The following is a 72089-nucleotide window of genomic DNA, read 5'->3' on the forward strand; positions in this document are numbered from 1 at the left end:
TGGCCGAAACAGCACTTCCTATATATAATTCTTTACCTCCAGACCATTCCGGAACTCCTCGTGACGTCCGGGATCTCATCCGGGACTCCGAACAACATTCAGGTTACTGCATATACATATCCCTACAACCCTAGCGTCACCGAATCTTAAGTGTGTAGACCCTACGGGTTCGGGAACCATGCAGACATGACCGAGATGACTCTCCGGTCAATAACCATCAGCGGGATCTGGATACTCATGTTGGCTCCCACATGTTCCACGATGATCTCATCGGATGAACCACGATGTCGAGGATTCAATCAATCCCGCATACAATTCCCTTTGTCTATCGGTATGTTACTTGCCTGAGATTCGACCATCGGTATCCCGATACCTTTGTTCAATCTCGTTACCGGCAAGTCTCTTTACTCGTTCCGTAACACATCATCCCGTGATCAACTCCTTGATCACATTGTGCACATTATGATGATGTCCTACCGAGTGGGCCCAGAGATACCTCTCCGTTTACACGGAGTGACAAATCCCAGTCTCGATTCGTGCCAACCCAACAGACACTTTCGGAGATACCTGTAGTGTACCTTTATAGCCACCCAGTTACGTTGTGACGTTTGGCACACCCAAAGCACTCCTACGGTATCCGGGAGTTGCACAATCTCATGGTCTAAGGAAATGATACTTGACATTAGAAAAGCTTTAGCATACGAACTACATGATCTTGTGCTAGGCTTAGGATTGGGTCTTTGTCCATCACATCATTCTCCTAATGATGTGATCCCGTTATCAATGACATCCAATGTCCATGGTCAGGAAACCGTAACCATCTATTGATCAATGAGCTAGTCAACTAGAGGCTTACTAGGGACATGGTGTTGTCTATGTATCCACACATGTATCTGAGTTTCCTATCAATACAATTCTAGCATGGATAATAAACGATTATCATGAACAAGGAAATATAATAATAACTAATTTATTATTGCCTCTAGGGCATATTTCCAACACTTCGGAGATGGAGATCACAAGCACAAGATGATGATGGCCATATCATATCACTTTTATTGATTGCATGTGATGTTTATCTTTTATGCATCTTATCTTGATTTGATTGACGGTAGCATTATAATATGATCTCTCACTAATTATCAAGAAGTGTTCTCCCTGAGTATGCACCGTTGCGAAAGTTCTTCGTGCTGAGACACCATGTGATGATCGGGTGTGATAGGCTCTACGTTCAAATACAACGGGTGCAAAACAGTTGCACACGCGGAATACTCAGGTTATACTTGACGAGCCAAGCATATACAGATATGGCCTCGGAACACGGAGACCGAAAGGTCCAATCATATAGTAGATATGATCAACATAGTAATGTTCACCAATGAAACTACTCCATCTCACGTGATGATCAGACATGGTTTAGTTGATTTGGATCACGTAATCACTTAGAGGATTAGAGGGATGTCTATCTAAGTGGGAGTTCTTTAAGTAAATTAACTGAACTTAAATTTATCATGAAACTTAGTACCTGATACGTATCTTGCTTGTTTATGCTTGATTGCAGATAGATGGCTCGTGCTGTTGTTCCGTTGAATTTTAATGCGTTCCTTGAGAAAGCAAAGTTGAAAGATGATGGTAGCAATTACACGGACCGGGTCCATAACTTGAGGATTATCCTCATTGCTGCACAGAAGAATTATGTCCTGGAAGCACCGCTGGGTGCCAGGCCTGCTGCTGGAGCAACACCAGATGTTATGGACGTCTGTCAAAGCAAAGCTGATGACTACTCAATAGTTCAGTGTGCCATGCTTTACGGCTTAGAATCGGGACTTCAACGACGTTTTGAACGTCATGGAGCATATGAGATGTTCCAGGAGTTGAAGTTAATATTTCAAGCAAATGCCCGGATTGAGAGATATGAAGTCTCCAATAAGTTCTATAGCTGCAAGATGGAGGAGAACAGTTCTGTCAGTGAGCATATACTCAAAATGTCTGGGTATAATAATCACTTGATTCAATTGGGAGTTAATCTTCCAGATGATGGCGTCATTGACAGAATTCTCCAATCACTGCCACCAAGCTACAAGAGCTTCGTGATGAACTATAATATGCAAGGGATGAATAAGACTATTCCCGAGCTCTTCGCAATGCTAAAAGCTGCGGAGGTAGAAATCAAGAAGGAGCATCAAGTGTTGATGGTCAACAAGACCACTAGTTTCAAGAAAAAGGGCAAAGGGAAGAAGACGGGGAACTTCAAAAAGAACGGCAAGCAAGTTGCTACTCAAGAGAAGAAACCCAAACCTAGACCTAAGCCTGAAACTGAGTGCTTCTACTGCAAGTAGACTGGTCACTGGAAGCGGAACTGCCCCAAGTATTTGGCGGATAAGAAGGATGGCAAGGTGAACAAAGGTATATGTGATATACATGTTATTGATGTGTACCTTACTAATGCTCGCAGTAGCACCTGGGTATTTGATACTGGTTCTGTTGCTAATATTTGCAACTCGAAACAGAGACTACGGATTAAGCGAAGATTGGCTAAGGACGAGGTGACGATGCGCGTGGGAAACGGTTCCAAAGTCGATGTGATCGCAGTCGGCACGCTACCTCTACATCTACCTTCGGGATTAATATTAGACCTAAATAATTGTTATTTGGTGCCAGCGTTAAGCATGAACATTATATCTGGATCTTGTTTGATGCGAGACGGTTATTCATTTAAATCAGAGAATAATGGTTGTTCTATTTATATGAGTAATATCTTTTATGGTCATGCACCCTTGAAGAGTGGTCTATTCTTATTGAATCTCGATAGTAGTAACACACATATTCATAATGTTGAAGCCAAAAGATGCAGAGTTGATAATGACAGTGCAACTTATTTGTGGCACTGCCGTTTAGGTCATATCGGTGTAAAGCGCATGAAGAAACTCCATACTGATGGACTTTTGGAACCACTTGATTATGAATCACTTAGTACTTGCGAACCGTGCCTCATGGGCAAGATGACTAAAATGCCATTCTCCGGTACTATGGAGAGAGCAACAGATTTGTTGGAAATCATACATACAGATGTATGTGGTCCAATGAATATTGAGGCTCGTGGCAGATATCGTTATTTTCTCACCTTCACAGATGATTTAAGCAGATATGGGTATATCTACTTAATGAAACATAAGTCTAAAACATTTGAAAAGTTCAAAGAATTTCAGAGTGAAGTTGAAAATCATCGTAACAAGAAAATAAAGTTTCTACGATCTAATCGTGGAGGAGAATATTTGAGTTACGAGTTTGGTGTACATTTGAAACAATGCGGAATAGTTTCGCAACTCACGCCACCCGGAACACCACAGCGTAATGGTGTGTCCGAACGTCGTAATCATACTTTACTAGATATGGTGCGATCTATGATGTCTCTTACTGATTTACCGCTATCGTTTTGGGGTTATGCTTTGGAGACGGATGCATTCACGTTAAATAGGGTACCATCAAAATCCGTTGAGACGACGCCTTATGAACTATGGTTTGGCAAGAAACCAAAGTTGTCGTTTCTGAAAGTTTGGGGCTGCGATGCTTATGTGAAAAAGCTTCAACCTGATTAAGCTCGAACCCAAATCGGAGAAATGTGTCTTCATAGGATATCCAAAGGAGACTATTGGATACACCTTCTATCACAGATCCGAAGGCAAGACTTTTGTTGCTAAGTTCGGAAACTTTCTAGAGAAGGAGTTTCTCTCGAAAGAAGTGAGTGGGAGGAAAGTAGAACTTGACGAGGTAACTGTACCTGCTCCCTTATTGGAAAGTAGTGCATCACAGAAAACTGTTTCTGTGACACCTACACCAATTAGTGAGGAAGCTAATGATAATGATCATGAAACTTCAGAACAAGATACTACTGAACCTCGTAGATCAACCAGAGTAAGATCGCACCAGAGTGGTACGGTAATCCTGTTCTGGAAGTCATGCTACTAGATCATGATGAACCTACGAACTATGAAGAAGCGATGGTGAGCCCAGATTCCGCAAAATGGCTTGAAGCCATGAAATCTGAGATGGGATCCATGTATGAGAACAAAGTGTGGACTTTGGTTGACTTGCCAATGATCGGCAAGAATTGAGAATAAATGGATCTTCAAGAAGAAGACTGACGCTGACGGTAATGTTACTGTCTACAAAGCTCGACTTGTCGCAAAAGGTTTTCGGCAAGTTCAAGGGATTGACTACGATGAGACCTTCTCACCCGTAGCGATGCTTAAGTCTGTCCGAATCATGTTAGCAATTGCCGCATTTTATGATTATGAAATTTGGCAGATGGATGTCAAAACTGCATTCCTGAATGGATTTCTGGAAGAAGAGTTGTATATGATGCAACCGGAAGGTTTTGTCGATCCAAAGGGAGCTAACAAAGTGTGCAAGCTCCAGCGATCCATTTATGGACTGGTGCAAGCCTCTCGGAGTTGGAATAAACGTTTGATAGTGTGATCAAAGCATTTGGTTTTATACAGACTTTTTGGAGAAGCCTGTATTTACAAGAAAGTGAGTGGGAGCTCTGTAGCATTTCTGATATTATATGTGGATGACATATTACTGATTGGAAATGATATAGAATTTCTGGATAGCATAAAGGGATACTTGAATAAGAGTTTTTCAATGAAAGACCTCGGTGAAGCTGCTTACATATTAGGCATAAAGATCTATAGAGATAGATCAAGACGTTTAATTGGACTTTCACAAAGCACATACCTTGACAAGATTTTGAAGAAGTTCAAAATGGATCAAGCAAAGAAAGGGTTCTTGCCTGTGTTACAAGGTGTGAAGTTGAGTCGGACTCAATGCCCGACCACTGCAGAAGATAGAGAGAAGATGAAAGATGTTCCCTATGCTTCAGCCATAGGCTCTATCATGTATGCAATGCTGTGTACCAGACCTGATGTGTGCCTTGCTATAAGTCTAGCAGGGAGGTACCAAAGTAATCCAGGAGTGGATCACTGGACAGCGGTCAAGAACATCCTGAAAAGTACCTGAAAAGGACTAAGGATATGTTTCTCGTATATGGAGGTGACAAAGAGCTCATCGTAAATGGTTACGTTGATGCAAGCTTTGACACTGATCCGGACGATTCTAAATCGCAAACCGGATACGTGTTTACATTAAACGGTGGAGCTGTCAGTTGGTGCAGTTCTAAACAAAGCGTCGTGGCGGGATCTACGTGTGAAGCGGAATACATAGCTGCTTCGGAAGCAGCAAATGAAGGAGTCTGGATGAAGGAGTTCATATCGATCTAGGTGTCATACCTAGTGTGAACTAGATTACTGACTCTAGTAAACCCTTTGGGTGTTGATCACATATCGATGTGAACTATGGGTGTTAATCACATGGTGATGTGAACTATTGTTGTTAAATCTCATTACTGTGTAATCTAGATTATTGACTCTAGTGCAAGTGGGAGACTGAAGGAAATATTCCCTAGAGGCAATAATAAAGTTATTATTTATTTCCTTATATCATGATAAATGTTTATTATTCATGCTAGAATTGTATTAACCGGAAACATAATACATGTGTGAATACATAGACAAACAGAGTGTCACTAGTATGCCTCTACTTGACTAGCTCGTTAATCAAAGATGGTTATGTTTCCTAACCATGAACAAGGAGTTGTTATTTGATTAACGGGATCACATCATTAAGTGAATGATCTGATTGACATGACCCATTCCATTAGCTTAGCACCCGATCGTTTAGTATGTTGCTATTGCTTTCTTTATGACTTATACATGTTCCTATGACTATGAGATTATGCAACTCCCATTTACCAGAGGAACACTTTGTGTGCTACCAAACGTCACAACGTAACTGGGTGATTATAAAGGAGCTCTATAGGTGTCTCCGAAGGTACATGTTGGGTTGGCGTACTTCGAGATTAGGATTTGTCACTCCAATTGTCGGAGAGGTATCTCTGGGCCCTCTCGGTAATGCACATCACTTAAGCCTTGCAAGCATTGCAACTAATGAGTTAGTTGCGGGATGATGTATTACAGAATGAGTAAAGAGACTTGCCGATAACGAGATTGAACTAGGTATTGAGATACCGACGATCGAATCTCGGGCAAGTAACATACCGGTGACAAAGGGAACAACGTATGTTGTTATGCGGTCTGACCGATAAAGATCTTCGTAGAATATGTAGGAGCCAATATGAGCATCCAGGTTCCGCTATTGGTTATTGGCCGGAGACATGTCTCGATCATGTCTACATTGTTCTCGAACTCGTAGGGTCCGCACGCTTAAGGTTACGATGACAGTTACATTATGAGTTTATGCATTTTGATGTACCGAAGGTTGTTCGGAGTCCCGGATGTGATCACGGACATGACGAGGAGTCTCGAAATGGTCGAGACATAAAGATTGATATATTGGAAGCCTATGTTTGGATATCGGAAGTGTTCCGGGTGAAATCGGGATTTTACCGGAGTACCGGGAGGTTACGGAACCCCCCGGGAGCTATATGGGCCATAGTGGGCCTTAGTGGAAAAGAGAAGGGGCAGCCCAAGATGGGCCGCGCGCCCCTCCCCTCCCTTGGTCTGAATAGGACAAGGATAGGGGGCCGGCCCCCCTCTCTCTTTTCTCTCTCTCTTTTCCCACCTCGCGAATCCTATTCCAACTAGGATTGGGGGAGAAGTCCTACTCCCGGAGGGAGTAGGACTCCTCCTGGCACGCCCTATGATGGCCGGCCGGCCTCCCCCTCTTGAACCTTTATATACGGAGGCAGGGGCACCCCATAGAGACAAGTTGATCCACGTGATCTTATTCTTAGCCGTGTGCGGCGCCCCCTGCCACCATAGTCCTCGATAATATTGTAGCGGTGCTTAGGCGAAGCCCTGCGACAGTAGTACATCAAGATCGTCACCACGCCGTCGTGCTGACAGAACACTTCCCCGACACTTTGCTGGATCGGAGTCCGGGGATCGTCATCGAGCTGAACGTGTGCTAGAACTCGGAGGTGCCGTAGTTTCGGTGCTTGATTGGTCGGGCCGTGAAGACGTACGACTACATCAACCAAACGCTTCCGTTGTCGATCTACCAGGGTACGAAGATCATACTCTCCCCTCTCAATGCTATGCATCACCATGATCTTGCGTGAGCGTAGGAAATTTTTTGAAATTACTATGAAACCCAACAACATGTTGGGTTGGCATATTTCGAGATTAGGATTTGTCACTCCGATTGTTGGAGAGGTATCTCTGGGCCCTCTCGGTAATGCACATCACTTAAGCCTTGCAAGCATTGCAACTAATGAGTTAGTTGCGGGATGATGTATTACGGAACGAGTAAAGAGACTTGACGGTAACGAGATTGAACTAGGTATTGAGATACCGACGGTCGAATCTCGGGCAAGTAACATACCGATGACAAAGGGAACAACGTATGTTGTTATGCGGTCTGACCGATAAAGATCTTCGTAGAATATGTGGGAGCCAATATGAGCATCCAGGTTCCGCTATTGGTTATTGACCGGAGACGTGTCTCAGTCATGTCTACATAGTTCTCGAACCCGTAGGGTCCGCACGCTTAAAGTTTCGATGACAGTTATATTATGAGTTTATGAGTTTTGATGTACCGAAGGAGTTTGGAGTCCCGGATGAGATTGGGGACATGACGAGGAGTCTCAAAATGGTCAAGGCGTAAAGATCAATATATTGGACGACTATATTCGGACATCGGAAAGGTTCCGAGTGATTCGGGTATTTTTGGGAGTACCGGGGAGTTACGGGAATTCGTATTGGGCCTTAATGGGCCATACGGGAAAGGAGAGAAAGGCCTCAAAGGGTGGCCGCACCCCTCCCCATGGGCTAGTCCGAATTGGACTAGGGAGTGGGGCGCCCGCTTCCTTCCTTCTCCTTTTCCCTTCCCTTTCCTTCCCTCCTACTCCTACTACTTGGAAGGGTCCTAGTTCTATTAGGAAAAGGGGAATCCTACTCCCGGTGGGAGTAGGACTCCCCTAGGGCGCGCCATAGAGAGGGCCGGCCCTCCCCCTCCTCCACTCCTTTATATACGGGGGCAGGGGGCACCCCATAGACACAACAATTGATCCTTGAGATCTATTAGCCATGTGCGGTGCCCCCTTCCACCATAGTTCACCTCGATAATATCGTAGCGGTGCTTAGGCGAAGCCCTGCATCGGTAGAATATCATCATCGTCACCACGCCGTCGTGCTGACGGAACTCTCACTCAAAGTTTGGCTAGATCGGAGTTCGAGGGACGTCATCGAGCGGAACGTGTGCAGAACTCGGAGGTGCCGTGCGTTCGGTACTTGGATCGGTCGTATCATGAAGACGTACGACTACATCAACCGCGTTGTTATAACGCTTCCGCTATCGGTCTATGAGGGTACGTAGACAACACTCTCCCCTCTCGTTGCTATGCATCACCATGATCTTGCGTAGGATTTTTTTTGAAATTACTACGTTCCCCAACAGTGGCATCCGAGCCAGGTTTTATGCGATGATGTCATATGCACGAGTAGAACACAAGTGAGTTGTGGGCGATATAAGTCATACTGCTTACCAGCATGTCATACTTTGGTTCGACGGTATTGTTGGATGAAGCGGCCCGGACCGACATTACGCGTACGCTTACGCGAGACTGGTTCTACCGACATGCTTTGCACACAGGTGGCTGGTGGGTGTCAGTTTCTCCAACTTTAGTTGAACCGAGTGTGGCTACGCCCGGTCCTTGCGAAGGTTAAAACAGCACCAACTTGACAAACTATCGTTGTGGTTTTGATGCGTAGGTAAGAACGGTTCTTGCTAAGCCCGTAGCAGCCACGTAAAACTTGCAACAACAAAGTAGAGGACGTCTAACTTGTTTTTGCAGGGCATGTTGTGATGTGATATGGTCAAGACGTGATGCTATATTTTATTGTATGAGATGATCACGTTTTGTAACCGAGTTATCGCCAACTGGCAGGAGCCATATGGTTGTCGGTTTATTGTATGCAATGCAATCGCCCTGTAATGCTTTACTTTATCACTAAGCGGTAGCGATAGTCGTAGAAGCATAAGATTGGCGAGACGACAACGATGCTACGATGGAGATCAAGGTGTCGCGCCGGTGATGATGGTGATCATGATGGTGCTTCGAAGATGGAGATCACAAGCACAAGATGATGATGGCCATATCATATCACTTATATTGATTGCATGTGATGTTTATCTTTTATGCATCTTATCTTGCTTTGATTGACGGTAGCATTATAAGATGATCCCTCACTAAATTATCATAGTAAATGTGTTCTCCCTGAGTATGCACCGTTGCGAAAGTTCTTCGTGCTGAGACACCACGTGATGATCGGGTGTGATAGGCTCTACGTTCAAATACAACGGGTGCAAAACAGTTGCACACGTAGAATACTCAGGTTAAACTTGACGAGCCTAGCATATAACAGATATGGCCTCGGAACACGGAGACCGAAAAGTCCACCGTGAATCATATAGTAGATATGATCAACATATTGATGTTCACCAATGAAACTACTCCATCTCACATGATGATCGGACATGGTTTAGTTGATTTGGATCACGTGATCACTTAGAGGATTAGAGGGATGTCTATCTAAGTGGGAGTTCTTAAGTAATATGATTAATTGAACTTAAATTTATCATGAACTTAGTCATGTTAGTATTAGCATATTTATGTTGTAGATCAATAGCTCGCAATGTTGCTCCCCGTTTATTTTGATATGTTCCTATAGAAAATTGTGTTGAAAGATATTAGTAGCAATGATGCGGATTGGATCCGTGATCTGAGGATTGTCCTCATTGCTGCACAGAAGAATTATGTCCTTGATGCACCGCTAGGTGACGGACCTATTGCAGGAGCAGATGCAGATGTTATGAACGTTTGGCTAGCTCAATATGATGACTACTTGATAGTTAAGTGCACCATGCTTAACGGCTTAGAATCGGGACTTCAAAGATGTTTTTAACGTCATGGACCATATGAGATGTTCCAGGAGTTGAAGTTAATATTTCAAGCAAATACCCGAGTTGAGAGATATGAAGTCTCCAACAAGTTCTTTAGCTAAAAGATGGAGGAGAATCGCTCAACTAGTGAGCATGTGCTCAGATTGTCTGGGTACTACAATCGCTTGAATCAAGTGGGAGTTAATCTTCCAGATAAGATAGTGATTGACAGAGTTCTCTAGTCACCATCACCAAGTTAGTAGAACTTCGTGATGAACTATAGTATGCAAGGGATGACGAAAACAATTCCCGAGCTCTTCGTGATGTTGAAATCGACGAAGGTAGAAATCAAGAAAAGAGCATCAAGTGTTGATGATTGACAAGACCACTAGTTTCAAGAAAAGGGCAAAGGGAAAGAAAGGGAACTTCAAGTAGAATGCCAAGCAAGTTGTCACTCCTGCGAAGAAGCCCAAAGCTGGACCAAAGCCAGAAACTAAGTGCTTACACTGCAAAGGAAATGGTCACTGGAAGTGGAAATGCCCTGAATTTTTGGTGGATAAGAAGGATGGCAAAGTGAATAAGGGTATATTTGATATACAGGTTATTGATGTGTGCCTTACTAGTGTTTATAGTAGCCCCTAAGTATTTGATACTTGTTCGGTTGCTAAGATTAGTAACTCAAAACAGGAGTTACAGAATAAACAAAGACTAGTTGAAGGGGAAGTAACGATGAGTGTTGGAAGTAGTTCCAAGATTGATATGATCATCATCGCACACTCCCTATACTTTCGGGATTAGTGTTGAAACTAAATAAGTGTTATTTGGTGTTTGCTTTGAGCATGAATATGATTTGATCATGTTTGTTGCAATACGGTTATTCATTTAAATTAGAGAATAATTGTTGTTCTGTTTACATGAATAAAACCTTCTATGGTCATACACACCAATGAAAATGGTTTGTTGGATCTCGATCATAGTGATACACATATTAATAATATTGAAACCAAAAGATGGAAAGTTAAATAATGATAGTGCAACTCATTTATGGCACTACCGTTTAGGTCATACTGGTGTAAAGCACATGAAGAAACTCCATGCTGATGGGATTTTGGAATCACTTGATTATGAATCACTTGATGCTTGCGAACCATGCCTTATGGGCAAGATGACTAAAAACTCTGTTCTCTGGAACAATGGAGTAAGCAACTGGCTTATTGGAAATAATACATACTGATGTATGCGATCCGATGAGTGTTAAGGCTCACGGCAAGTATCGTTATTTTCTGACCTTCACAGATGATTTGAGCAGATATGGGTATATCTACTTGATGAAACACAAGTCTGAAACATTTGAAAAGTTCAAAGAATTTCAGAGTGAAGTGGAAAATCATCGTGACAAGAAAATAAAGTTTCTATGATATGATCGCAGAGGTAAAATATTTGAGTTACGAGTTTGGCCTTCAGTTAAAACAATGTGAAATAGTTTCACTACTCACGCCACCTGGAACACCACAGTGTAATGGTGTGTCCGAACGTCATAACCGTACTTTATTAGATATGGTGCGATCTATGATGTCTCTTACCGATCTACCACTATCGTTTTGGGGTTATGCATTAGAGACAGCTGAATTCACGTTAAATAGGGCACCATCTAAATTCTTTGAGACGACGCCGTATGAACTGTGGTTTGGCAAGAAACCAAAGTTGTCGTTTCTTAAAGTTCGGGGCTACAATGCTTATGTGAAAAAGTTTCATCCTAATAAGCTCAAACCCAAATCGGAGAAATGTGTCTTCATAGGATACCCAAAGGAGACTGTTGGGTACACCTTCTATCACAAATCTGAAGGCAAGACTTCTGTTGCTAAATTCGGAGTTTTTCTAGAGAAGGAGTTTCTCTCGAAAGAAGTGAGTGGGAGGAAAGTAGAACTTGATGAGGTAACTGTACCTGCTCCTCTATTGGAAAGTAGTTCATCGCAGAATCGGTTTCTGTGACACCTACACCAAATAGTGAGGAAGTTAATGATGATAATCATGAAACTTCAGATCAAGTTGCTACTGAACCTCGTAGATCAACCAGAGTAAGATCCGCACCAGAGTGGTACGGTAATCCTGTTCTGGAAGTCATGCTACTAGATCATGATGAACCTACGAACTATGAAGAAGCGATGGTGAGCCTAGATTCCGCAAAATGGCTTGAAGCCATGAAATCTGAGATGGGATCCATGTATGAGAACAAAGTGTGGACTTTGGTTGACTTACCCGATGATCGGCAAGCAATTGAGATTAAATGGATCTTCAAGAGGAAGACGGACGCTGATAGTAGTGTTACTATCTACAAAGCTAGAATTATTGCGAAAGGTTTTCGACAAGTTCAAGGTGTTGACTACGATGAGAGTTTCTCACTCGTATCTATATTTAAGTCTGTCCGAATCATGTTAACAATTGCCGCATTTTATGAAATCTGGCAAATGGATAAACGAAATTGCATTCCTTAATGGAGTTATTAAAGAAGAGTTGTATATGATGCAACCAGAAGGTTTTGTCGATCCTAAAGGTGTTAACAAAATGTGCAAGCTCCAGCGATCCATCTATGGACTGGTGCAAGCATCTCGGAGTTGGAATAAACGCTTTGATAAGTTGATCAAAGCATACAGTTTTATACAGACTTGCGGTGAAGCCTGTGTTTACAAGAAAGTGAGTGGGAGCACTACAACATTTCTGATAAGTATATGTGAATGGCATATTGTTGATCGGAAATAATGTAGAATTATTCTGCAAAGCATAAAGGAGTGTTTGAAAGGAGTTTTTCAAAGAAAGACCTCGGTGAAGCTGCTTACATATGGACCATCAAGATCTATAGAGATAGATCAAAACGCTTGATAAGTTTTTTTTAATGAGCACATACCTTGACAAGATTTTGAAGTAGTTCAAAATGGAACAGTCAAAGAAAGAGTTCTTGCCCGTGTTACAAGGTGTGAAGTTGAGTAAAGACTCAAAGCCCGACCAAGGCAGAAGATAGAAAGAGAATGAAAGTCATTCCCTATGCCTCAGTCATAGGTTCTATAAAGTATGCCATGCTGTGTACCAGAACTATTGTATACCCTACACTGTGTTTAGCAAGGGAGTACAATAGTGATCTAGGATTAGATCACTGGACAGTGGTCAAAATTATCCTCAGTGGAATAAGGATATATTTCTCGATTATGGAGGTGACAAAAGGTTCGTCGTAAAGGGTTACGTTGATGCAAGTTTTGACACTAATCCAGATGACTCTAAGTCTCAATCTGGATACATATTGAAAGTGGGAGTAATTAGCTAGAGTAGCTCCGTGCAGAGCATTGTTGATATAGAAATTTGCAAAATACTTACGGATCTGAATGTGACAGACCCATTGACTAAAATTATCTCACAAGCAAAACATGATCACACCTTCGCACTCTTTGGGTATTAATCACATAACGATGTGAACTATGGGTGTTAATCACATGGTGATGTGAACTATTGATGTTAAATCACATGTCGATGTGATCTAGATTATTGACTCTAGTGCAAGTGGGAGACTGAAGGAAATATGCCCTAGAGGCAATAATAAAGTTATTATTTATTTCCTTATATCATGATAAATGTTTATTATTCATGCTAGAATTGTATTAACCGGAAACATAATACATGTGTGAATACATAGACAAACAGAGTGTCACTAGTATGCCTCTACTTGACTAGCTCGTTAATCAAAGATGGTTATGTTTCCTAACCATAGACATGAGTTGTCATTTGATTAACGGGATCACATCATTAGGAGAATGATGTGATTTACTTGACCCATTCCGTTAGCTTAGCACTTGATCGTTTAGTATGTTGCTATTGCTTTCTTCATGACTTATACATGTTCCTATGACTATGAGATTATGCAACTCCCGTTTGCCGGAGGAACACTTTGTGTGCTACCAAACGTCACAACGTAACTGGGTGATTATAAAGGAGCTCTACAGGTGTCTCCAAAGGTACATGTTGGGTTGGCGTATTTCGAGATTAGGATTTGTCACTCCGATTGTCGGAGAGGTATCTCTGGGCCCTCTCGGTAATGCACATCACTTAAGCCTTGCAAGCATTGCAACTAATGAGTTAGTTGCGGGATGATGTATTACGGAACGAGTAAAGAGACTTGCCGGTAACGAGATTGAACTAGGTATTGAGATACCGACGATCGAATCTCGGGCAAGTAACATACCGATGACAAATGGAACAACGTATGTTGTTATGCGGTCTCACCGATAAAGATCTTTGTAGAATATGTGGGAGCCAATATGAGCATCCAGGTTCCGCTATTGGTTATTGACCGGAGACGTGTCTCGGTCATGTCTACATAGTTCTCGAACCTGTAGGGTCCGCACGCTTAAAGTTTCGATGACAGTTATATTATGAGTTCGGAGTCCCGGATGAGATCAGGGGCATGACGAGGTGTCTCGAAATGGTCGAGACATAATGATCGATATATTGGACGACTATATTCGGACATCGGAAAGGTTCCGAGTGATTCGGGTATTTTCGGGAGTAACGGGGAGTTACGGGAATTCGTATTGGGCCTTAATGGGCCATATGGGAAAGTAGAGAAAGGCCTCAAAGGGTGGTCCGCACCCCTCCCCGTGGGCTGGTCCGAATTGGACTAGGGAGGGGGGCGCCCCCTTCCTTCCTTCTCCTTTTCCCTTCCCTTTCCTTCGCTCCTACTCCTACTACTTGGAAGGGTCCTAGTTCTATTAGGAAAAGGGGAATCCTACTCCCGGTGGGAGGACTCCCCTAGGGTGCGCCATAGAGAGGGCCGGACCTCCCCCTCCTCCACTCCTTTATATACAGGGGCAGGGGGCACCCCATAGACACAACAATTGATCCTTGAGATCTATTAGCCGTGTGCGGTGCCCCCTTCCACCATAGTTCACCTCGATAATATCATAGTGGTAGAACATCATCATCGTCAACACGCCGTTGTGCTGACGAAACTCTCCCTCAAAGCTCGGCTGGATCAGAGTTCGAGGGACGTCATCGAGCTGAACGTGTGCAGAACTTGGAGGTGCCGTACGTTCGGTACTTGGATCGGTCAGATCGTGAAGACGTACGACTACATCAACCGTGTTGTTATAACGCTTCCGCTATCGGTCTACGAGGGTACGTAGACAACACTCTCCCCTCTCGTTGCTATGCATCACCATGATCTTGCATAGGAAATTTTTTTAAATTACTACGTTCCCCAACAACTTCTCCTTACTCAGAAACTTGCCGCGACACTTCTGCTTGCCCCTCCTAATACCCTTTGAGGCGTAGTAGTCTCGAATGGCCTGCACCCGAGCCTCGTGCCTTAAGTTCTGAAGTAGGCGCTTGCACTCGTTTTCGACAACCATAGACGTGGCCTACTGCTCTCCCTCTGAAACCCTGTAGAAGGCCTGCAATCAAACAAGGCAACAATGATTAGTACAATCACTAGGTACTGTTGATTTTTAATTCCGTAAAGGAGAAATTACCCAAAACCGACGGAACACAATGTCAGCCACCGTCTCGCACAAGACACCGTCGACCCTCTCCTCCGGCTGGGCCTGGGCAACCGAGTACAGCTCCCAGGTCAGTGCTAGCTGTGGAACCTGACCCTCACGGGGCAACGTGACCCACCCAGGGAAGTGCTGCCTGCAAAGCACACCAAGGACCTGGTTGGGCCTACGGGCACCAGGGGGCGTACCTAGCCCCTGCAGTATGACAAGGCCAACGCATTAGATATTAATTTGAAGGAACATGAAGGCAAAAGGTTAAAAAATAGTAAATGCACTTACTTCAACCCTGTAGGCGCAATCAACCACCTCTGGTCGGGGGTCGTCGGCACGGGCGGGAGCTTTGTATAGCCACGCTTGTAGACCTTCTTGCCTTTCTCAACCAGCTCGTTGTCGTTGTAGCTATCATCTGAAAATGTGTCCTCGCTACCATCCTCCGGGCCACTAGTCTCCGGAGTCTCGTGGGCCGAAGACTCCGTGACCGGAGTCTACTGGGACGAAGACCCCGTGACCGGAGTCTTCTGGGACGAAGACCCCGTGACCGGAGTCTTCTGATACAAAGACTCTGGGCCCGGACTCATGTGGGGCGAAGGATCGGCGACCCGAGTCTGGTAGGGGGAAGGATCAGCGACCGGAGGCTCATGGACCGGAGTCCGAGACGGGTCCACATCAGACGGAGGACTCCTGTGGTCGGGTGAATCAGCTGAGGGTGGCGGCGAGGAAGGCGTAACAGCCTTCCTACCTCTCCCGCTGCCACGTCCACCTCTAGCAGGCTTCTTTGTCCTCCCCCGACCTCTCCCAGCCGAAGAAGAAGCGCCTGCCACAGTTGTCTGCATACTGTCTACCAGCGCTCTTCGGAGGGGCAGGGGTGGAATAATGGAACCCCTCCCAGTAGCACTCGCAGGAGGATCGGGGCGCTCTGGACCCTTGCCCACCATCCTGTCAACACCTACAATGACAAAAAGTAAACGAAATTAGTACAACATAAAAAATTTGGATACCTGACATGAACATAATAATATGTATATAATTTAAGTGTATCATAACCATGACCATAATAAAAATAGACCCGATCAACACAAATATATATGGGGTCAGGGTGTGGTGTCGTGGTGTCGCGGTGTCGGGGTCGGGGTGTCGTTCCGGATGTTTGGGTCGGGTTCGGGTGTCAGATCTGGGTCGGGGTGTGGTGTCAGGGTGTCGGGGTGTCGGGGTCGGTCTGTGCGGGTGTCGTTGTCAGGTAGTGTCAGAGTGTCAGGTGGATCGACTGTGTGGTGTATAGGGTGTCGGTGTCGGTATGGTGTGTGCCGGTGGTCGTGTCGGTGGTCGTGGTCTTGTCAGGGGGTCAGAGGTCGGGTGTGGCGGCAGGGTAGTCGTGTCGTTTTGTCGGCGGTCGGAGTGGTGTCAAGATGTGTCGTGTCGAGCGTTGTCCTGTCGGAGTCGGAGTACAGGGGGTTCTAGGGTCGGGGTCGGTTGGTGTATAGTGCTGTCGTGCTTCTCATGGTAAAGGGGGTGTGGTGTCAGGTGGTCGGGGTGTCGGTGGTCGGGGTCGGGGTGTGTTGTCAGGGTGTCGGGGTCGGGGTGTCGTGTCGGGGTGTCGTGCCGAGGTGTCGGGGTGTCGATCGGGTGTCGGGGTCGGGGTCTCGTTTTGGGGTTATGCATTAGAGACAGCTACATTCACGTTAAATAGGGCACCATCTAAATCCGTTGAGACGACACCGTATGAACTATGGTTTGGCAAGAAACCTAAGCTGTCGTTTCTTAAAGTTTGAGGTTGCAATGCTTATGTGAAAAAGTTTCAACCTGATAAGCTCAAACCCAAATCGGAGAAGTGCGTCTTCATAGATTACCCAAAAGAAAATGTTGGGTATACCTTCTATCACAGATCCGAATGCAAGATATTAATTGCTGAGAATGGATCCTTTCTAGAGAAGGAGTTTCTCTCGAAAGAAGTGAGTGGGAGGAAAGTAAAACTAGATGAGGTAACTGTACCTGCTCCCTTATTGAAAAGTAGTTCATCACAGAAATCTGTTTCTGTGACTACTACACCAATTAGTGAGGAAGCTAATGATGATGATCATGTAACTTCAGATCAAGTTACTACTGAACCTCGTAGGTAAAACAGAGTGAGATCCGCGCCAGAGTGGTACGGTAATCCTGTTCTGGAGGTCATGTTACTTGACCATGACAAACCTACGAACTATGAGGAAGCGATGATGAGCCCAGATTCCGCAAAATGGCTTGAGGCCGTGAAATCTGATATGAGATCCATGTATGAGAACAAAGTGTGGACTTTGGTTGACTTGCCCGATGATTGGAAAGCCATAGAAAATAAATGGATCTTCAAGAGGAAGGCGGACGTTGATAGTAGTGTTACTATCTACAAAGCTAGACTTGTCGAAAAAGCTTTTTTTTGACAAAGTTCAAGGTGTTGACTATGATGAGATTTTCTCACTCGTATCGATTCTTAAAGTCTGTCCGAATCATGTTAGCAGTTGCCGCATTTTATGAAATCTGGCAAGTGGATAACAAAACTGCAATCCTTAATGGACTTATTAAATAAGAGTTGTATATGATGCAACCAGAAGGTTTTGTTAATCCTAAAGGTGCTAACAAAATATGCAAGCTCCAGCGATCCATCTATGGACTGGTGCAAGCATCTCGGAGTTGGAATATACGCTTTGATAAGTTAATCAAAGCATATAGTTTTATACAGACTTGCGGTGAAGCCTGTATTTACAAGAAAATGAGTGGGAGCACTACAACATTTCTGATAAGTATATGTGAATGACATATTGTTGATCGGAAATAATGCAGAATTATTCTGCAAAGCATAAAGGAGTGTTTGAAAGGAGTTTTTTTTTAAAGAAAGACCTTGGTGAAGCTGCTTACATATTGAGCATCAAGATCTATAGAGATAGATCAAGATGCTTGATAAGTTTTTTCAATGAGTACATACCTTGACAAGATTTTGAAGTAGTTCAAAATGGAACAGTCAAAGAAAGAGTTCTTGTCTGTGTTACAAGGTGTGAAATTGAGTAAGACTCAAAGCCCGACCACGGCAGAAGATAGAAAGAGAATGAAAGTCATTCCCTATGCCTCAGCCATAGGTTCTATTAAGTATGACATGCTGTGTACCAGATCTATTGTATACCCTACACTGATTTTGGCAAGGGAGTACAATAGTGATCTAGGAGTAGATCACTAGACAGCGGTCAAAATTATCCTTAGTGGAATAAGGATATGTTTCTCGATTATGGAGGTGACAAAAGGTTCGTTGTAAAGCGTTACGTCAATACAAGTTTTGGCATTGATCCAGATGACTCTAAGTCTTCATCTGGATACATATTGAAAGTGGGAGCAATTAGCTAAAGTAGCTCCGTGCAGAGCATTGTAGACATAGAAATTTGCAAAATACATACGGATCTGAATATGGCAGACCCGTTGACTAAAACTTCTCTCGCAAGCAAAACATGATCACACGTTAGTACTCTTTGGATGTTAATCACATAGCGATGTGAACTAGATTACTGACTCTAGTAAACCCTTTGGGTGTTGGTCACATATCGATGTGAACTATGGGTGTTAACCACATAAAGATGTGAACTGTTGATGTTAAATCACATGGCAATGTGAACTAGATTATTGACTCTAGTGCAAGTGGGAGACTGAAGGAAATATGCCCTAGAGGCAATAATAAAGTTATTATTTATTTCCTTATATCATGATAAATGTTTATTATTCATGCTAGAATTGTATTAACCGGAAACATAATACCTGTGTGAATATATAGACAAAAAGAGTGTCACTAGTATGCCTCTACTTGACTAGCTCGTTAATCAAAGATGGTTAAGTTTCCTAACCATAGACATGAGTTGTCATTTGATTAACGGGATCATATCATTAGGAGAATGATGTGATTGACTTGACCCATTCTGTTAACTTAGCACTTGATCATTTAGTATGTTGCTATTGCTTTCTTCATGACTTATACTTGTTCCTATGACTCTGAGATTATGCAACTCCCATTTACTAGAGGAACACTTTGTGTGCTACCAAACGTCACAACGTAACTGGGTGATTATAAAGGTGCTCTACAGGTGTCTCCGAAGGTACTTGTTGGGTTGGCGTATTTCGAGATTAGGATTTGTGACTCCGATTGTCGGAGAGGTATCTCTGGGCCCACTCGGTAACGCACATCACTATAAGCCTTGCAAGCGTTGCAACTAATGAGTTAGTTGCGGGATGATGTATTACGGAACGAGTAAAGAGAATTGCCGGTAACGAGATTGAACTAGGTATTGAGATACCGACGATCGAATCTTGGGCAAGTAACATAACGATGACAAAGGGAACAATGTATGTTGTTATGCGGTTTGACCGATAAAGATCTTCGTAGAATATGTGGGAGCCAATATGAGCATCCAGGTTCCGCTATTGGTTATTGGCCGGAGACGTGTCTCGGTCATGTCTACATAGTTCTCGAACCCGTAGGGTCCGCACGCTTAAAGTTTCGGTGACAATTGTATTATGAGTTTATGTGATTTGATGTACCGAAGGTAGTTCGGAGTCCTAGATGAGATCGGGGACATGACGAGGAGTCTCGAAATGGTCGAGACGTAAAGATCGATATATTGGACGACTATATTCGGACATTGGAAAGGTTCCGAGTGATTCGGCTATTTTCAGGAGTACCGGGGAGTTACGGAAATTCGTATTGGGCCTTAATGGGCCATACGGGAAAGGAGAGAAAGGCCTCAAAGGTTGTCCGCACCCCTCCCCATGGGCTGGTCCGAATTGGACTAGGGGGGGGGCCCCCTTCCTTCCTTCTCCTTTTCCCTTCCCTTTCCTTCCCTTCTACTCCTACTACTTGGAAGGGCTCCTAGTTCTACTAGGAAAGAGGGAATCCTACTCCCGGTGGGAGTAGGACTCCCCTAGGGCGCGCCATAGAGAGGGCCGGCCCTCCCCCTCCTCCACTCCTTTATATACGGGGGCAGGGGGCACCCCATAGACACAACAATTGATCTGTTTGATCTTTTAGCCGTGTGCGGTGCCCCCCTCCACCATAGTCCACCTTGATAATACTGTAGCGATGCTTAGGCGAAGCCCTGCGTCGGTAGAATATCAACATTGTCACCATGTCGTCGTGCTGACGAAACTCTCCCTCAACACTTGGCTGGATCGGAGTTCGAGGGACGTCATCGGGCTAAACGTGTGCTGAACTCAGAGGTGCCGTGCGTTCGGTACTTGATCGGTCGGATCGTGAAGACGTACGACTACATCAACCGCGTTGTGCTAACGCTTCTGCTTTCGGTCTACGAGGGTACGTGGACACACTCTCCCCTCTCGTTGCTATGCATCACCGTGATCCTGTGTGTGCGTAGGAAAGTATTGAAATTACTACGTTCCCCAACAGTGGGGCGACGGGGCAAGGGGGGCGGCGGGTGGTCGGGGCGGCGGCGGGTGGCTGGTGGCGGGGGCGGCGGCGGTTGGCGGTGGTCTCGTCGGGGAGAGAGGACAGAAAGAGATGGAGGGGAAGGGCGGGGTGGGTAGCCGTTAGTTAGGTTATCTCTTTGCCGTCCGCCCCCGTTGCCATCTACTTTTTTGCTCCATTAGGTTTTTCTGAGCGGCTCGTTAGTGGGTCCCACCTCCATCTTTGTCGTCCGCCTGCAGACGAAAAAGAACTGGCTGATGGCAAAGACCTTCTGTGCCATCAGCCAGTTCTTTGCCATCCATTTTTTGTAAGCGGACGGCAAAGACCTTCTTTGCCGTCCGCCAGCAGACGACAAAGAATTGGCAGACGGCAAATAAGCAAATTCCAGTAGTGTCTGGTGCGGACCTTACTCTGGCTGACCTACGAGGTTCGGTAGTAACTTGATCTGAAGTTTCATGATCATCATCATTAACTTCCTCATTAATTGGTGTAGTCATCACTAGAACTGATTTCTGTGATGAACTTCTTTCCAATTCCAGAGCAGATACAATTACCTCATCAAGTTCTACTTTCCTCCCACTCACTTCTTTTGAGAGAAACTCCTTCTTCAGAAAGAATCCATTCTTAGCAATAAATGTCGTTTCTTCGGATCTGTGATAGAAGGTGTACCCAGCATTTTACTTTGGGTATCCTATGAAGACACACTTCTCCGATTTGGGTTCGAGGTTATCATGTTGAAACTTTTTCACATAAGCATCGCAACCCCAAACTACAAGAAACGATAGCTTAGGTTTCTTGCCAAACCATAGTTCATACGGTGTCGTCTCAATGGATTTAGATGGTGCCCTATTTAACGTGAATACAATTGTCTCTAATGCATAACCCCAAAACAATAGTGGTATATCGGTAAGAGACATCATAGATCGCACCATATCGAATAAAGCACAGTTACGATGTTCGGACACACCATTACGCTGTGGTGTTCCAGGTGGCGTGAGTTGCGAAACTATTTCATATTGTTTCTAATGAAGACCAAACTCGTAACTCAAATATTCGCCTGCACAATTAGATCGTAGAAAATTTATTTTCTTGTTACAATGATTTTCCACTTCACTCTGAAATTCTTTGAACTTTTCAAATATTCCAGACTTTATGTTTCATCAAGTAGATATATCCATATCTGCTCAAATCATCTGTGAAGGTTAGAAAATAACTATACCCGCCGCAAGCCTCAACACTCATCGGACCGCATACATCAGTATGTATTATTTCCAACAAGCCTGTTGCTCGCTCCATTGTTCCGGAGAATGGAGTCTTAGTCGTCTTACCCATGAGGCATGGTTCGCAAGCATAAAGTGATTCATAATCAAGTGATTCCAAAAGCCCATCAGCATGGAGTTTCTCTTGACATGCAGCCTATCCACCTCAGCGGCTTGCCACGTCATCAATTACTCTTAATTATTTTGATCATGCACCTCACCACGTCAGCATTTTTCTTAACAAAAACATGTTTTTCCAGGTGATTCGACTCTCTGAGAAGTGAAAAGGCCTCTTTCATCAACCGATAAGAAGAAGCCCAATAGGAGCACATCGCTTCATCTCTTCGCATCTCTTACGAAGCAATTACGACATCTTAACCATCTTTTAGTTTCCACCTCCGGTATACATCCATTAATATCTCATCGTCTGTTCCCCACTGCTCCCTACCCAAAGCTCCAATGCATCAGCGTCTCCTCCCCTCCCACAGCGATTCTCCATCACACAAGACCAGCAAACAACACTGGTGCCCCAGTTCGACACGACGTCCACGGCTTGAGCCATCCCACCTCCACACGAAGCATAGCCCGACAGCAACAGCGATGCACTCCCCGGCGCGCGTCAATGCGGTGCCCGCCGACGAATCCACATGCCACATGGATGTCGATGGCAGTGGCGGCGAATACCCAGATCTCGGCATGGCGTCGACGTCTACGGCAATCGGCAATGTCCATGGCCTTAGATCATTGCAGTAGAAGCACTCAGTTCCAGGCTTGGGTCTAGCTTTGGGCTTCTTCATGGGAGCAGCAACTTGCTTGCTATTCTTCTTTAAAGTTCCCTCTCTTTCCATTGCCCTTTTACTTGAAACTAGTGGTCTTGTCAACCATCAACATTTGATGCTTTTCTTGATTTCTACCTTCGTCGATTTCAGCATCACGAAGAGCTCGGGAATCATTTTCGTCATCCCTTGCATATTATAGTTCATCATGAAGTTCTGGTGATAGTGACTAGAGAGCTCTTTCGATCAATATTTTATCTGGAAAAACTCCCACTCGATTCAAGCAATTGTAGTACTCAAACAATCTGAGCACATGCTCACTGGTTGAGCTATTCTCCTCCATCTTGTAGGCAAAGTACTTGTCAGAGGTCTCATACCTCTCGACTCGGGCATGAGTCTGGAATACCAATTTTAGCTCTTGGAACATCTTATATGCTCCGTGGCGTTCAAAACGTTTTTGAAGTCCCGGTTCTAAGCCGTAAAGCATGGCACACTAAACTATCAAGTAGTTATCATACCAAGCTTGCCAAACGTTCATAACGTCTGTATCTGCTCCTGCAATAGGTCTGTCACCTAGCGATGCATCAAGGACACAATTCTTCTATGCAGCAATGAGGATAATCCTCAGATCACGGACCAAGTCCTCATCATTGCTACTATCATCTTTCAACTTATTTTCTATAGGAACATATCAAAAATAAACTGGAAGCTACATCGCAAGCTATTGATCTACAACATAGATATGCAAATACTATCAGGACTAAGTTCATGATAAATTAAAGTTCAATTAATCATATTACTTAAGAACTCCCACTTAGATAGACATCCCTCTAATCATCTAAGTGATCACGTGATCCATATCAACTAAACCATGTCCGATCATCACGTGAGATGGAGTAGTTTTCAATGGTGAACATCACTATGTTGATCATATCTACTATATGATTCACACTCGACCTTTCGGTCTTAGTGTTCTGAGGCCATATCTGCATATGCTAGGCTCGTCAACTTTAACCCGAGTATTCTGCGTGTGCAAAACTGGCTTGCACCCGTTGTATGTGAACGTAGAGCTTATCACACCCGATCATCACGTGGTGTCTCGGCACGACGAACTGTAGCAACGGCGCATACTCAGGGAGAACACCTATACCATGAAATTTAGTGAGAGATCATCTTATAATGCTACCGACATACTAAGCAAAATAAGATGCATAAAGGATAAACATCACATGCAATCAATATAAGTGATATGATATGGCCATCATCCTCTTGTGCCTTTGATCTCCATCTCCAAAGCACCGTCATGATCACCATCGTCACCGGCTTGACACCTTGATCTCCATCGAAGCATCATTGTCGTCTCGCCAACTATTGCTTCTACTACTATCGCTACCGCTTAGTGATAAAGTAAAGCAATTACATGGAAATTGCATTTCTTAAAATAAAGCGACAACCATATGGCTCCTGCCAGTTGCCGATAACTATGTTACAAAACATGATCATCTCATACAACAATTTATATAATCACATCTTGACCATATCACATCACAACATTGAAAGTGCGTTATATCGACTAGAGGGGTGAATAGGCAATTTTTATGAAATTCTTCACTGAGGAATTTGCTAGTGAGGAAATTCCTTAGCGAAGAACTACTAGCAGCAGAATAAGTACTCAGAAGTAAACATAGCAGAATACATGCATGGTCATCATGATGAAATGAAGATCAACACAGAGTACAGAAAGCGTAAACACAGGATAGCACAAGATGAAGACAAACAGACTGAAGAAATTGAACTGAGGAAATTGAGAAAGTCTTCAGTCAAAGTCTTCGAACACAGATATGAACAAACACACAACACAGTAGTGAGGAATTGAAAGCGTTCAGGAAATAGAACCAGTAGGCTTGGTGAAGACAATGATTTGGTAGACCAGTTCCAACTGCTGTCTCAGTTGTACATCTGGTTGGAGCGGCTGAGTATTTAAACTCGAGGACACACAGTCCCGGACACACAGTCCTCACCATATTCTCCTTGAGCTAAGGACACACAGTCCTCGCCCAATCACTCATGGTAAGTCTTCAGGTGACTTCCGAACCTTCACAAACTCGGTCACTCGGCGATCCACAATTCCTCTTGGATGCTCTAGACCATGACGCCTAACCGTCTGGAAGAAGCACAGTCTTCAAAGGTAACAAGCGTCGGATCCATGCAGGATCAATCTCTTCAGTGATGCTCAATCACTTTGGGTTTGTAGGTGTTTGGGTTTGGGTTTGGATTTTCCTCACTTGATGATTTTCGCTCAAAGTCCTCGGAGGATGGGATGCTCTCAAATGACAAGTGTCAGTTTCTCGCGGAGAAGCCAACCAGCTAGTGGTTGTAGGGGGCGGCTATTTATAGCCTAGGGAGTAGCCCGACATGATAAGACATAAATGCCCTTCAATGATATGACCGTTGGATGGATAAGATATTTTGGGACAGCTGGCGCATAGCACAGCAACGGTCGGAAATTTGAGGTTCAAATTCCTCAAGGCTATCATGTTCCTCACAGTGTAGGCAATTCGCACTGGCGAATTCCTAACTCCTCAGTCAGAGCAAAGTCCTCAGTGACCAGAAGAACTGCGTCTCTCTCACTGAAGAAATTGACTGAACTGTATGAGATTTCCAATGGCTTCATTCGAAGGGATTGGTAGGTGTAGGATTTGAGTTGAGCATCACATGGAAATTTTCTCCTTAGTATTTCCTCGACCCCCTTTAACAGTACGGTGTTTCCTATGACTCAAGAAAGAGAAAATGAAACTACAAAAACAAAAGTCTTCACGCTTCATGTTCCTCGAATGAATACCAAGTCTTCAAGGTTACACCAATTTCTTCACTTTCAAAGTCTTCAGAAAGTCTTCAGAATATCAAAGTCTTCAGTCGAAGAACTTCATTTTTAGGGGTCGACTTTCTCTATAAATATCAAACTCCTCATAGACTTATAGACCTGTGTACACTCATAAACACATTAGATCCTTAACCTATAAGTCTTCAATACACCAAAATAACTAAGGGGCACTAGATGCACTTACAATCTCCCCCTTTTTGGTGATTGATGACAATATAGGTTAGGTTTTCAACGGGGATAAACATTTGAAGTGTAAATACTGATATTGCGGAATTTGATTGCAAGATATAGAAGAACTCCCCCTGAAGATGTGCATAGTGAGGAATTTGCTTTTGAAGCAATGCACACTTGAAGAGTTGAATCATGGAGATCTCCCCCTATATCTTGTAATTCATACACGCATTTGATATATAATATGAAGAATTTGAAATGCATGATGAGATATGGTGCCTGATGATATTCAGCATGCGTGCAATAATATTAACGAGGAATAAGCATGCAGAATAGTGCATCAAAAGTATCAGAGCACAGTGCATCAGAAGTATCAGAGCACCATCGGGTTTAAGATTACAACTCGATCCAATACAGTTTCAGAAGAACGAGAGTTGTAACTTAGCAAAAAACGCCCTTATAATAGACCCGCTTGAAGACTAACTCAGATTTCTCCCCCTTTGTCATCGAATGACCAAAAGGATCGAAACTGAGGACTAACTCCCCTTAAGTTAATCAAGATGATGAAGGAGCGCCAGCGTTGTTGGGGTCGGTTGTTGAAGTAGGGCCTGCCGCAGTGTCGTCCAAGTCTTCATTTTCATCAGTCTCACGCGATGAATAATAGGAGCTGGCCACCAAAGAAGGAACCTTGACCTTCTTGTATTTCTTCGGAGGAGGTGCAGACCAGTCAAACTCTTCTTTGAGACCCATTTTCTTCAGATCGTCAGCGCTGTAAACTTGAGACAGAACAGCCCAGGTGCGGTTGAGAGTTTCATGGAGGTAGTAGTGGTTTTTCTTCACTGCATTGTGTGTTGAAGTCATGTTGTGAAGAATTGAACCAAACTGACGCTTGACCCATTTGTGATTGCGATCAACCTTCTGGTGAAGACTGAGGAGTAACTCACGATCAGTCATTACCCTGGGTGTTGTGGCTTGAGGATTTGTCTTGGCAGTGTTGGCGGCAGAGTCATGTGTGGCAGAGTCATCATTGGTGGAGTAAGATGCGGCCTTGCAAAATTGACCATCCAATGGATGAATGCCTTCATCTATCACAGCAGTTGCCTTGCCCTTTTCATCAGCTGAGGAAAATGTCCTTTTGAGGACTTCAATAGGAGGCAAGTAGCTGCAGTGGTTCAGAGTGTCAGCTTTGTAGTTGAGTGAAGACCTTGTCCTGATGAATCTCATAATCCATGGCGCATAAGGCTTCAGCTCAAATGGTGACATAGCAATATTGGCCAGAGTCCTCATGAAGAAATCATGGAAGTTGACGGAAACACCATGAATGATGTTGAAAAGCATATTCTTCATGATGCCAATGACTTCTTCATCATTTGAGTTGTGGCCTTTGATAGGACTCATTGTCTTCGACAGAATGCGATAGACAGTCCGAGGCACATACAATAATGCCTTGACGAGGAAATTGGTTCGAGGGGCCTGCCCTGGCTTCAAAGGCTTCATCAGCACTTGCATATAGTGATTTGAAAGCTCAGGTTCGTTGTAAACACAACGTGCATCTTCAATGGGAGGACTTAGTGGTAGGGCACGAAGCAATTCAGACGCTGGTGCCTTGTAGTGAGTGTTTTCTGTCATCCAGTCCAGAACCCATGAATTAACATCTTCAGAATCGCATGTGATGTGCAGTCTTGCGTAGAACTGGAGAATGAGTTCTTCATTCCAATCACATATGTCAGTGCAGAAATTCAGCAGCCCAGCGTCGTGAAGAACACTGAGGACTGGCGTGAAGCACGACAAAGACTCCATGTCTACATGAGGAATATGTGCATGGTCAAAGACTTTATCTTTGTTGAACAGCACTGAGGAATAGAAGTTGGCTTGACTGGCAGTCCAGAAACGCCTCTTCCTTATGCGAGTAGAGTCATAGGGGTTGTAATCTGTGAAGAATACATGCTCGCCAAAGAAGTCTTCAGCCTTGAACTTTTGCTTCCTTGAGAACGGATCCTTTGGCTTGGGCAGAGGAGTGTCAGTGAGTTGCATCACTACCTCAGGAATCACGATCTCAGGTTCATCGGTCTGAGGAATTTCTGGTTCTTCCTCAGGTGCAGTCTGAGTTGTCACATTTTCAGCAGCAGCAGTTTCTTCAGCACTAGTGGCTAGAATTTCTTCATGGACAGATGAGGTGGGATGATTTTCTTCAGAGCCCAATTGAACTGTTGGTGCAGGGGAGTGAGGGATTTGCTGCAGCGGGGTGAAGAGTGGAGAATTGGGATGCTGACTTTCCCAAAAGTCATCATTCATCACTGGAGTTGTGCTTCCAATGTCCACATCTTCATCATCAATTTCTTCAACACCAGCCTCTTCAGCAGTAAACTGAGGCATTGGTGATGATACCACTAGGGTTGAAGGGATTGCATCCACTTCAATTTCTTCATCAATCTGCTCTGACAAAGCAGCAGATTGAGTTTCTTCATCAGATCCGCTTGGGATCGCATATTCTTCATCAAATGGAACAAGGTCCTTTGATGGCATGGTGGAAATCGGAACAGCATCGATCAGATTTTCATATGAGCTGGTCATAGGCTTCATCTTTTTTGGAGCTGAAGATTCTGGAGCACTTGATGCTTTCCTTTTCTTCACTGCAGCTCGCTCTGCAGCCTTCGTTTTCTTCACATCTGATGCAGATGGAAGGATAGGAGTTGGTGTAGGCGCAGGTGGAGCTGAGGAATCTGGTTGAATTTCCTCAGGCACAACTGATGCAGTTGCCCTGACTTCTTCAGTTTCTTCAGGCGCACCACTAGTGGATGCCCTGGCAATTTCTTCAGCGGCTGGAATGGAGTCATCAGCCCTGGAACTAGCATTTTCTTCAGCAGCCTGAAAATCATCAGCGGTGCTGGCATGTTCTTTAGTTGGCTGAGCAGAAGCTTCAGCTTGAGGAACTTCTTGTTGCGATGGGGCTGCAACATTTGTGAACTTTTCAGTCAGTTTCACAAACCTGACTTTGGCTCCCTACCAATCAGCATAGTATGAGTCAAATTTGTCGCTCAGGGCTTTGATGTCAGCCTGCATCTTGACAAGTTCTTCAGTTGTCATCTGGACAACATTTTTCTTCAGTACTTTCTCTTTTCTGTACTGCGATTTCTTGATCTCTCTGGCCCTATCATATTTCCATTTCTCCTCTTGGATGAAATGATGTAACACCCCGGATGTAACTTTCCCAATTTGTACTCCAACTCTTGCCGTTTCCGGCGTTAAGTTATATTTATTTCCTCGGGTTCGGGTCTTTGTCTCCGTGTGTTGTTGTCGTTGTCATGCATCTCATATCATGTCATCATGTGCATTGCATTTGCATACGTGTTCGTCTCATGCATTCGAGCATTTTCCCCGTTGTCCGTTTTGCATTCCGACGCTTCGTTCTCCTCCGGTGGTCATTTCTAGCTTTCTTTCGTGTGTGGGGATTAAACATTTCCGGATTGGACCGAGACTTGCCAAGCGGCCTTGGTTTACTACCGGTAGGCCGCCTGTAAAGTTTCGTATCATTTGGACTTCGTTTGATACTCCAACGGTTAACCGAGGGACCGAAAAGGCCTCGTGTGTGTTGCAGCCCAACACCCCTCCAATTTGGCCCAAAACCCACTTAACTCTGCTCCATCATCTAGAGCGTTTGATCACGATCGCATGGCCGAAAACTGCACCTCATTTGGACTCTCCTAGCTCCCTCTAGGCCTATAAATAGACCCTCTCCGAAATCTCCTTCCCCTTCCTCCCGAAAAACCCTAGATCCACCTCATCGCGCACCACCGGACAAAACTGCACCGACGGACATTGTCCGGATCCTCCCCGCCGCTGCCACGTGTCGCCTCCTCATTCACCGCCGCCGCCGTGCCCACTTCACCGCCTCCCGCCGCAGCTGGCCCGCGGGGCCCGCGTCAGGCCCGCGGGGCCCGTTCCCCCGCCGCCCCTCCGTGCCAAGCTCCAGGGAGAGGAGCTCCCGAGCGACCTCATCGTCGGTGCCCTGCGTGCCGCCGTGGCGCCATCGCCGCCGGACACCGCCTCCTCCGCCTCCCCGCGCCGCTTCCGCCGCCCAGCCACCGTGCCGCGCTCCGGTGACCGAGCGCGCCGCCCCGCCATCTTCTCCTCGCCGCCAAGCTCCGGCCGGTCCTCTCCGGCGAGCTCTGAGGATTCTGGCGAACTTCGTGATCCGTGCCCGGATCCCAGATCTGTGAACAGTGAAACCCTAGGTCGTTTTTTTTCTCTAAGTCCCGAAATTTTCAGTTCAAGTGTTCATGTTCACGGCTCCGTAACTTTGCATACGTAGCTCTGATTCATGCATATAGCATATCAAAATGTTCATCTCAGAGAGTACATCATTTCATTCCATTGCATCATTTTCATTTGAGTTCATCTTGATGCCCGAAATGCTGTTAGAAGAGGGCTACTTGAGTTAATTGTCAGGTCTGCTACTCTGTTTAGTACTTTTGTCATTTTTGCCATGATTAATGTGTGCATGATATGCCCTGATGCTCTACATGTGTTTTGTTTAGGGTTTTGTCATCTCTCCAGAGGTGCAACCCATGTATTTTTGTGATGTGTGTGGTGTCTAGTGCAAGCTTGCAAAGTGGTGCACTTGCTAATTATGTTTTCAGGGACTTGGAGATTTCACTAAGTCCTGGAGCTGTTTATCTCATGATGCCATATGTTCTTGTTGTTTCCTAGTGATCCGTACCTCTTTTGAGGATGATCATTAAGGGAGTTTTGTTAATATTGTAGTGCTCTATCCATCCATGTCTTTGTTTGCAATTATGGAGCACCCTAGCTTGAGTCAACCGAGCTCTACTTTTGCTACTTTGTGAATCTGGGCAGATTGGCAACTTGTTTGCAATTTTGCCGGTGATGTTGTAGTTGATCCATGCATGCTATGCTATTGTTATTGCCATGTCTAGATTTCATTTTGTGCCTTCTTGATGGGTGTATGCTTGTCTTGCCATGACTTGCACCGTAGTGAGTGCATCGAGCTCGTAAACATGCCTACTTGAATTATATTTCAGCATGTGCCAGTTTTCACTAAGTATGAAAACTGATTATGTTTTTGCTATGTTCACATGCTTGCAATTGTATTTTCTGATCCCTTTTGGCTCAAGGTCACTAAGGGACTTTTGTTAAGCTCTTTGATTAGCTCCATGCCATGCTTTACTTTGCCATGTTTAGATCCTGTAGCATGTAGTTTTGTTGCTCCGAAGAGGGCTACCTGATCTGAAATTCCAGACAAGTGTTAATTTCACCAAGTCTGAGATCTGTTTGTCATATGCATTTTTGCCATGCTTGTTTGAACCTGTTAATGGGTGAATTGGACGTAGCTCAGTCCTAGACTTTTGCTAAGCATCTTGTATGCATCCCTGCCATGTATTTTGTTGTCATGTTTGGGTGCTGTAGCATGTTCATCTCATTGCATTTAGATGCCTACTTGCTGTAAATCGCAGACCGGTGTCATTTTTGAATCGCTTGCCATTTCCAAACCGTAACTCCGATTCCGGCGTTCTTTATATCGTTTTCAAGCGATTTCATATCATCTTTCCGGTGGCACACTTAGATTTACAAGTTGAGGCCAGGTTCATGCATTTCCTGTCATATCTTGCATTTTGCATCCCCGATCGCATCCCGCATAGCATATCATCTTTGCATTGTGTTGTTTGAGTTTGCACGTGGTTGATTGTATCCTTGTTGCTTGTTTGTCTTGTTTGGGTAGAGCCGGGAGATGAGTTCGCTAACGAGGAGCCCGTTGAGTTTGCTTTTGAGGATCCGGTCAACTCTGACAACTGTGCAGGCAAGATGATCATACCCTCGAAATCACTACTATCTTTGCTATGCTAGTTTGCTCGCTCTTTTGCTATGCCAATGCTATGATGCCTACCACTTGTTTTCAAGCCTCCCAAATTGCCATGTCAAACCTCTAACCCACCATGTCCTAGCAAACCGTTGATTGGCTATGTTACCGCTTTGCTCAGCCCCTCTTATAGCGTTGCTAGTTGCAGGTGAAGATTGGAGGCCGTTCCTTGTTGGAACATTTATTTTACTTGTTGGGATATCATTATATTATCTTGTTATCTTAATGCATCTATATACTTGGTAAAGGGTGGAAGGCTCGGCCTCTCGCCTAGTGTTTTGTTCCACTCTTGCCGCCCTAGTTTCCGTCATATCAGTGTTATGTTCCCGGTTTTTGCGTTCCTTACGCGATTGGGTTATAATGGGAACCCCTTCATATTTCGCCTTGATTAAAGATTTTCCAGCAATGCCCAACCTTGGTCTTACCATTTGCCACCTATCCCTTTTTCCCTTTGGTTTCCGGAGCCCGAGGGTCATCTTATTTTAACCCCCCCCCCCCGGGCCAGTGCTCCTCCGAGTGTTGGTCCAAATAGAGCCACTTGAGGGCTGGTTTTAGTTGTACGTAGTGTTCATCTGAGTGTGCCCTGAGAAAGAGATATGTGCAGCTCCTATCGGGATTTGTCGGCACATTCGGGCGGTGTTGCTGGATTTGTTTTAACCTGTCAAAGTGTCTTGAGTAACCGAGATACCGAGTCTGATTGGAACGTCTTGGGAGGAGGTCTATTCCTTCGTTGACCGTGAGAGCTTGTCATGGGCTAAGTTGGGACTCCCCTGTAGGGATTGAACTTTCGAAAGCCGTGCCCGCGGTTATGGGCAGATGGGAATTTGTTAATGTCCGGTTGTAGATAAATTGAACCTTAACTTAATTAAAATGAATCAACTGAGTGTGTTACCGTGATGGCCTCTTCTCGGCGGAGTCCGGGAGGTGGACACGGTGTTGGAGTAATGTTTGCGCAGGTTGTTCTCTAGTTTCTCACTCGTGCTTTGCCTCCTCTTCTTGCTCTCTTTTGCGAATAAGTTAGCCACCATACTTGCTAGTCGCTTGCTGCAGCTCCACCTTATATTTACCTTGCCTTACCTACAAGATTAAATAGTCTTGATCGCGAGGGTGCGAGATTGCTGAGTCCCTGTGGCTCACAGATTACTATTACACCAGATGCAGGGCCTGATGATTCTGCTCCAGGAGACGCGTATGAGCTCAAGTGGGAGTTCGACGAAGACTCTCAATGTTACTATGTTTCCTTTCCCGATGATCAGTAGTGGCGCCCAGTTGGTGGTGATTGGGACCGTGTCGCATGTTGGGTTCTCTTTTATTTTGGCGCCATAGTCGGGCCATGAGTGTTTGGATGATGTAATGTTATTTATGTACTTGATTGACGTGGCGAGTGTAAGCCAACTATGTTATCTACCCTTTCATTATTATATTACATGGGATGTTGTGAAGATTGCCTAACTTGCAACATATGCCTTCAATGCGATTATGCCTCTAAGTCGTGCCTCGACACATGGGAGATATAGTCGCATAGAGGGTGTTACAAAGAGTCAGCATGTGACTTTGGCCAGGTGTCAACTTGAAGTCAGGCATAGGAGTGTTTGGGTCCTTGTGCCAGAGATCAATGTAGTCTAGGATCGCTCTTGGATCCAACAGCAGCGGCACAGGTGTGCCTTTGGCTCTAGCGGCCCTAACTTGTCGGTCTCTGGTGATTTCTGCAAGTTCATCATCATCAGCCTCATCATCTTCAGATGGCTCTTGGAAGGTGACCTATTTCTTCTTAGGACTTGGCCGAGGACCTCGTCCAGTAGTTGCTTTAGTCTTCAGCAGAGTTGGGCCAGATGAAGAATTTGGCGCAGCTGAGGAACTTGCTGAGACACCAGAGGCAATAGAGATGCCTACAGTCCTTTGGCACGAGGCCAGATGCACAGGTGCTGAGGACTTTGTCGGAACAGCTGAGGATTGTGGAGGAGGTGCTGAGGACTTTGGTGGAGCAGGAGAAGCATGAGGAATTTGCTTTGAAGATTTTGAAGTTCCTGGCCGTGAGGGCATAGCAGAGGAACTTGGCTGTGAGGGCACTGTTGGTGAAGCACTTGGCTTACGAGCAGGCTTCTTTGCCATTGATTTCCTCGGCTTGACAGAGGCCTCAGTGGCAGCAGCAGCAGAATCTTCATTGAACTTCCTCACTGCTTTTTTGGCTTGTCTTGCCAATTTGGCTTGACGCCTGGCCCATTCTTCAGGAAAGTCCTCACCGCGTTTGACGCTAGTGGGATCAGCCACTTGGCCAGGTGCCAGTGGTAGTCTTGGGCATGGAGGGTTGAGAGCAAATTTCTTCATGTACTTTGGAGTGACATATCTGTACTCCCTCCATTCACGTGCCCATCTCCGTTCTATCCTCTGAATGCGCACCTTGCGCTGATTTTTGTTCTCTTTGCCAAACTTGGCTTCATCAGGTGTGCAGTACTCAGTATATATATCCTCAGGGATTTCAAACGCACTCATAACTTCAGGTTTCTTTCCTCCTTTCTGCGGCTTCTTACCATCTGCCATGTTCTTCAGCTGAGGAATTTGAACAATCGAATTCTCTGAAGAAGTATGCAGTTTTTCTTCGAGGAACGCTGCAAATGAGTTAAGTTGATGAGAACCTAGTGATTCAGCAGCGGGCATGAGTACCTGTGAACAGAGTATAGTTGCGAGGAATTTGGAGAGGTCATATGCGTTCTCAGAAGGTTTTTCAAAAATAACAAGTTTGAGGAATTTAACCAGATGAGTCTTGAGAAACTTCACTAAGTGTTTTGTCTTAGGTTCCAGAGTTGTATAGACCGAAGATCCACACAATTGAGGAATCTTGAAGAAAATGATGCTTAGAGAAATGAATCAAGAACAGAAGATTTGTGAGGTGTTTCGTGTGTGAGGATTTGAGAAATAAAACACCTTTGAAGATTTTGTAGAAAACTTTTGAATCAAAGAGGGCAATAAAAGTAACTTTTAATTACCCTGAATGAAGAACACGACGAACAGAGAGGTGAAATAGTGGAGTTCGTCGGTGTAGATCTTCCACGCCCTAACTTGGCGGAGGAAGACGGCTACGGCGGCGGTGGAGGTGAAGATTTCCGCGGTCGGCGCGAGTATGACGGCGACGAGGTCGAGGCAGTGAAGCTCTTCCTCACCGGCGACGATGGAGTAGCGACGGTGCTAGGGTTTGAGAAGCTCGAGCGGGAGAGAGATCGAGCGGAGTAAAAGAAGTGAGGAAGGGGCGAGGGGTATTTATAGAGGCAGTGAAAAACTGTTGAGGGGATCGAGAAGAGGTGTCTAGAGGGGGGTGATTAGACACTAAGTGCTAAAGTTGCAGTTTTTTAAACTTTTTTGGTTTAAGTGGAGTTTAGGCACAATTTCAACATTCATAATACATATCAAGCAAGCATGCAATGAGTATATGAGCAGCGGAAAGTAAAGCATGCATCTTGCAAGAATGTAAAGGGAAGGGTTTGGAGAATTCAAACGCAACTGGAGACACGGATGTTTTTGGCGTGGTTCGGATAGGTGGTGCTATCCTACATCCACGTTGATGGAGACTTCAACCCATGAAGGGTAACGGTTGCGCGAGTCCACGGAGGGCTCCACCCACGAAGTGTCCACGAAGAAGCAACCTTGTCTATCCCACCATGGTCGTCGCCCATGAAGGACTTGCCTCACTAGCGGTAGATCTTCACGAAGTAGGCGATCTCCTTGCCCTTACAAACTCCTTGGTTCAACTCCACAATCTTGTCGGAGGCTCCCAAGTGACACCTAGCCAATCTAGGAGACACCACTCTCCAAGAAGTAACAAATGGTGTGTTGATGATGAACTCCTTGCTCTTGTGCTTCAAATGATAGTCTCCCCAACACTCAACTCTCTCTCACAGGATTTGGATTTGGTGGAAAGAAGATTTGAGTGGAAAGCAACTTGGGGAAGGCTAGAGATCAAGATTCATATGGTAGGAATGGAATATCTTGAGCTCAACACAAGGGTAGGTGGTTCTCTCTCAGAACATGTGAGTTGGAAGTGTAGATGTGTTCTGATGGCTCTCTCCACGAATGAAGAGGAGGTGGAGGGGTATATATAGCCTCCACACAAAATCTAACCGTTACACACAATTTACCAATCTCGGTGGGACCGAATCAACAAACTCGGTCGGACCGATTTAGTAAACCTAGTGACCGTTAGTGATTTTCGGTGGGACCGATATGCAACTCGGTAGGACCGATATGGTTAGGGTTAGGGCATAACGTAATCTCGGTGAGACCGATTACACAAACTCGGTGAGACCGATTTGGTAATAAGCTAACCAGAGAGTTGGTCAGGCAAACTCGGTGGGACCGATTACTAAACTCGGTTGGACCGATTTTGGTAATAAGTTAACCAGAGAGTTTGCATTGTAATCTCGGTAGTACCGATTGCCTAAACTCGGTGAGACCGATTTTGGTAATGGACATACACAGAGAGATTACAATCCCATCTTGGTGGGACCGAGATCCCTGTCGGTAGAACCGATTTGCTTAGGGTTTGGCAGTGGCTATGACATGTGAAACTCGGTGGCGCCATGGATAGGAAGAATCGGTAGGACCGAGTTTGGCTTAGGGTTTAGGTCATATGTGGAAGTGGGAAAGTAGCTGAGGGTTTTGGAGCATATCACTAAGCACATGAAGCAAGAGGCTCATTAAGCAACACCTCATCCCTCCTTGATAGTATTGGCTTTTCCTAAAGACTCAATGTGATCTTGGATCACTAAAATGTAAAATGTAGAGTCTTGATCTTGAAGCTTGAGCCAATCCTTTGTCCTTAGCATCTTGAAGGAGTTCCCACATCCTTTAGTCCATGCCACTCCATTGTTGAACTTATCTGAAACATACTAGATAAAAGTGTTAGTCCAACAAGAGATATGTTGACATCAATTACCAAAACCACCTGGGGAGCACTTGTGCTTTCAATCTCCCCCTTTTTGGTAATTGATGGCAACATACATCAAAGCTTTAGATAAAGATATAAAGAATAGCAAGTAAAGCTTTGGAAGGACATGTAACAAACATAGGCTCCCCCTACATGTATGCAATCATGTGAATATGAAATATAGAAGCATGTGAGAGCATAACCATGACAGAGTAGGCAATGTGTTACATGTATCTTGGCCATGTGCATCAGAGCAAAAGATAATTAAGGAAAATGCCTTCATGCTCATGAGTCCTTCTTGCAAACAATATGTACATAAGCAGGAATTCCTCATACTCATGATTCTGATGCATATACTTACCTTGTAGTCTTGAGTTGGCTTAGGATGGAATGAACCTGCACAAACAAGGTTAGATAACACAGGTACATCCACTAGCCAGAGCAAACAAAAGAAACCACAAGAATACCAAGACTGGGATGACATGTAGAGAGTGAGTACAAGGGACCACATTGGATTAGACATGTCCCCAAGAGTAAAGATATGCAATGAATTTGAATGATTCCTGTCCCTTAGATGTCTTGCTCCCCCTGAATCTGGTATGGGATATTGGGAGAAGATAGGGAACAGAGAATCAGAGCTAAAAGATACAAATGGATAGAGATTAATGCAAATAAGCACATATGAACATGTCTTTCCCCCAAAAAGACATGTGGCATCTCTCTGAACATCAAGCATCTGGGATCCTTGAGTATTCTCTCCCCCTGGAGATCTCTTTCTCCCCCTTAATACTCTCTCCCTTATAGGTGATAAGCTTTGATGTGATCTCTTTCTCCCCCTTTGACATCAATTTCCAAGAATGGCTTTCTGGAATCTGTCGAATGGGTTTGGTCCTTGAGACTCAGCACAAAGCAATGGATAAAACTGTGATGCTTGTAGAGGACAAGATTCATTGAGTGGAGCTGGATCAGAAGAAATATAGAACAAGTGGCAAACTGTTTTTCCTGTTGTGAAATCGGTGGCACCGAGTGGCATGTTTCGGTGGTACCGAAAGGATTCGGTTGGACTGAAAACTACAAGTCGGTGAAACCGAGTTCATCACAGAGAAAAACACTTGTCACCTCAGCTCACTAAACAAGTAAGATCTCACAAAGATTTGCAATGAATCATCTGAAAGATTTGCAATGAATTGGATGCAGAAAATGCAGAACAAAAACAAAAAGAAAAGAAAATAAAAGATCTAGATGAAGTTTTTTTTGAAAGGGGAAACAAATGTGCAAGGGAAAAATGCAATGACACAAAAAAGGACACAAGAGAACTTCATCTAGAGTTGGGCGGTGACATAGTCACCTATGTTAGAGTATATTGACTTAGGAGTCAAGTGAGAGCACTTGATCATAGGTCATACTCATCGTTTAAGCTCAAAATGGGGTTACCATTTTTCGTTTAAGCATCTTCATGTATTCACATCTTGTCGAGTTGCTTTGACTCATGACTTGGAGTAAAGCTCCTCTAAGATGGAATAACATACCTTGGTTGGTGGTGTGGATCTTGCTCATGTAGTTGAACTTGTGTGGGTTGCTCAAGGTTGATGTAGTTCATCAAGAGTTGGGAGCACCACTTAGAGTTTGAGTTCATCTACCTACATGGGTTAGTCTTGCAAGGAAGAGCACTTGTGTATCCAAAATGACAATCATGAGACTCAACATAGAATTTGCCAAAGGATATGTTTGAATGGTTTCGTGCTTCCTTGTCTTTAACCACCATTGTGTAGAGACTTGGTGATGTAGAGATTGCTCAAGATGTGAGTGAGTTGCAATCTCATAGAATTGGATTCAACCAAGTACCTACACGGGTTAGATAACATGCAAGGTGCAAATATATCCAAGACATATGAATAGCACCATAAGAGAAATATCAAGGATTAGTCATAGGCTCATGCCTCGCATGTATCAAATGGAGTTCCTACTCCAAGTTTGAAGCATCAATGATGTTCAATTCCCCTCTTAACCTGCAAAACACTTTCTCATCAAGTGGTTTAGTGAATATATCCGCCAATTGCTTATCGGTGCGAACATGCTTAAGGTTAATGTCCCCTTTGGCAACATGATCTCGAATGAAATGATGACGAACTTCAATATGCTTAGTTCGAGAATGTTGCACGGGATTGTGAGCAATCTTAATAGCACTTTCATTGTCACATAGCAACGGAACATGTTTCACATAGATCCCATAATCTTTAAGAGTTTGGGCCATCCAAAGTAATTGAGCACAACATGAACCAGCGACAATGTATTCCGCTTCGGCGGTGGATAAGGATACTGAGTTTTGTTTCTTGGAAGACCAAGACACAAGAGATCTACCAAGGAATTGACAAGTACCCGAAGTGGACTTTCTATCAATCTTGTCTCCGGCATAATCCGAGTCGGAATAGCCAACAAGATCAAAAGAGGACCTCTTAGGATACCAAATGCCAAAATTTGGTGTATGAATTAAGTATCTCACTATCCTTTTCACAGCCTTAAGTTGACATTCTTTAGGAGCAGCTTGGTATCGTGCACACATGCACACACTTAGCATAATATTGGGACGTGAGGAACATAGATATAACAATGAACCGATCATAGAGCGATAAACCTTTTGATCAACCGGTTCACCATCTTTGGTCAAATCAAGATGTCCACTAGTAGGCATGGGTGTAGGCATACCTTTGCATTCTTGCATATTGAACTTCTTGAATAAGTCTTTGGTGTACTTCGTTTGAGAGACAAATGTACCTTCCTTAGTTTGCTTGATTTGAAAACCGAGAAAGAATTTGAGTTCACTCATCATAGACATCTCAAACTTCTCCGACATTAGCTTTCCAAACTTTTCACTAAAATGAGGGTTAGTAGAACCAAATATGATATCATCAACATAAATTTGGCACACAAATAGTTCCCCATCAACCCTTTTAGTAAAAAGAGTAGAATCAATTTTACCAATTTCAAAGCCTTTTTCAGTAAGGAACTTGGTCAAGCATTTATACCATGCTCTAGGAGCTTGTTTAAGACCATAAAGGGCTTTGTGAAGTTTGTAAACATGATTAGGTTTCTTAGGATTAACAAAGCCAGGAGGTTGCTTAACATAAAATTCCTCCTCAATTTTGCCATTTAGAAAAGCACTTTTAATGTCCATTTGGTATAAGGTGATATCATGGTGATTAGCATAGGCAAGTAAGATGCGAATGGACTCAAGTCTAGCAACTGGAGCATATGTCTCACCATAGTCCATACCTTCAACTTGTGTATAGCCTTGGGCGACGAGACGTGCTTTGTTGCGAACCACTTGTCCATCTTCATCTTGCTTGTTGCGAAACACCCATTTGGTACCAATGATGTTGTGGTTGTTGTCGGGCTTCTCGACCAATGTCCACACTTGATTTCTCTCGAAGTTGTGTAGCTCTTCATGCATAGCGTTTATCCAATCCAGATCCTTCAATGCCTCTTCAACCTTCATAGGTTCAATTTTGGAAATGAATGAGTAATGTTCACAAAAGTTAGCTAAACGAGTTTTAGAGCGAGTGATTCTCCCGGTTTGGATATCTTTGTAGATTTGCTCGACGGGATGATCTTTGGCAATTCTTGCTCGAACTCGTGTAAGCTTTTGCTTGGGTCGGGGTGGAACATCCTCTTCATCTTGTTCTTCTTCTTCTTGGCCTTCTTCATTGTTGACGTTGTTGTTCTCTTGTCGTGGTGGAGAAGGAGGTTGTTGATGTTCATCTTGGTGTACTTCCTCGTTTTCTTCATCTTGACGTGTCCCACTTGTGGATGCTTCCGTATCAACTCTTGGTTCACCTTGACGTGATGTAGAAGCTTCCACTTGGATGGACGAGGTACTCTCCTTCATTTCCTTTGGACGAATCTTGCCAACGGACAAGTCTTGAATTGCTTCCGAAGGGTCTTTGTCTCCGGTGAGGAGCTCGTATGCCGTCTTGCCGAGTAGCTTGTGAAGATACAAGCGATTTGTTGCATGACAAGCTGTCTCAACCGCTTCTGCCCAAAAGTGCTTTGGCATCTTATACTCATCAAGCATTGTTCTTGCCATTTCAATGAGCGTCCGGTTCTTCCTCTCAACAACTCCATTTTGTTGAGGTGTGTACGTAGCCGAGAACTCGTGTGAAATCCCTTCTTCGTCAAGAAAGGTGTCCACATTTGCATTCTTGAACTCCATTTCGTTGTCGCTGCGAACCTTCTTGATCTTCACTTCAAATTGATTTTGGGCCTTCCTAGCGAAGTTTTTGAAGATCTTTTGGACCTGCGATTTGTCATCAAGAAAGAACACCCACGTAAATCTTGAAAAATCATCAACTATAACTAGACCAAAAGAATTTCCACTGAGACTCTGAAGGAAATATGCCCTAGAGGCAATAATAAAGTTATTATTTATTTCCTTATATCATGATAAATGTTTATTATTCATGCTAGAATTGTATTAACCGGAAACATAATACTTGTGTGAATACATAGACAAACATAGTGTCACTAGTATGCCTCTACTTGACTAGCTCGTTAATCGAAGATGGTTATGTTTCCTAACCATAAACAAAAGAGTTGTTATTTGATTAACGGGATCACATCATTAGGAGAATGATGTGATTGACATGACCCATTCCATTAGCTTAGCACCCGATCGTTTAGTATGTTGCTATTGCTTTCTTCATGACTTATACATGTTCCTATGACTATGAGATTATGCAACTCCCGTTTGCCGGAGGAACACTTTGTGTGCTACCAAACGTCACAACGTAACTGGGTGATTATAAAGGAGCTCTACAGGTGTCTCTAAAGGTACATGTTGGGTTGGCGTATTTCGAGATTAGGATTTGTCACTCCGATTGTCGGAGAGGTATCTCTGGGCCCTCTCGGTAATGCACATCACTTAAGCCTTGCAAGCATTGCAACTAATGAGTTAGTTGCGGGATGATGTATTACAGAACGAGTAAAGAGACTTGCCGGCAACGAGATTGAACTAGGTATTTGGAATACCAACGATCGAATCTCGGGCAAGTAACATACCGATGACAAAGGGAACAACGTATGTTGTTATGCGGTCTGACCGATAAAGATCTTCGTAGAATATGTAGGAGCCAATATGAGCATCCAGGTTCCGCTATTGGTTATTGACCGGAGACATGTCTCGGTCATGTCTACATTGTTCTCGAACCCGTAGGGTCTGCACGCTTAAGGTTACGATGACAGTTATATTATGAGTTTATACATTTTGATGTACCGAAGTTTGTTCGGAGTCCCGGATGTGATCACGGAAATGACGAGGAGTCTCGAAATGGTCGAGACATAAAGATTGATATATTGGAAGCCTATGTTTGGATACCGGAAGTGTTCCGAGTGAAATCGGGATTTTACCGGAGTACCGGGAGGTTACCGGAACCCCCCGGGAGCTAAATGGGCCATGATGGGCCTTAGTGGAAAAGAGAAGAGGCAGCCCTACATGGGCCGCGCGCCCCTCCCCTCCCTTGGTCCGAATAGGACAAGGAGAGGGGGCCAGCCCCTCTCTCTCTTTTCCCCCCTCCGCGAATCCTATTCCAACTAGGATTGGGGGGGAATCCTACTCCCAGAGGGAGTAGGACTCTCCTGGCGTGCCCTCCTTGGCCAGCCAGCCTTCCCCCCTTTAGTCCTTTATATACAGAGGCAGGGGCACCCCAGAGAGACACAAGTTGATCCACATGATCTATTCCTTAGCCGTGTGCGGCGCCCCAGCCACCATAGTCCTCGATAATATTGTAGCGGTGCTTAGGCGAAGCCCTGCAGCAGTAGTACGTCAAGATCGTCACCACACCGTCGTGCTGACGGAACTCTTCCTTTCTGGATCGGAGTCCGGGGATCGTCATCGAGCTGAACGTGTGCTAGAACTCGAAGGTGCCGTAGTTTCGGTGCTTGATCGGTCGAATCGTGGAGACGTACGACTACATCAACCAAACGCTTCCGTTGTCGATCTACTAGGTATGTAGATCATACTCCCCCTCTCGTTGCTATGCATCACCATGGTCTTGCGTGTGCGTAGGAAAGTTTTTGAAATTACTACGAAACCCAGCAGTGGCATCCGAGCCTAGGTTTTATATGTTGATGTTATATGCACGAGTAGAACACAAGTGAGTTGTGGGCGATATAAGTCATACTGCTTACCAGCATGTCATACTTTGGTTCGGCGGTATTGTTGGACGAAGCGGCCCGGACCAACATTACGCGTACGCTTACGCGAGACCGGTTCTCCCGACGTGCTTTGCACAGAGATGGCTTGCGGGTGACAGTTTCTCCAACTTTAGTTGAACCGAGTGTGGCTACGCCCGGTCCTTGCGAAGGTTAAAACAGCACCAACTTGACAAACTATCGTTGTGGTTTTGATGCGTAGGTAAGATTGGTTCTTGCTTAAGCCCGTAGCAGCCACGTAAAACTTGCAACAACAAAGTAGAGGACGTCTAACTTGTTTTTGCAGGGCATGTTGTGATGTGATATGGTCAAGACATGATGCTAAATTTTATTGTATGAGATGATCATGTGTTGTAACCGAGTTATCGGCAACAGGCAGGAGCCATATGGTTGTCGCTTTATTGTATGCAATGCAATCGCGCTGTAATGCTTTACTTTATCACTAACCGGTAGCGATAGTCGTGGAAGCATAATATTGGCGAGACGACAACGATGCTACGATGGAGATCAAGGTGTCGCGCCGGTGACGATGGTGATCACGACGGTGCTTCGAAGATGGAGATCACAAGCACAAGATGATGATGGCCATATCATATCACTTATATTGATTGCATGTGATGTTTATCTTTTGTGCATCTTATCTTGCTTTGATTGACGGTAGCATTATAAGATGATCTCTCACTAATTATCAAGAAGTGTTCTCCCTGAGTATGCACCGTTGCGGAAGTTCTTCGTGCTGAGACACCACGTGATGATCGGGTGTGATAGGTTCTACGTTCAAATACAACGGGTGCAAAATAGTTGCACACGCGGAATACTCAGGTTATACTTGACGAGCCAAGCATATACAGATATGGCCTCGGAACACGGAGACTGAAAGGTCGAGCGTGAATCATATAGTAGATATGATCAACATAGTGATGTTCACCAATGAAACTACTCCATCTCACGTGATGATCGGACATGGTTTAGTTGATTTGGATCACGTGATCACTTAGAGGATTAGAGGGATGTCTATCTAAGTGGGAGTTCTTAAGTAATATGATTAAATTGAACTTAAATTTATCATGAACTAAGTCCTGGTAGTATTTTGCAAATTATGTTGTAGATCAATAGCTCGCGTTGTTGCTTCCCTGTGTTTATTTTGATATGTTCCTAGAGAAAATTGTGTTGAAAGATGTTAGTAGCAATGATGCGGATTGGATCCATAATCTGAGGTTTATCCTCATTGCTGCACAGAAGAATTATGTCCTTGATGCACCGCTAGGTGACAGACCTATTGCAGGAGCAGATGCAGACGTTATGAACGTTTGGCTAGCTCAATATGATGACTACTTGATAGTTTAGTGCACCATGCTTAATGGCTTAGAATTGGGACTTCAAAGACGTTTTGAACGTCATGGAGCATATGAGATGTTCCAGGAGTTGAAGTTAATATTTCAAGCAAATACCTGAGTTGAGAGATATGAAGTCTCCAACAAGTTCAATAGCTAAAAGATGGAGGAGAATCGCTCAACTAGTGAGCATGTACCCAGATTGTCTGAGTACTACAATCGCTTGAATCAAGTGGGAGTTAATCTTCCAGATAAGATAGTGATTGACAGAATTCTCTAGTCACCATCACCAAGATAGTAGAACTTCGTGATGAACTATAATATGCAAGGGATGACAAAAATAATTCCCAAGCTCTTCGTGATGCTGAAATCGACGAAGGTAGAAATCAAGAAAAACATCAAGTGTTGATGGTTAACAAGACCACTAGTTTCAAGAAAAGGGCAAAGGGAAGAAGGGGAACTTCAAGAAAAACGGCAAGCAAGTTGCTTCTCAAGTGAAGAAGCCCAAGTCTGGTCCTAAGCCTGAGACTAAGTGCTTCTACTGCAAAGGGACTGGTCACTAGAAGCGGAACTACCCCAAGTGATTGGCGGATGAGAAGGATGGCAAAGTGAACATAAGTATATTTGATATACATCTTATTGATGTGTACTTTACTAGTGTTTATAGCAACCCCTCAGTATTTGATACTAGTTCAATTGCTAAGATTAGTAACTCGAAACGGGAGTTGCAGAATAAATAGAGACTAGTTAAGGGTGAAGTGACGATGTGTGTTGGAAGTGGTTCCAAGATTGATATGATCATCATCGCACACTCCCTATAATTTTGGGATTAGTGTTGAACCTAAATAAGTGTTATTTGGTGTTTGCGTTCAGCATGAATATGATTTGATCATGTTTATTGTAATACGGTTATTCATTTAAGTCAGAGAATAAATTTTTGTTATGTTTACATGAATAAAACCTTATATGGTTACACACCCAATGAAAATAGTTCGTTGGATCTCGATCGTAGTGATACACATAATCATAATATTGAAACCAAAAGATGCAAAGTTAATAATGATAGTGCAACTTATTTGTGGCACTGCCGTTTAGGTCATATTGGTGTAAAGCGCATGAAGAAACTCCATGTTGATGGGCTTATGGAATCACTTGATTATGAATCAGTTGATGCTTGCGAACCATGCCTCATGGGCAAGATGACTAAGACTCCGTTCTTCGGAACAATGGAGCGAGCAACAGATTTGTTGGAAATCATACATACTGATGTATGTGGTCCGATGAATATTGAGGCTCGCGACAGGTATCATTATTTTCTGATCTTCACAGATGATTTGAGCAGATATGAGTATATCTACTTGATGAAACATAAGTCTGAAACATTTGAAAAGTTCAAAGAATTTCAGAGTGAAGTGAAAAATCATCGTAACAAGAAAATAAAGTTTCTACGATCTGATCGTAGAGAAGAGTATTTGAGTTACGAGTTTGGCTTTCAGTTAAAAACAATGTGAAATAGTTTCACTACTCACGCCACCTGGAACACCACAATGTAATGGTGTGTCCGAACGTCATAACCGTACTTTATTAGATATGGTGCGATCTATGATGTCTCTTACCGATCTACCACTATCATTTTGGGGTTATGCATTAGAGACAGCTGCATTCACGTTAAATAGGGCACCATCTAAATCCGTTGAGACGACACCGTATGAACTATGGTTTGGCAAGAAACCTAAGCTGTTGTTTCTTAAAGTTTGAGGTTGCAATGCTTATGTGAAAAAGTTTCAACCTGATAAGCTCAAACCCAAATCGGAGAAATGTGTCTTCATAGGATATCCAAAGGAGACTATTGGATACACCTTCTATCACAGATCCGAAGGCAAGACTTTTGTTGCTAAATTCGGAAACTTTCTGGAGAAGGAGTTTCTCTCGAAAGAAGTGAGTGGGAGGAAAGTAGAACTTGATGAGGTAACTGTACCTGCTCCCTTATTAGAAAGTAGTTCATCACAGAAATCTGTTCCTGTGACTACTACACCAATTAGTGAGGAAGCTAATGATGATGATCATGTAACTTCAGATCAAGTTACTACCAAATCTCGTAGGTAAACCAGAGTGAGATCCGCACCAGAGTGGTACGGTAATCCTGTTCTGGAAGTCATGTTACTAGAACATGACGAACTTGCGAACTATGAGGAAGCGATGATGAGCCCAGATTCCGCGAAATGGTTTGAGGCCATGAAATCTGAGATATGATCCATGTATGAGAACAAAGTATGGACTTTGATGGATTTGCCCGATGATCGGCAAGCCATAGAAAATAAATGGATCTTCAAGAGGAAGACGGACACTGATAGTAGTGTTACTATCTACAAAGCTAGAATTGTCGCAAAAGGTTTTCGACAAGTTCAAGGTGTTGACTACGATGAGATTTTCTCACTCGTATATATGCTTAAGTCTGTCCGAATCATGTTAGCAATTGCCGCATTTTATGAAATCTGGCAAATGGATAAACAAAACTGCATTCCTTAATGGATTTCTTAAAGAAGAGTTGTATATGATGCAACCAGAAGGTTTTGTCAATCCTAAAGGTGTTAACAAAATATGCAAGCTCCAAGGTTCCATCTATGGACTGGTGCAAGCATCTCGGAGTTGGAATATACGCTTTGATAAATTGATCAAAGCATATAGTTTTATACAGACTTACGGTGAAGCCTGTATTTACAAGAAAGTGAGTGGGAGCACTACAACATTTCTGATAAGTATATGTGAACAACATATTGTTGATCAGAAATAATGTAGAATTATTCTGCAAAGCATAAAGGAGTGTTTGAAAGGAGTTTTTCAAAGAAAGACCTCGGTAAAGCTGCTTACATATTGAGCATCAAGATCTATAGAGATAGATCAAGACGCTTGATAAGTTTTTCAATGAGTACATACCTTGACAAGATTTTGAAGTAGTTCAAAATGGAACAGTCAAAGAAAGAGTTCTTGCCTGTGTTGCAAGGTGTGAAAATGAGTAAGACTCAAAGCCCGACCACGGCAGAAGATAGAAATAGAATGAAAGTCATCCCCTATGCCTCAGCCATAGGTTCTATAAAGTATGCCATGCTGTGTACCAGATCTATTGTATACCCTACACTGTGTTAAGCAAGGGAGTACAATAGTGATCTAAGAGTAGATCACTGGACAGCGGTCAAAATTATCCTTAGTGGAATAAGGAAATATTTCTCAATTATGGAGGTGACAAAAAGGTTCGTCGTAAAAAGTTACGTTGATGCAAGTTTTGACACAGATCTGGATGACTCTAAGTCTCGATCTAGATACATATTGAAAGTGGGAGCAATAAGCTAGAGTAGCTCCGTCCAGAGCATTGTTGACATAGAAATTCGCAAAATACTTACGGATCTGAATGTGACAGACACGTTGACTAAAATTATCTCAAAAGCAAAACATGATCACACCTTAGTACTCTTTGGGTGTTAATCACATAGCGATGTGAACTAGATTACTGACTCTAGTAAACCCTTTGGGTGTTGATCACATATCGATGTGAACTATGGGTGTTAATCACATGGTGATGTGAACTATTGTTGTTAAATCACATGGCGATGTGAACTAGATTATTGACTCTAGTGCAAGTGGGAGACTGAAGGAAATATTCCCTAGAGGCAATAATAAAGTTATTATTTATTTCCTTATATCATGATAAATGTTTATTATTCATGCTAGAATTGTATTAACCGGAAACATAATACTTGTGTGAAACATAGACAAACATAGTGTCACTAGTATGCCTCTACTTGACTAGCTCGTTAATCGAAGATGGTTATGTTTCCTAACCATAAACAAAAGAGTTGTTATTTGATTAACGGGATCACATCATTAGGAGAATGATGTGATTGACATGACCCATTCCATTAGCTTAGCACCCGATCGTTTAGTATGTTGCTATTGCTTTCTTCATGACTTATACATGTTCCTATGACTATGAGATTATGCAACTCCCGTTTGCCGGAGGAACACTTTGTGTGCTACCAAACGTCACAACGTAACTGGGTGATTATAAAGGAGCTCTACAGGTGTCTCCAAAGGTACATGTGAAGGAAATATGCCCTAGAGGCAATAATAAAGTTATTATTTATTTCCTTATATCATGATAAAAGTTTATTATTCATGCTAGAATTGTATTAACCGGAAACATAATACATGTGTGAATACATAGACAAACAGAGTGTCACTAGTATGCCTCTACCTGACTAGCTCGTTAATCAAAGATGGTTATGTTTCCTAACCATGGACAAAGAGTTGTTATTTGGTTAACGGGATCACATCATTAGTTGAATGATCTGATTGACATGACCCATTCCATTAGCTTAGCACCCGATCATTTAGTATGTTGCTATTGCTTTCTTCATGACTTATACATGTTCCTATGACTATGAGATTATGCAACTCCCATTTACCAGAGGAACACTTTGTGTGCTACCAAATGTCACAACGTAACTGGGTGATTATAAAGGAGATCTACAGGTGTCTCCAAAGGTACATGTTGGGTTGGCGTATTTCAAGATTAGGATTTGTCACTCCGATTGTCGGAGAGGTATCTCTGGGCCCTCTCGGTAATGCACATCACTTAAGCCTTGCAAGCATTGCAACTAATGAGTTAGTTGCGGGATGATGTATTACAGAACGAGTAAAGAGACTTGCCGGTAACGAGATTGAACTAGGTATGGGATACCGACGATCGAATCTCGGGCAAGTAACATACCGATGACAAAGGGAACAACGTATGTTGTTATGCGGTCTGACCGATAAAAGATCTTCATAGAATATGTAGGAACCAATATGAGCATCCAGGTTCCGCTATTGGTTATTGACCGGAGACGTGTCTCGGTCATGTCTACATTGTTCTCAAACCCGTAGGGTCCGCACGCTTAAGGTTACGATGACAGTTATATTATGAGTTTATGCATTTTGATGTACCGAAGGTTGTTCGGAGTCCCAGATGTGATCACGGACATGACGAGGAGTCTCGAAATGGTCGAGACATAAAGATTGATATATTGGAAGCCTATGTTTGGATATCGGAAGTGTTCCGGGTGAAATCGGGATTTTACCGGAGTATCGGGAGGTTACCGGAACCCCCCGGGAGCTATATGGGCCTTAATGGGCCTTAGTGGAAGAAGAGGAGAGGCAGCCAGGGCTGGGCCGCGCGCCCCTCCCCTCTAGTCCGAATAGGACAAGGAGAGAGGGGGCCGGCACCCCCCTCCTTCTCTCTCTCTCTTTTCCCACCTCGCGAATCCTATTCCAACTAGGATTGGGGGAGAAGTCCTACTCCCGGAGGGAGTAGGACTCCTCCTGGCGCGCCCTATGATGGCCGGCCGGCCTCCCCCTCTTGAACCTTTATATACGGAGGCAGGGGCACCCCAGAGAGACAAGTTGATCCACGTGATCTTATTCTTAGCCGTGTGCGGCGCCCCCTGCCACCATAGTCCTCGATAATATTGTAGCGGTGCTTAGGCGAAGCCCTGCGATAGTAGTACATCAAGATCGTCACCACGCCGTCGTGCTGATGGAACTCTTCCCCGACACTTTGCTGGATCGGAGTCTGGGGATCGTCATCGAGCTGAACGTGTGCTAGAACTCGGAGGTGTCGTAGTTTCGGTGCTTGATCGGTCGGGTCGTGAAGACGTACGACTACATCAACCAAACGCTTCCGTTGTCGATCTACCAGGGTACGTAGATCATACTCTCCCCTCTCGTTGCTATGCATCACCATGATCTTGCGTGAGCGTAGGAAATTTTTTGAAATTACTACGAAACCCAACAGTGGCATCCGAGCCTAGGTTTTTTTTATGTTGATGTTATATGCACGAGTAGAACACGAGTGAGTTGTGGGCGATATAAGTCATACTGCTTACCAGCATGTCATACTTTGGTTTGGCGGTATTGTTGGACGAAGCGGCCCGGACCGACATTACGCGTACGCTTACGCGAGACCGATTCTCCCGACGTGCTTTGCACATAGGTGGCTTGCGGGTGACAGTTTCTCCAACTTTAGTTTAACCGAGTGTGGCTACGCCCGGTCCTTGCAAAGGTTAAAACAGCACCAACTTGACAAACTATCGTTGTGGTTTTGATGCGTAGGTAAGATTGGTTCTTGCTTAAGCCCGTAGCAGCCACGTAAAACATGCAACAACAAAGTAGAGGACGTCTAACTTGTTTTTGCAGGGCATGTTGTGATGTGATATGGTCAAGACATGATGCTAAATTTTATTGTATAAGATGATCATGTTTTGTAACCGAGTTATCGGCAACTGGCAGGAGCCATATGGTTGTCGCTTTATTGTATGCAATGCAATCGCGCTGTAATGCTTTACTTTATCACTAAGCGGTAGCGATAGTCGTGGAAGCATAAGATTGGCGCGATGACAACGATGCTACGATGGAGATCAAGGTGTCGCGCCGGTGACGATGGTGATCACGACGGTGCTTCGGAGATGGAGATCACAAGCACAAGATGATGATGGCCATATCATATCACTTATATTGATTGCATGTGATGTTTATCTTTTATGCATCTTATCTTGCTTTGATTGATGGTAGCATTATAAGGTGATCTCTCACTAAATTATCAAGAAGTGTTCTCCCTGAGTATGCACCGTTGCGAAAGTTCTTCGTGCTGAGACACCACGTGATGATAGGGTGTGATAGGCTCTACGTTCAAATACAACGGGTGCAAAACAGTTGCACACACGGAATACTCAGGTTATACTTGACGAGCCAAGCATATACAGATATGGCCTCGGAACAAGGAGACCGAAAGGTCGAGCGTGAATCATATAGTAGATATGATCAACATAGTGATGTTCACCAATGAAACTACTCCATCTCACGTGATGATCGGACATGGTTTAGTTGATTTGGATCACGTAATCACTTAGAGGATTAGAGGGATGTCTATCTAAGTGGGAGTTCTTTAAGTAATATGATTAATTGAACTTAAATTTATCATGAACTTAGTACCTGATAGTATCTTGCTTGATTATGTATGATTGTAGATAAATGGCCCGTGTTGTTGTTCCGTTGAATTTTAATGCGTTCCTTGAGAAAGCAAAGTTGAAAGATGATGGTAGCAATTACACGGACTGGGTCCGTAACTTGAGGATTATCCTCATTGCTGCACAGAAGAATTACGTCCTGGAAGCATCGCTGGGTGCCAGGCCTACTGCTGGAGCAACACCAGATGTTGTGAACGTCTGGCAGAGCAAAGCTGATGACTACTCGATAGTTCGGTGTGCCATGCTTTACGGCTTAGAATCGGGACTTCAACGACGTTTTGAACGTCATGGAGCATATGAGATGTTCCAGGAGTTGAAGTTAATATTTCAAGCAAATGCCCGGATTGAGAGATATGAAGTCTCCAATAAGTTCTATAGCTGCAAGATGGAGGAGAACAGTTCTGTCAGTGAGCATATACTCAAAATGTCTGGGTATAATAATCACTTGATTCAGATGGGAGTTAATCTTCCAGATGATTGCGTCATTGACAGAATTCTCCAATCACTGCCACCAAGCTACAAGAGCTTCATGATGAACTATAATATGCAAGGGATGAATAAGACTATTCCCGAGCTCTTCGCAATGCTAAAAGCTGCGGAGGTAGAAATCAAAAAGGAGCATCAAGTGTTGATGGTCAACAAGACCACTAGTTTCAAGAAGAAGGGCAAAGGGAAGAAGAAGGGGAACTTCAAGAAGAACAGCAAGCAAGTTGCTGCTCAAGAGAAGAAACCCAAGTCTGGACCTAAGCCTGAAACTCAGTGCTTCTACTGCAAGCAGACTGGTCACTGGAAGCGGAACTGCCCCAAGTATTTGGCGGATAAGAAGGATGGCAAGGTGAACAAAGGTATATGTGATATACATATTATTGATGTGTACCTTACTAATGCTCGCAGTAGCACCTGGGTATTTGATACTGGTTCTGTTGCTAATATTTGCAACTATCTTGCGTGTGCGTAGGAAATTTTTTGAAATTACTACGAAACCCAACAGACTCTTGTAGGCGTTGGGACCAAAAAGATCCATATGAAGTAGCTCGAGTGGCCTCCTTGTGGTCATGATGTTCTTCACGGGATGCCTTCCTCCAACCTGTTTACCTGCTTGACAAGCACTGCAAAGTCTATCCTTATCAAATATGACGTCGTTAACTCCAAGGATATGATTTCCTTTAATAAGCTTGTCAAGGTTTCTCATGCCGACGTGACCTAGTCGTCTATGCCACAACCAACCTTTTGAGGATTTAGCAATAAAGCAAGTTTTAGGTTGTGCCTTTTTAGAGAAATCGACAATGTAAAGATCACCTCTACGTATACCGGTAAAGACCATTTTATGATTGTCTCTACGAAACACTTGGCAATCTACTTCAGTGAATAAGACATTGAAACCGAAATCCGCAAGTCTAGAAACTGAAAGTAAATTGTATCCAAGAGATTCAACGAGCATGACATTTTGAATGGAGCTATCATGTGAGATGGCCACCTTACCCTTTGAATTATCACCAAAGGTGACATATTTTCGAGGGCCGTCATTTTCAGCAAGCTCATTGAACATATCTTCGTCTCCGGTCATATGATCAGTACATCCACTATCAAGGACCCACTCCTTTCCTCCAGCCATGTAGCCGCAAAGATTTGCCATAAGACCAAAATGTCTCATTGCATCATCAAGATCATAGTCACTATCATCATCTTCATCATAATATCCATGTTCAACATCATCTTGTGATTGATCAATTCCTAGAGAGGGTAATTCATTAGGTACATGATCATCAAAGTGGTTACCTTTATGAATTCTTATAGCTTCGGATATGATATCACTAATGATTCCAACATTTCCTTTAGCATGCATGAGATTGGTAAGCTCAAATAGACAATCACCAAAACTAGGATCACTAGAGTTCATCTTAGTCAAGGCAATAGATTTATGGAGAATTTCATCTAAATTTTTCAAGGAATAATCGGGAAATCGTTCCTCAAGAAATTTCCATATAGCATAGGCACACTTAAGAGTAGGCAAACTAGCAATCAAATTTTTGGGCAGTCCTCTAATGATGAGCTCAACAGTTCTAAGATTGTGAATCATGTCAATATCTTCATCTAGGGTAGGGTGCAAAGGATCACTATGAGGTGCACAAGGACTAGCAATTTACTTGTTCAAATGATATTCATTGAAAATATCAAGCATTTCATTTTTCCACTCATGAAAATACTCTCCATCAAGAATGGGCACTCTATGTCTAAGACTCCCTAAAGTAGACACATCCATCTTCCTCCAAAGGTGTTTAAACCAAGGCAATGGAGACCAAAGCTCTGATACCAATTGAGGGGATCGAGAAGAGGTGTCTAGAGGGGGGTGATTAGACACTAAGTGCTAAAGTTGCAGTTTTTTAAACTTTTTTGGTTTAAGTGGAGTTTAGGCACAATTTCAACATTCATAATACATATCAAGCAAGCATGCAAAGAGTATATGAGCAGCGGAAAGTAAAGCATGCATCTTGCAAGAATGTAAAGGGAAGGGTTTGGAGAATTCAAACGCAATTGGAGACATGGATGTTTTTGGCGTGGTTCGGATAGGTGGTGCTATCCTACATCCACGTTGATGGAGACTTCAACCCATGAAGGGTAACGGTTGCGCGAGTCCACGGAGGGCTCCACCTACGAAGTGTCCACGAAGAAGCAACCTTGTCTATCCCACCATGGCCGTCGCCCATGAAGGACTTGCCTCACTAGCGGTAGATCTTCACGAAGTAGGCGATCTCATTGCCCTTACAAACTCCTTGGTTCAACTCCACAATCTTGTCGGAGGCTCCCAAGTGACACCTAGCCAATCTAGGAGACACCACTCTCCAAGAAGTAACAAATGGTGTGTTGATGATGAACTCCTTGCTCTTGTGCTTCAAATGATAGTCTCCCCAACACTCAACTCTCTCTCACAGGATTTGGATTTGGTGGAAAGAAGATTTGAGTGGAAAGCAACTTGGGGAAGGCTAGAGATCAAGATTCATATGGTAGGAATGGAATATCTTGAGCTCAACACAAGGGTAGGTGGTTCTCTCTCAGAACATGTGAGTTGGAAGTGTAGATGTGTTCTGATGGCTCTCTCCACGAGTGAAGAGGAGGTGGAGGGGTATATATAGCCTCCACACAAAATCTAACCGTTACACACAATTTACCAATCTCGGTGGGACCGAATCAACAAACTCGGTCGGACCGATTTAGTAAACCTAGTGACCGTTAGTGATTTTCGGTGGGACCGATATGCAACTCGGTAGGACCGATATGGTTAGGGTTAGGGCATAACGTAATCTCGGTGAGACCGATTACACAAACTCGGTGAGACCGATTTGGTAATAAGCTAACCAGAGAGTTGGTCAGGCAAACTCGGTGGGACCGATTACTAAACTCGGTTGGACCGATTTTGGTAATAAGTTAACCAGAGAGTTTGCATTGTAATCTCGGTAGTACCGATTGCCTAAACTCGGTGAGACCGATTTTGGTAATGGACATACACAGAGAGATTACAATCCCATCTTGGTGGGACCGAGATCCCTGTCGGTAGAACCGATTTGCTTAGGGTTTGGCAGTGGCTATGACATGTGAAACTCGGTGGCGCCAGATTGAAAGAATCGGTAGGTCCGAGTTTGGCTTTGGGTTTAGGTCATATGTGGAAGTGGGAAAGTAGCTGAGGGTTTTGGAGCATATCACTAAGCACATGAAGCAAGAGGCTCATTAAGCAACACCTCATCCCTCCTTGATAGTATTGGCTTTTCCTAAAGACTCAATGTGATCTTGGATCACTAAAATGTAAAATGTAGAGTCTTGATCTTGAAGCTTGAGCCAATCCTTTGTCCTTAGCATCTTGAAGGAGTTCCCACATCCTTTAGTCCATGCCACTCCATTGTTGAACTTATCTGAAACATACTAGATAAAAGTGTTAGTCCAACAAGAGATATGTTGACATCAATTACCAAAACCACCTGGGGAGCACTTGTGCTTTCAATCTCCCCCTTTTTGGTAATTGATGGCAACATACATCAAAGCTTTAGATAAAGATATAAAGAATAGCAAGTAAAGCTTTGGAAGGACATGTAACAAACATAGGCTCCCCCTACATGTATGCAATCATGTGAATATGAAATATAGAAGCATGTGAGAGCATAACCATGACAGAGTAGGCAATGTGTTACATGTATCTTGGCCATGTGCATCAGAGCAAAAGATAATTAAGGAAAATGCCTTCATGCTCATGAGTCCTTCTTGCAAACAATATGTACATAAGCAGGAATTCCTCATACTCATGATTCTGATGCATATACTTACCTTGTAGTCTTGAGTTGGCTTAGGATGGAATGAACCTGCACAAACAAGGTTAGATAACACAGGTACATCCACTAGCCAGAGCAAACAAAAGAAACCACAAGAATACCAAGACTGGGATGACATGTAGAGAGTGAGTACAAGGGACCACATTGGATTAGACATGTCCCCAAGAGTAAAGATATGCAATGAATTTGAATGATTCCTGTCCCTTAGATGTCTTGCTCCCCCTGAATCTGGTATGGGATATTGGGAGAAGATAGGGAACAGAGAATCAGAGCTAAAAGATACAAATGGATAGAGATTAATGCAAATAAGCACATATGAACATGTCTTTCCCCCAAAAAGACATGTGGCATCTCTCTGAACATCAAGCATCTGGGATCCTTGAGTATTCTCTCCCCCTGGAGATCTCTTTCTCCCCCTTAATACTCTCTCCCTTATAGGTGATAAGCTTTGATGTGATCTCTTTCTCCCCCTTTGACATCAATTTCCAAGAATGGCTTTCTGGAATCTGTCGAATGGGTTTGGTCCTTGAGACTCAGCACAAAGCAATGGATAAAACTGTGATGCTTGTAGAGGACAAGATTCATTGAGTGGAGCTGGATCAGAAGAAATATAGAACAAGTGGCAAACTGTTTTTCCTGTTGTGAAATCGGTGGCACCGAGTGGCATGTTTCGGTGGTACCGAAAGGATTCGGTTGGACCGAAAACTACAAGTCGGTGAAACCGAGTTCATCACAGAGAAAAACACTTGTCACCTCAGCTCACTAAACAAGTAAGATCTCACAAAGATTTGCAATGAATCATCTGAAAGATTTGCAATGAATTGGATGCAGAAAATGCAGAACAAAAACAAAAAGAAAAGAAAATAAAAGATCTAGATGAAGTTTTTTTTGAAAGGGGAAACAAATGTGCAAGGGAAAAATGCAATGACACAAAAAAGGACACAAGAGAACTTCATCTAGAGTTGGGCGGTGACATAGTCACCTATGTTAGAGTATATTGACTTAGGAGTCAAGTGAGAGCACTTGATCATAGGTCATACTCATCGTTTAAGCTCAAAATGGGGTTACCATTTTTCGTTTAAGCATCTTCATGTATTCACATCTTGTCGAGTTGCTTTGACTCATGACTTGGAGTAAAGCTCCTCTAAGATGGAATAACATACCTTGGTTGGTGGTGTGGATCTTGCTCATGTAGTTGAACTTGTGTGGGTTGCTCAAGGTTGATGTAGTTCATCAAGAGTTGGGAGCACCACTTAGAGTTTGAGTTCATCTACCTACATGGGTTAGTCTTGCAAGGAAGAGCACTTGTGTATCCAAAATGACAATCATGAGACTCAACATAGAATTTGCCAAAGGATATGTTTGAATGGTTTCGTGCTTCCTTGTCTTTAACCACCATTGTGTAGAGACTTGGTGATGTAGAGATTGCTCAAGATGTGAGTGAGTTGCAATCTCATAGAATTGGATTCAACCAAGTACCTACACGGGTTAGATAACATGCAAGGTGCAAATATATCCAAGACATATGAATAGCACCATAAGAGAAATATCAAGGATTAGTCATAGGCTCATGCCTCGCATGTATCAAATGGAGTTCCTACTCCAAGTTTGAAGCATCAATGATGTTCAATTCCCCTCTTAACCTGCAAAACACTTTCTCATCAAGTGGTTTAGTGAATATATCCGCCAATTGCTTATCGGTGCGAACATGCTTAAGGTTAATGTCCCCTTTGGCAACATGATCTCGAATGAAATGATGACGAACTTCAATATGCTTAGTTCGAGAATGTTGCACGGGATTGTGAGCAATCTTAATAGCACTTTCATTGTCACATAGCAACGGAACATGTTTCACATAGATCCCATAATCTTTAAGAGTTTGGGCCATCCAAAGTAATTGAGCACAACATGAACCAGCGACAATGTATTCCGCTTCGGCGGTGGATAAGGATACTGAGTTTTGTTTCTTGGAAGACCAAGACACAAGAGATCTACCAAGGAATTGACAAGTACCCGAAGTGGACTTTCTATCAATCTTGTCTCCGGCATAATCCGAGTCGGAATAGCCAACAAGATCAAAAGAGGACCTCTTAGGATACCAAATGCCAAAATTTGGTGTATGAATTAAGTATCTCACTATCCTTTTCACAGCCTTAAGTTGACATTCTTTAGGAGCAGCTTGGTATCGTGCACACATGCACACACTTAGCATAATATTGGGACGTGAGGAACATAGATATAACAATGAACCGATCATAGAGCGATAAACCTTTTGATCAACCGGTTCACCATCTTTGGTCAAATCAAGATGTCCACTAGTAGGCATGGGTGTAGGCATACCTTTGCATTCTTGCATATTGAACTTCTTGAATAAGTCTTTGGTGTACTTCGTTTGAGAGACAAATGTACCTTCCTTAGTTTGCTTGATTTGAAAACCGAGAAAGAATTTGAGTTCACTCATCATAGACATCTCAAACTTCTCCGACATTAGCTTTCCAAACTTTTCACTAAAATGAGGGTTAGTAGAACCAAATATGATATCATCAACATAAATTTGGCACACAAATAGTTCCCCATCAACCCTTTTAGTAAAAAGAGTAGAATCAATTTTACCAATTTCAAAGCCTTTTTCAGTAAGGAACTTGGTCAAGCATTTATACCATGCTCTAGGAGCTTGTTTAAGACCATAAAGGGCTTTGTGAAGTTTGTAAACATGATTAGGTTTCTTAGGATTAACAAAGCCAGGAGGTTGCTTAACATAAAATTCCTCCTCAATTTTGCCATTTAGAAAAGCACTTTTAATGTCCATTTGGTATAAGGTGATATCATGGTGATTAGCATAGGCAAGTAAGATGCGAATGGACTCAAGTCTAGCAACTGGAGCATATGTCTCACCATAGTCCATACCTTCAACTTGTGTATAGCCTTGGGCGACGAGACGTGCTTTGTTGCGAACCACTTGTCCATCTTCATCTTGCTTGTTGCGAAACACCCATTTGGTACCAATGATGTTGTGGTTGTTGTCGGGCTTCTCGACCAATGTCCACACTTGATTTCTCTCGAAGTTGTGTAGCTCTTCATGCATAGCGTTTATCCAATCCAGATCCTTCAATGCCTCTTCAACCTTCATAGGTTCAATTTTGGAAATGAATGAGTAATGTTCACAAAAGTTAGCTAAACGAGTTTTAGAGCGAGTGATTCTCCCGGTTTGGATATCTTTGTAGATTTGCTCGACGGGATGATCTTTGGCAATTCTTGCTCGAACTCGTGTAAGCTTTTGCTTGGGTCGGGGTGGAACATCCTCTTCATCTTGTTCTTCTTCTTTGGCCTTCTTCATTGTTGACGTTGTCGTTCTCTTGTCGTGGTGGAGAAGGAGGTTGTTGATGTTCGTCTTGATGCATTCCTCGTTTCTTCATCTTGGTGTGTCCCACTTGTGGATGCTTCCGTGTCGATTCTTGGTTCACCTTGTCGTGAAGTAGAAGCTTCCACTTGGACGGATGAAGTACTCTCCTTCACCTCCGTTGGACGAATTTTGCCAATGGACAAGTCTTGGATTGCTTCTGAAGGGTCTTTGTCTCCTACATCAATTGGCAATTGCTCTACTTGCGAGCCATTAGATTCATCAAACTTCACATCTACCGTCTCTTCAACCTTTCGGGTGAAATTGTTGTAGACACGGTAAGTGTGAGAGTTTGAGCCATAACCAAGTAGAAAACCTTCATGAGATTTAGGAGCAAACTTTGAACGATGATGCTTATCAAGAATGTAGCACTTTGAGCCGAATACTCGAAAGTATCCAACTTGGGGTTTGTTACCGGTGAGGAGCTCGTATGCCGTCTTGCCGAGTAGCTTGTGAAGATACAAGCGATTTGTTGCATGACAAGCTGTCTCAACCGCTTCTGCCCCAAAAGTGCTTTGGCGTCTTGTACTCATCAAGCATCGTTCTTGCCATTTCGATGAGTCCGGTTCTTCCTCTCAACAACTCCATTTTGTTGAGGTGTGTACGTAGCCGAGAACTCTGTGAAATCCCTTCTTCGTCAAGAAAGGTGTCCACATTTGCGTTCTTGAACTCCGTTCCGTTGTCACTCCGAACCTTCTTGATCTTCACGTCAAACTGATTTTGGGCCTTCCTAGCGAAGTTTTTGAAGATCTTCTGGACCTGCGACTTTGCATCAAGAAAGAACACCCACGTAAATCTTGAAAAATCATCAACTATAACTAGACCAAAAGAATTTCCACCGAGACTCTTGTAGGCGTTGGGACCAAAAAGATCCATATGAAGTAGCTCGAGTGGCCTCCTTGTGGTCATGATGTTCTTCACGGGATGCCTTCCTCCAACCTGTTTACCTGCTTGACAAGCACTGCAAAGTCTATCCTTATCAAATATGACATCGTTAACTCCAAGGATATGATTTCCTTTAATAAGCTTGTCAAGGTTTCTCATGCCAACGTGACCTAGTCGTCTATGCCACAACCAACCTTTTGAGGATTTAGCAATAAAGCAAGTTTTAGGTTGTGCCTTTTTAGAGAAATCGACAATGTAAAGATCACCTCTACGCATACCGGTAAAGACCATTTTATGATTGTCTCGACGAACATACTTGGCAATCTACCTCAGTAAATAGGACATTCAAACCGAAATCAGCAAGTCTAGATACTGAAAGTAAGTTGTAGCCAAGAGATTCAACGAGCATGACATTTTGAATGGAGCTATCATGTGAGATGGCCACCTTACCAAGGCCAACCACCTTACCCTTTGAATTATCACCAAAAGTGACATACTTTCGAGGGCCGTCATTTTCAGCAAGCTTCACGGAACATTTCTTCGTCTCCGGTCATATGATCAGTACATCCACTGTCGAGAACCCATTCCTTTCCTCCTGACACATATCCTCGAAGATTAGCCATAAGACCAAAGTGTCTCATTGCATCATCAAGATCAAAGTCACTATCATCATTCTCATCATAGTATCCATGTTCAACATGATCTTGTGATTCATCATTTCCTAGAAAGAGTGATTCATTAGATAAATGATCATCAAAGTGGTCATTTTTATGAATTCTTATAGCTTCGGATATAATATCACTAATGATCCCAACATTTCCTTTAGCATGCATGAGATTAGTAAGCTCAAATAGACAATCACCAAAACTAGGATCACTAGATTTCATTTTACTCAAGGCAATAGATTTATGGAGAATTTCATCCAAATTTTTCAAGGAATAATCGGGGAATCGTTCCTCAAGAAATTTCCATATAGTATAGGCACAATTATGAGTAGGTAAACTAGCAATCAAGCTTTTGGGCAATCCTCTAATGATGAGCTCAACGGTTCTAAGATTGCGAATCATGTCAATATCTTCATCTAGAGTGGGATGCATAGGATCAACATGAGGAGCACAAGGACTAGCAATATACTTGTTCAAATGATATTGATTGAGGATTACAAGCATCTCATTTTTCCACTCATGAAAATACTCTCCATCAAGAATAGGCACTCTATGTCTAAGACTCCCTAAAGTAGACACATCCATCTTCCTCCAATGGTGATTAAACCAAGGCAATGGAGACCAAAGCTCTGATACCACTTGTAGGATCTAGAAGTAGATGTGTCTAGAGGGGGGGTGATTAGACACTTAGTGCTAAAGTTGCAATTTTTAAGCTTTTTCGGTTTGAGTGGAGTTTTAGGCACAATTTCAACATACACAATACATATCAAGCAAGCATGCAAAGAGTATATGAGCAGCGGAATGTAAAGCATGCAACTTGCAAGAATGTAAAGGGAAGGGTTTGGAGAATCAAACGCAATTGGAGACACGGATGTTTTTCCCGTGGTTCGGATAGGTGGTGCTATCCTACATCCACGTTGATGGAGACTTCAACCCACGAAGGGTAACGGTTGCGCGAGTCCACGGAGGGCTCCACCCACGAAGGGTCCACGAAGAAGCAACCTTGTCTATCCCACCATGGCCATCGCCCACGAAGGACTTGCCTCACTAGCGGTAGATCTTCACGAAGTAGGCGATCTCCTTACCCTTACAAACTCCTTGGTTCAACTCCACAATCTTGTCGGAGGCTCCCAAGTGACACCTAGCCAATCTAGGAGACACCACTCTCCAAGAAGTAACAAATGGTGTGTTGATGATGAACTCCTTGCTCTTGTGCTTCAAATGATAGTCTCCCCAACACTCAACTCTCTCTCACAGGATTTGGATTTGGTGGAAAGAAGATTTGAGTGGAAAGCAACTTGGGGAAGGCTAGAGATCAAGATTCATATGGTAGGAATGGAATATCTTGGTCTCAACACATGAGTAGGGTTCTCTCTCAGAACATATGAGTTGGAAGTGTAGATGTGTTCTGATGGCTCTCTCCACGAATGAAGAGGAGGTGGAGGGGTATATATAGCCTCCACACAAAATCCAACCGTTACACACATTTACCAATCTCGGTGGGACCGAATCAACAAACTCAGTCGGACCGAAAAGGTAAACCTAGTGACCGTTAGAGATTTTCGGTGGGACTGACATGCAACTCGGTAGGACCGATATGGTTAGGGTTTGGGCATAACGTAATCTCGGTGAGACCGATTACACAAACTCGGTGAGACCGATTTGGTAATAAGCTAACCAGAGAGTTGGTCAGGCAAACTCGGTGGGACCGATTACTCTCGGTGAGACCGATTATACGGTAATGAGAACCAGAGGATTGCATTGTATCTCTATACGCGATCGTACCGATATGCCTGAGAGCGGATACGGGCTGGATAGACTGATTTCGTAGGGCATATGACATACAACGTTGGAGATTACTTAACCTATCTCCATTCAAATCAAGGATGAAGACGACTGATCCCTATCGCGTAGGAAACCGAATTTTCATGGGATTGTTTTGCAAGTGGGTTGGGCTAATGAACATATGAAACTCTATCCTCATATAAGCGGGCCGATAAGAAAGAATCCGTCGAATGATATCGAGCTTTGAGAGCTTAGGGTTATAGGTCATTGTTGCGAAGATGGTGAAGTGAGTTGAGGGTTTTTCGCTCGGTTTTGAGCATGTAGCAATATGCGAATAAACACTAAAGCTGAAGGAGCTCATTAAGGCACTTGAGAAAGAGGCTCATTAAGCAACACTCATCCCTCCTTGATAGTATTGGCTTTTCCTATGGACTCAATGTGATCTTGGATCACTAAAATGTAAAATGAAGAGTCTTGAGCTTTAAACTTTAGCCAATCCTTTGTCCTTAGCATCTTGGAGAACTTCCCACAACCTTTAGTCCATGCCACTCCATTGTTGAACTTATCTGAAACATACTAGATAGAAAGTTAGTCCAACAAGAGATATGTTGACATTAATTACCAAAACCACCTGGGGAGCACTTGTGCTTTCAGCTCTACCTCGGCTTAGTCGCCGCGTGTGTTGGATCCTATTCATCGAGGGCATCAATGATCAAGCTTTGTGCTTGGTGTATTCAAGGCTTGCTAGTGGCTCCTTTGGTATCTTGTATCTTTGTCGTTTATGGTTGTTTCTTCCTTTCTTTTGTCTTCTTGAACTTGTGGTTCGGTGGCTGCTTTATGATATAAAGTGAGGGGAAACCCTTTGTCGTTAAACAAACACTACTAATATTTTTTACTAGATGAATGTGTAGGAACAAATTTGAAAAGTTGACCGAGATTCTCAGTAGAATGAGCGCTAGTAGCTCCCTATTTTCTAATAAGAGTCATTTTTAGCAAATCTAATGAGAGCCCTAGCACCGGTTCTTCGTTAATCAACTAGAGATAATTCACAATACAAAAGTTTTATTTGAAACGAACTCATTGAGGCACTAATCAGCTTGGGCGCCTCATGTTCATTCAGTTGGTGGACTTGTACGCATGCTCATCTCGGTGGACAGTTTCTAGCCAACTAGATCTCACCTCGGCCACGTTAAGACTAAGCAGGTACAACACCAACAGCACGATAGGTCCAGTTGCTCTGTCACACACTCTATCAACTGCCAAAAAAGAAGAATTAAGTGCAGCATCTTCCCACAGGTTAATCGCTCTTCAAGACAAACCTAACTAATGCGCTACTCCTCACGAGTTGTGTGCCCTACTGTCATGCTTGCCACATGCTCTCGTTGTCTTCTTAAGTTCCTACAGTGTTGGGCTCACTATTCATACCTTCTCTACATTATCCCTTTAGCCCGCTCTTCACTCACTCGAGAATCAGAATGTAACGCTTATATTTATTAAACACCATCTTTAGCTAGGTATCATTTCTATAGATTTGTTTGTTGCAATTGTACCACTTGAGATATTAGAGGAAACTGACTGGCTCTTATATCCACTCCCGGTTTGCCTAGATTTGATGGGTTCAAACCTTCAAGAAAATATGACATTCAATTTGTTTAGCTTGTCTATTCCCAGACCTCTTGCATTGTCGTAATCCGACAATATGCAGGTAGAGGAACAAACAGCAGCCGCCTGCCCTAGAGGCACACTTGTGTATGGAGCGCCACCCACCCTTGATGAGCTCCAAATATTTCTCCTCTCACCGAGGGGTGGCCTCTCATGAAAATATGCTCGATACTCTAAACATGTGGTACAAGTCGCGAGAGTGGCGATAGAGCTCACGAGCTCGTTTGCTCCTGCTAGGTGGACCAATGGAACAGCATGATGTTGGAGCTTGCATTCAGTGCTTGCGGAAACACGGATGGGTTCGCTCTGGCAAAAGGCAGGCATGTGGACGTGGGCCTGTATGACGAAGCAACAACGTGGGTGGTTGCAGTAACAGAGACGTAATGATGTTCCGTTGCTACAGTATGAAACACTCTTTTTTTTTACTTGGGATGCAACACTTCGCTGTAAAATAGGTTATTTTGGAGTGAACGCACTTCCTCTAAAACCAAAAAAAAAATAGAAATGGAAAACCGAAAAAAGTTAGCAACACACCTTGCAAAAAAGGTGTGGGGGGGGGGGGGCCGCTCTATTATTTTATTTTCTTTTCCGGTTCTATTTAAATTTTTTATTCTTTTGGGAAAATTGCATGTGCTAAAATATAAATAGTGGACGTACGTTAAAGAGTGGATATAAAAAAGTTCATGCGTATTTTGATTTTTTTTATATGTGTGTAAAAAATAACTGCCGCGCGGCATATCTCGAGGAAAATGTGTGCCTAGTGATTCAGTGAGCGGGTGAGCTCGTGCGCTCCTATGACTATTCGGATATAGATACATTTGAACTACATGTATAAACAAATTGCCTCTGTAGCACGATGACAAATAGCCGTCTTGGCAAAAGAGCTCATCAGCTCTCGACATTCATAAGTTATGACAGCTTTTAATGCTCTGTACACGTTCAGATCGAGCACCAACCGAACAAACTTATATCTTGTGCTACCAAACATCAATTTCTCTCATGCTACCATTTTTCCTGAAAAAAATCTATCTTAAAAAAAATCAAAAACAATTGTGGGTGTTTACAATATGTAGGAATTTCAAGTTAAAATACGAAATACACATGGATAACTAAAAAAGCGAATCCAAATGTGAACAATGTCATTATACCTTTTGTCGTTTAGTGATAGTGTCATGATAATTTGTCTTTTTTGTTTCTCAATGTGTATTTCAAAAAAATTATATGAACTTTCTACAGATTGTAGACACATGTCTTGTGAACACTCATAATTATTTTCAGAATTTCTTAAAGCATGTAATATGTTTTTTGAAAAACTATAGCATGGGAACACCTAATGTGTGATAGAACCTGATATTCCCAGCATCTTGAGATAACTGTTTGCTTGAGTCTCAATGCAGAACCAGATTTTTTTCCTGTCATCCATCCAGAACCAGATAGCCAGAGAGCGCCGACTGCTTCGCACTGTTGCCTTGAATTAGTCTACGCTCTTGGCAGGGTAATGTCCTGGGCGCTGGTACAGGACGGAGCGGGACATCGGCGCTGTTACCTTGGAACGACGTGATGGGACAACGTGGGCCAGCTGCGTACATTAAAGCTGTGTCATCTGACCCATGAGCCTATTTCTTTTGCAAATCTTGAGATGTGGGACGGTGTGCGATACCGTGATCACGCGAGAACGAGCGCTCCTTCCAATTTTCCTACAAGTCGCTTGCTTTATTGATGAAAGCAAGAAATTATAGGTTCTCATTTCTGAAAATCATCTTGGCAGTGTCCAGAACCTTTCTGTGGGGGCATGTACTTTCCTTTTTACCACTCACTTTCTCTTGAGGTACAAGCCACCATGACTCGCGTCCATAGAAAGGGGCCACTTGTCAAGACGTCGGGAGCTTCATCTTAAAACTAGTCAAATGACCCTATACTCACCCTCGGGTCAGCCGGTCAGGTAGCGAATCCTCGCGTCGTCCCTCACCGTTCCCTCGCGTCGCCCTCTCGAGGGCGATTCGGGGCGACCGATCTCCCCGTCCGCCTCCCCCTTCTCGATTCCTTCCCTCACCGTCGCCGGAGCCGGGCGCCGGGTCCCCCGCGCGGCCGCCGATGAGGGTGGCGGCGAGGCCCTCGGCCGCGACGCCGCTCGGGCTCGGGCCTAGGGTTTGAGGCGGCAGCCTCTGCTGGTGAGGGCGGCGTCTACCTTGGCGGGCGGCGCTCGCCGGTGTTGAGGGCAGCGTCTATTCGGCCGCGCGGGCGGCGAGTTGGCGTTGGATGCGGGCGCCGCGTTGGAGGGTTCCCCTGCTGCTCTCCTTCGCCAGATCTGAAGACGGCACCCCCGTGCTGCTGCTTCCTCCTCGTCAGTCCCGCCGGATCCGGTGGCTGACTGCACGGACGTGGGGTTGCTATCTCTAGATCGGAGTAATTTCTTGGCCGGCTACGGCGGCCACGACGTCTGCGGCGCTCCGAGCGTTGTTTCCTTCTTGAAGGCGGCTTCGAGATCCAGCTCCCTCCCCCTCGTCCTCCCCCTGTAGCCGGGTGAAAACCCACAACTTTGGTTGGGCGGCGGCGGTGCCCGGCTCCGTCACCTTCTTGAAGGCGCCGCTTTGGGTCTGCCGGGAGGTGGGACAGCTGCAGCGCGTTCTTGGCGTTCCTGATGGCGGCGGTTGTCTCTTTAGTGGTGTCACTTCGCCATGGCGGTCGGCTGGTCCGGCTCTCGTGGTGATTGTGGTGCTCAACTCTTCGCCGTGTCTTCCTGGGGTGCTCCCGTTCAGAGAGGCTGGAGGTGGAGCGGCTTCGTCTTGCACGGAGCTTCGGTGGAGATGTCAAGTCATGCCTGACCGACAGGTGCTGTCATGCCTGGTCGGCAGTGTTGGAAATATGCCCTAGAGGCAATAATAAAATGATTATTATATTTCCTTGTTCATGATAATTGTCTATTATTCATGCTATAATTGTATTATCCGGAAATCGTAATACATGTGTGAATACATAGACCACAATGTGTCCCTAGTGAGCCTCTAGTTGACTAGCTCGTTGATCAACAGATAGTCATGGTTTCCTGGCTATGGACATGGGGATGTCATTGATAACGGGATCACATCATTAGGAGAATGATGTGATGGACAAGACCCAAACCTAAGCATAGCATAAAGATCGTGTAGTTCGTTTGCTAGAGCTTTTGCAATGTCAAGTATCATTTCCTTAGACCATGAGGTTGTGCAACTCCCGGATACCGTAGGAGTGCTTTGGGTGTGCCAAACGTCACAACGTAACTGGGTGGCTATAAAGGTACACTACGGGTATCTCCGAAAGTGTCTGTTGGGTTGGCACGAATCGAGACTGGGATTTGTCACTCCGTATGACGGAGAGGTATCTCTGGGCCCACTCGGTAATGCATCATCATAATGAGCTCAATGTGACCAAGGGGTTGGTCACGGGATCATGCATTACGGTACGAGTAAAGTGACTTGCCGGTAACGAGATTGAACAAGGTATTGGGATACCGACGATCGAGTCTCGGGCAAGTAACGTACCGATTGACAAAGGGAATTGAATACGGGATTGATTAAGTCCTCGACATCGTGGTTCATCCGATGAGATCATCGAGGAGCATGTGGGAGCCAACATGGGTATCCAGATCCCGCTGTTGGTTATTGACCGGAGAGGCGTCTCGGTCATGTCTGCGTGTCTCCCGAACCCGTAGGGTCTACACACTTAAGGTTCGGTGACGCTAGGGTTGTAGAGATATTAGTATGCAGTAACCCGAAAGTTGTTCAAGTCCCGGATGAGATCCCGGACGTCACGAGGAGTTCCGGAATGGTCCGGAGGTAAAGATTTATATATAGGAAGTCCAGTTTCGGCCAGCGGGAAGGTTTCGGGGGTTACCGGTATTGTACCGGGACCACCGGAAGGGTCCCGGGGGTCCACCGGATGGGGCCACCTATCCCGGAGGGCCCCATGGGCTGAAGTGGCGTGGGAACCAGCCCCTGATGGGCTGGTGCGCCCCACCCAAGGGCCCAAGGCGCCTAGGGTTGGAAACCCTAGGGGGCCGTTGCCCCCCGAGGGGGCATGCGCCCCCCTGGTTGGAAACCCTAGGGGGCCGTTGCCCCCCGAGGGGGCATGCGCCCCCCTGGTTGGAAACCCTAAGGGGGCCGTTGCCCCCAGGGGCCCGCCCCCTTTAGATGGGATCTCCCAAGGGGGCATGCGCCCCCTAGCCCCTTATATTAGTGGAAGGGAGGGAGGGCAGCCGCACCTTGCTCTTGGCTGCCTCCCTCTCCCTCTCCAACACATCCTCCTCCTCCATAGAGCTTGGCGAAGCCCTGCCGGAGTACTGCAGCTCCATCACCACCACGCCGTCGTGCTGCTGCTGGAGCCATGTTCCTCAACCTCTCCTTCCCCTTGCTAGATCAAGAAGGAGGAGACGTTACACTGACCGTATGTGTGTTGAACGCGGAGGTGCCGTCCGTTCGGCGCTAGGATCTTCGGTGGTTTGGATCACGTTGAGTACGCCTTCCTCATCCCCGTTCTTTGAACGCTTCCGCGCGTGACTACAAAGGTATGTAGATGCAATCCAATCACTCGTTGCTAGATGAACTCCTAGATGGATCTTGGTGAAACCATAGGAAAATTTTTGTTTTCTGCAACGTTCCCCAATAGTGGCATCATGAGCTAGGTCTATGGGTAGTTCTCTTGCACGAGTAGAACACAAATTTGTTGTGGGCGTTGATGTTGTCAACTTTCTTGCCGCTACTAGTCTTATCTTGCTTCAACAGTATTGTGGGATGAAGCGGCCCGGACCAACCTTACACGTACGCTTACGTGAGACCGGTTCCACCGACTAACATGCACAAGTTGCATAAGGTGGCTGGCGGGTGTCTGTATCTCCCACTTTAGTTGGAGCGGATTCGATGAAAAGGGTCCTTATGAATGGTAAATAGAAGTTGACAAATCACGTTGTGGCTTTAACGTAGGTAAGAAAATGTTCTTGCTAGAACCCTATTTCAGCCACGTAAAACTTGCAACAACAATTAGAGGACGTCTAACTTGTTTTTGCAGCAAGTGCTTTGTGATATGATATGGCCAAAGTTGTGATGAATGATGAATGATATATATGTGATGTATGAGATGTTCATGCTATTGTAATAGGAATCACGACTTGCATGTCGATGAGTATGACAACCGGCAGGAGCCATAGGAGTTGTCTTTATTTTTTGTATGACCTGCGTGTCATTGAGAAACGCCATGTAAATTACTTTACTTTATTGCTAAACGCGTTAGCCATAGTAGTAGAAGTAATAGTTGGCGAGCAACTTCATGGAGACACGATGATGGAGATCATGGTGTCATGCCGGTGACAAGATGATCATGGAGCCCCAAGATGGAGATCAAAGGAGCTATGTGATATTGGCCATATCATGTCACTATTATTATTTGATTGCATGTGATGTTTATCATGTTTCTGCATCTTGTTTGCTTAGAACGACGGTAGTAAATAAGATGATCCCTCATAATAATTTCAAGAAAGTGTTCCCCCTAACTGTGCACCGTTGCGACAGTTCGTTGTTTCGAAGCACCACGTGATGATCGGGTGTGATAGATTCTAACGTTCACATACAACGGGTGTAAGACAGATTTACACGTGCAAACACTTAGGTTGACTTGACGAGCCTAGCATGTACAGACATGGCCTCAGAACACAGAAGACCGAAAGGTCAAGCATGAGTCGTATAGAAGATACGGTCAACATGAAGATGTTCACCGATGTTGACTAGTCCGTCTCACGTGATGATCGGACACGGCCTAGTTAACTCGGATCATGTTATACTTAGATTACAGGAGGGATGTCTATCTAAGTGGGAGTTCATTGAATAATTTGATTAGATGAACTTAATTATCATGAACTTAGTCTAAAATCTTTACAATATGTCTTGTAGATCAAATGTCCAACGTAGTCCTCAACTTCAACGCGTTCCTAGAGAAAACCAAGCTGAAAGACGATGGCAGCAACTACACGGACTGGGTACGGAACCTGAGGATCATCCTCATAGCTGCCAAGAAAGATTATGTCCTACAAGCACCGCTAGGTGACGCACCTGTTCTCCCTGCAGAACAAGACGTTATGAACGCTTGGCAGGCACGTACCGATGACTACTCCCTCGTTCAGTGCGGCATGCTTTACAGCTTAGAACCGGGGCTCCAAAAGCGTTTTGAGAGACACGGAGCATATGAGATGTTCGAAGAGCTGAAAATGGTTTTTCAAGCTCATGCCCGGGTCGAGAGATATGAAGTCTCCGACAAATTCTTTAGCTGTAAGATGGAGGAAAATAGTTCTGTCAGTGAGCACATACTCACTATGTCTGGGTTGCATAACCGCTTGACTCAGCTGGGAGTTAATCTCCCGGATGACGCGGTCATTGACAGAATCCTTCAGTCGCTTCCACCGAGCTACAAGAGCTTTGTGATGAACTTCAATATGCAGGGGATGGAAAAGACCATTCCTGAAGTATTTGCAATGCTGAAATCAGCAGAGGTAGAAGTCAGAAAGGAACATCAAGTGTTGGTGGTGAATAAAACCACTAAGTTCAAGAAGGGCAAGGGAAAGAAAGCCTTCAAGAAGGACGGCAAGGGAGTTGCCGCACCCGGCAAGCAAGCTGCCGGGAAGAAGCCAAAGAATGGACCCAAGCCCGAGACTGAGTGCTTTTATTGCAAGGAAAGTGGTCACTGGAAGCGGAACTGCCCCAAATACTTAGCGGACAAGAAGGCCGGCAAAACAAAAGGTATATGTGATATACATGTAATTGATGTGTACCTTACCAGTACTCGTAGTAGCTCCTGGGTATTTGATACCGGTGCAGTTGCTCACATTTGTAACTCAAAACAGGAGCTGCGGAATAAGAGGAGACTGGCGAAGGATGAGGTGACGATGCGCGTCGGGAATGGTTCCAAGGTCGATGTGATCGCCGTCGGCACGCTACCTCTACATTTACCTACGGGATTACTTTTGAACCTCAATAATTGTTATTTAGTGCCAAGTTTGAGCATGAACATTGTATCAGGATCTCGTTTAATTCGAGATGGCTACTCATTTAAATCCGAGAATAATGGTTGTTCTATTTATATGAGAGATATGTTTTATGGTCATGCTCCGATGGTGAATGGTTTATTCTTAATGAATCTCGAGCGTAATACTACACATGTTCCTAGTGTGAGTACCAAAAGATGTAAGATTGATAATGATAGTCCCACATACTTGTGGCACTGCCGCCTTGGTCACATAGGTGTCAAACGCATGAAGAAGCTCCATGCTGATGGACTTTTAGAGTCTCTTGATTACGAATCATTTGACACGTGCGAACCATGCCTCATGGGTAAAATGACCAAGACTCCGTTCTTAGGAACAATGGAGCGAGCAACCAACTTATTGGAAATCATACATACTGATGTGTGCGGTCCAATGAGTGTTGAGGCTCGCGGTGGCTATCGTTATGTTCTCACCCTCACTGATGACTTGAGTAGATATGGGTATGTCTACTTAATGAAACACAAGTCTGAGACCTTTGAAAAGTTCAAGGAATTTCAGAGTGAGGTTGAGAATCAACGTGACAGGAAAATCAAGTTCCTGCGATCAGATCGTGGAGGAGAATACTTGAGTCATGAGTTTGGCACACACTTAAGAAAATGTGGAATAGTTTCACAGCTCACGCCGCCTGGAACACCTCAGCGTAATGGTGTGTCCGAACGTCGTAATCGCACTCTATTAGATATGGTGCGATCTATGATGTCTCTTGCCGATTTACCGCTATCTTTTTGGGGGTATGCTTTAGAGACTGCCGCATTCACTTTAAATAGGGCTCCGTCGAAATCCGTTGAGACGACACCGTATGAATTATGGTTTGGGAAGAAACCTAAGCTGTCGTTTCTAAAAGTTTGGGGATGCGATGCTTATGTCAAGAAACTT

This window comes from Triticum urartu, chromosome 2 (assembly GCF_003073215.2).
Source record: "Triticum urartu cultivar G1812 chromosome 2, Tu2.1, whole genome shotgun sequence".
In the NCBI taxonomy this organism is placed as follows: domain Eukaryota; kingdom Viridiplantae; phylum Streptophyta; class Magnoliopsida; order Poales; family Poaceae; genus Triticum; species Triticum urartu.